Source organism: Hevea brasiliensis, chromosome 17, assembly GCF_030052815.1.
Source record: "Hevea brasiliensis isolate MT/VB/25A 57/8 chromosome 17, ASM3005281v1, whole genome shotgun sequence".
NCBI lineage: Eukaryota > Viridiplantae > Streptophyta > Magnoliopsida > Malpighiales > Euphorbiaceae > Hevea > Hevea brasiliensis.
In genome coordinates this window covers 57,008,510-57,080,598 of record NC_079509.1, presented here as the reverse complement: position 1 = coordinate 57,080,598, position 72,089 = coordinate 57,008,510, and the positions used below count along the sequence as shown (strand labels likewise).

At 33.6% G+C, this 72,089-nt stretch overlaps 5 protein-coding genes and 1 long non-coding RNA gene across 6 annotated transcripts; 5 read left to right on the top strand and 1 right to left on the bottom strand.

Annotated features, from left to right (window-relative positions):
- Positions 1-1,934: 1,934 nt before the first annotated feature.
- On the bottom strand, positions 1,935-3,415 carry LOC110633874 (uncharacterized). Its single transcript, XM_058139051.1, has 3 exons — positions 3,409-3,415; positions 2,315-2,658; positions 1,935-2,072 (listed from the first exon to the last, which is right to left on the bottom strand). Exons 1-3 carry the CDS (start codon positions 3,413-3,415, stop codon positions 1,935-1,937), a joined length of 489 nt encoding a protein of 162 aa, XP_057995034.1.
- Positions 3,416-27,030: 23,615 nt separating this feature from the next.
- Positions 27,031-40,846, top strand: LOC110633869 (uncharacterized). The gene is given in 15 exon segments (XM_058139050.1): positions 27,031-28,479; positions 28,554-28,688; positions 28,773-28,960; positions 29,116-29,326; positions 29,420-29,657; positions 29,784-29,934; positions 30,031-30,389; positions 32,142-32,216; positions 37,709-38,895; positions 39,040-39,174; positions 39,277-39,476; positions 39,556-39,766; positions 39,874-40,111; positions 40,232-40,382; positions 40,541-40,846. Coding segments are annotated over 15 exon segments (5,061 nt in total). The 5' UTR covers positions 27,031-27,203.
- A 4,589-nt stretch (positions 40,847-45,435) lies between these two features.
- On the top strand, positions 45,436-46,316 carry LOC110633873 (cysteine-rich receptor-like protein kinase 5). Its single transcript, XM_021782682.2, has 3 exons — positions 45,436-45,581; positions 45,702-45,852; positions 46,011-46,316. The coding sequence occupies exons 1-3, from the start codon at positions 45,436-45,438 to the stop codon at positions 46,314-46,316; spliced, it is 603 nt and encodes a 200-aa protein (XP_021638374.2).
- Positions 46,317-50,331: 4,015 nt separating this feature from the next.
- On the top strand, positions 50,332-59,528 carry LOC110633876 (uncharacterized). The gene is given in 16 exon segments (XM_058139049.1): positions 50,332-51,619; positions 51,836-51,925; positions 52,016-52,121; positions 52,423-52,532; positions 52,644-52,881; positions 53,008-53,158; positions 53,317-53,610; positions 55,612-55,917; positions 56,073-57,336; positions 57,339-57,386; positions 57,568-57,702; positions 57,801-58,000; positions 58,081-58,291; positions 58,419-58,656; positions 58,776-58,926; positions 59,085-59,528. Coding segments are annotated over 16 exon segments (5,136 nt in total). The 3' UTR covers positions 59,391-59,528.
- A 2,917-nt stretch (positions 59,529-62,445) lies between these two features.
- On the top strand, positions 62,446-66,453 carry LOC110633877 (G-type lectin S-receptor-like serine/threonine-protein kinase RKS1). The gene is made up of 7 exons (XM_021782687.2): positions 62,446-64,289; positions 64,473-64,610; positions 64,751-64,950; positions 65,098-65,308; positions 65,414-65,648; positions 65,770-65,920; positions 66,030-66,453. Exons 1-7 carry the CDS (start codon positions 63,020-63,022, stop codon positions 66,333-66,335), a joined length of 2,511 nt encoding a protein of 836 aa, XP_021638379.2. The 5' UTR covers positions 62,446-63,019; the 3' UTR covers positions 66,336-66,453.
- A 2,748-nt stretch (positions 66,454-69,201) lies between these two features.
- On the top strand, positions 69,202-71,735 carry LOC110633878 (uncharacterized). Its single transcript, XR_002490896.2, has 3 exons — positions 69,202-69,506; positions 70,408-70,475; positions 71,369-71,735. It is a non-coding gene; the product is annotated as an uncharacterized LOC110633878 (long non-coding RNA).
- The last annotated feature ends 354 nt before the right edge of the window (positions 71,736-72,089 follow it).

The following is a 72,089-nucleotide window of genomic DNA, read 5'->3' as shown; positions in this document are numbered from 1 at the left end:
CCATTTACAACCAATGGGCTTTATACCTTCAAGCAATGGGATAAGATCCCATATGTCATTATCCTTCATAGATTTAATTTCTTCATTCATGGCATCTTTCCACTTTTGAGAATTGGAACTCTCCATGGCTTGACGAAAATTGATTGGATCATTTTCCATCACACCAATGTCAACATCATGTTCTTGGAGAAACACAATATAATCATCTGAAATCGCATTTCTCCTTTCTCCAGTGGACCTCCTTAATGGCAATGGTTCTTTAGGCTATAGAGTTTGCTCTTATGGAATAACTTCTTGAGGTTGAGTACGAGGGTCAATGACATTATCTTGATCTGGAGTTGCTTCTTGAAGAATGACAGGTATATGAAACTATTCTTGGTCATTGTCCATAGCAATTAAAGGAAAATTGACATATTCCTCTTCAAAAACAAAGTCCTTAAGTCTTTCCCCTCCCGCAGCGCCGCCCCCCCCCCCCCCCCTGGAAACTCAACATCCTCAAAGAACCGAGCATTACCTGTCTCGAAAATGGACTCAGTCATGGGATCATAAAATTTATAACCCCTGGACCTTTCAAAGTATCCAATGAAATAGCAACTGACATTCCTGGAGTCTAGTTTCTTTTCATTTGGTCTGTAAGGTCTTGCCTTAGCTGGACATCCCCAAATATGAAGGTGCTTTAGACTAGGCTTTTTACCTGTCCAAAGCTCATAAGGGGTCTTTTTAGTTGCCTTAGTTGGTACTCTATTGAGTATATATGCTGCGGTCTTTAATGCCTCTCCCCAGAGTGATTCAGGTAAGGTAGAATGACTGATCATACTCCTTACCATATCCTTAAGCGTTCTGTTTCATCTTTCAGCAACACCATTCATAGTCGGTGAACCTGGCATAGTGTACTGTGGGACGATACCGCATTCCACTAGGAATTTTGCAAATGGACCTGGACATTATTTGCCTGATCCGTCATATCTGCCATAGTATTCACCACTATGGTCAGATCTAACGCTTTTAATCTTTTTGTTGAGTTAATTCTCAACTTTAGCTTTATAACTTTTGAACATGTCCAGTGATTACGATTTCTCATGAATCAAATAAAGGTAGCCATATCATGAAAAATCATCTATGAACGTTATGAAATATTGTTGACCATTCCAAGAAGCCGTAGGGAATGGTCCACAAATATCTGTATGTATTAGCTCCAAGACGTCTGATTTCCTATTGGCACCAAATCTCTTAACGTTTGTTTGTTTCCCCTTAATGCAATTCACACACATATCAAAATCTGAAAAATCAAGGGGATCGAGAATACCTTCAAACACAAGTCTCTCAATTCTCTTTTTAGAGATGTGACCTAATCTCTTGTGCCACAACAAAGCTGAATTCTCGCTGGTTATTTTGTGTTTTTTACCCATTACATTAACATGCAAGGATCCATTGAATAAAGTAATTATATCAAGCAAATATAGATTATCACAACTTGATAAAGAACTGAAACCAACCAAATTTGATTTTTGAAAAAGACTAAATTTTCCATTTCCAAATGAACCAAAATTGTCCAATCCCGAAATAGAAATCAAATTTTGTCTAAAGGACGGTACGACAAAAGTGTTAATCAAATCCAAATAATAACCAGTTCTTAACAATAATCTAAAAGTTCCAATTGCTTCGACCTCTACTGACTTGCCATCACCAACATAGATGTATCTTTCACCATTATTAGGCATATGGTAATTCAGGCAACCCTACATGGACACACTGATGTGAGTTGTTGCACCATAATCTATCCACCATGTGTGTCTAGGTACTGAAGCCAAATTAACCTCAGAACAAACAAAGTTAAGAAGCATACCTTTCTTTGCATGCCATATGTGATAGTTGGTACACTGCTTCTTCTTATGACCTACCGCTCCACAGAAGAAACAACCATCCTGAGTTGGTTAATTATGTTGTTTCTTCTGCGGTGTTGTTTCTGTAGCTTCCTTTTTCTTCTTTCTCCTATTGTCCTTCCTTTTGTCCTTTGTGGTAGAGTCCAAGTGAGCACTCGGTGTCCTTTCATGCTTCAATCTATCTTCCTCCTGAACACAATGTGAGATGAGCTCATTAAGGGACCAAGAGTCCTTTTGACAGGTATAGCTCACTTTTAACTGACTGAGCTATGCTGAAAGGGATATCAAAACCAAATGCACTAATAAGTCTTCAGATAAATCCAACTTGAGTGCCTTTAATTTTGAAGCAAGATCAGACATTTCCATAATGTACTCTCTTATATTTCCTTTGCCTGTGTACCTCATAGAGATGAGCTTTGCTAAGATTGTACTAGTTTCAACTTTTCATTCTTAGCAAATCTCTTCTCAATGTCCTCAAGGAAAGCTTTAGTTGTATCCACCTGATTGGACACATTGCCCCTAAAAGCTTCTGGAATGGCACGCTTAATGACCATAAGACTTATTCGATTAGACTTTTCCCACTTTTCCATCTCCTTCTTTTCATCAGAGGTATTCTTATCAGTGAGATTAGCAAGTTTGAGAACCCTTAATGCATGGTCTAGATCCATGACTCCGAGAGTGATCATTACACTCTCTTGCCATGCCTTAAAATTCGTGCCATTTAGCATAGGAATGGAGTTGATACTAGTAGTGATATTAGTAGCAGGAGTAGAAACTGTATTAAGAACAAAACAAATAAAACAAACAAACTCACATAAGTACCAAAACAAAAAAAAAATGGAATAATAAATTCAAATAATGGCAAACCCCATCTCAAGATACCGGAAACTCCATTAATATTTCATCTTTGGATAAAATATTAACATATAAGTGATATCTTGATGTAGTAATCAAACACTGACAATAAGATAAGATGTCAAATAATAAATCTTCCTTTGGGCCGATTCATTACTCACATGCAAAAATCAAATAATTATCAAGTGTTTATTACCACAAGTGCATATGCAATCATGCTAAATATAGATTTTCATTTGGGCCAATCAATATTCACATAAATTACAGACACTCAACCGTTTATATATTTCAAAATAAATTAATTTATTTCCACAGAGGTCACTTTGGCAACATGTTGGATCAATTTATTCATCTAAATACACACACACACACACACACACACACACCAATATTCAAATTTAAATCCCAAACAAAATCCCAAAGTTCACTGCACTTTATATAAAAACTCAACCTACTGCCTTTTTTTTTATAAAGGAAGGCAACCCAAAAAAAAAAAAAAATTGCGTGCAGTCACAACATTTAGAAGGCCAACCAAATTTAATGTACCTTAAATAAATTCAATTTTTATATATGCATGTACAGTAGCCAAAGCAATAAAGAAACAAATCAAAGCAACAGATGGTTATTGCAAATCTAGAAAATAACAAACTAATAAAATATATATACATACATGCCATAATACCGTAAATATCAAAGTCCAAGGCAATACCAAAAATAATGAATTTCATGCCATTAAAACATAATATATAACCAGTAACAAATATACCAAGGGGAGCCATGAAAACCAAATGCCAAAAAACCAAATCTCAATGAATCAACTTGAAGGTGGCTTTGATATCAATTGTTGTAAAAACCCAAATTGTTATAGATACCCTAGATTCCATCTAGCCATAATCCAACATGCCAAATCATCTAGAAATTAAACTGGATGCGGAAGCATACCTGAATCTATGACACCAATAAAATTTTGCGGTCTTGCGGTTCTAAGTCTTTCAAATTGATATGCATGATCAAGAGAGAGAATTCTATCTTTTCTAATGATGGGATGTTAGAAAAGAATCGTGCCTATAATTTGGGGACCATATAACCGTTTTATATCTAGATATATTTTTCCTATTTCTAATTTGGCCCATCATAAAATTAAAAACTATATATAGAGTATCTACATATTTAAATCCATACTTTATTACATAATTTAGACCCATCTTAATTTAACCAAATTAGATCACTTTTACTATTTGGGTCAAGCCTTTTATGATAGACATAACATACAATTATTATTAATCTTAATATATACATATGTATATGTCCGTAAATCCCAACATTTTTAGCCTTCGAAGTTCCAAGTATAGATATCTTGGAAGCCGGTACCACAAAGTCCAAGAGCAAACTATTGTTTGGTTAGCCAATGGGAACCAAAGTATCAGTGCGGATCATATGGACATTGTGGTGCTTACAACAAGTGTGATCCTATGCATGTTAATTGTAAATTTGAATGTGATTGTTTACCTCGGTATAAACCCAAGTTCCTAAGGGACTGGAATACTCAGAAGGATGGATCAAGTGGGTGTGTCGGGAAGTGTTGCTACCGAAAGTTCCTAGGACTTGGTCCTAATGCCATGTAAGCCTGCAATAAGGAACAAGGGTGAGAAGGGTGGCCTTCTAAGAAGCTGATCCAACGCTTACGTCAGAGCACTAGATGTGAGAATGTTAGAAGAATTGTAATTAGATTTCGAAAATGAGAATATGCGTACCTGTTTCTAGTTATTTAGTTGATATTTATAGGCCTTTTACAGAAATAGTCATTGTTTCATTTATGGAGATAATATTGGCTGATTTACTGAGATCATCTCCATGAAATCCGCTCTTGCTTGATTACTAGCATGATTATTGCTCAGCACGTGAGATCCAGACTTTGCATAATTATTGGCATGATTATTGCTTGGTATATCTTTTACCTGTCTTGTTGGGCGATCGAAGGAATTTTGTTCAGTCTTGTTTTAGTCCCTCGTGCCTTGTTCAGCTCGCTTAATCTTTAACCATCTAAAATAGTGTTTGACCTTTATGATTGTCACGTTATATGTTAATGTAGAATTTTAACTATTTTACTTGGATTTTGGGTGAGTAGTATCATTAGTCCCTTCCCTCCAGTCTTCATGAATCTTTAAGTTCATATTGTTGTTTGTCCATATGGGATATAACACGTTTATTGCATGTGGTTTTTTTTTTTGTTATCGTGTTTACCCTTGTGGATAACTGTTATCATATATAAAGTTTCTTTCAGGAAGATACAATGTTTTTTTATTGCATAATGATGATGGTTTTTGAAATTCAAAACACTTTCAATTCTCTTTCTATAAAACCGTACTTCTTCACACTTTATTTCATTTCCTGGTCTTCGATTTCTCTGGCTATCATCCCAGTGTCTCCAATGAGTCCTTTAAATCTTCTGACAAATCTTTCCTTTTTGAAGGCAATCAACTTCTCTTCTTTTTCCCTTATACTTTTTCTTTTAAATCAAGAGTGAGGTTAGTGAGAATCGAGGTTCGAGTGCCACTCCCCTTTCACCTGGAATCATCTATAGCCAATATAGTAGTACTAGAGAGCTTTTCTCAAAGTCGAACCACCATCACCATGATGGTGTGGAAGTTTCTGAGGTTACTAGTCCCTCTACCCCATCAGACACCACCAGGTCTTAACCTCTTGCCAAAGTTGGCTCAACTTCTTCTGGGGTGCCTATTGCTCCTGGAGTTTCTGAACTGCAATCTTGTTTGACTGGTTGGGATCTCCTGGACTTGTCTAAGTTGTATGGGATCAACAAAGATAGGTTTCACTTATCGCTTGTTGGTCCACGAGGTCGAGTGGATAGTTGCTTTCTTAACTCGGTCCGTATGGCTCTATATGAAGAGCAGTTAAAATTAGGTCTGAGACTATCACTGGATCTTTGGACATTGAGATTCTCAAGTATTATCAGTTGTCCATTCCCCAATTGCATCCCAAGTCATGGAAACTCTCATCCACCTTCCACGCTTTGTGATGGAGAAAAAGGCTTCATGCTTCAGCTCTTATCTTTTTTGCGTTCTTCTAGCTAAATACTAGGGATAATGAGGAATTCCATGCTAGGAAAGAGATGGCGTTCTCCCATCTACCTTAAAGAAATGGAAAGATAGATTCTTTTTCATGGAAGATACAATGGACAAATAGTGGGGAAGTATACAAATGATATGGCAATGTTTAGTTGATAAGAGGGCAGGAAAGGTGCGATTGGACACTAAAGAGAAAGTCATAGTTTGGGAGATCCAAACCATGGTTCAATCAGACAACATATCGATCAAGACTTTGCTCGATATTGAGTTCTGATGGTGGTCATTCGTCTATGTGGTAAGGGGCCTGATGGCTGGCAAACATTACAACAACATCCCACTTGAGTGTAAAAACTTTTAACTCTTACTCTATGGTTTTTGATACTTACTGAGATTTCTTTCTCTATGCAGAGATGTCGAGCTAAGTCAAGAACATTTAGGAGCTTATCAGAAAGAAGAAAAGGGTAGGGGCTCATCCTACTGGGAACTCTTCCACTCCTCCAGCATCTAAGAAGGCAAGGGTGACTGATTCAGTGGTTCCTTTAGCTGGGGGTGATCAATGAGTGATTCCCCTAGTTACAGAAACTAGAGATAATGATGCTCCACCTGTAATGTCCCAACCTACTACTCAGCAGTCCATTGAGCAACTTCTGTTTGAGCAATCAATGGTTGAGAATTTTAAGCTCGCTGCTTGGTTTGTCAAGTGTTATACTCTCCATATCGACCGAGTTTGCCTCGACCTTAATGATGACAATGAGCTCGCCCTTTGACCCGTGACTTTGCAAATGGAGCAAATGGCTTGTACTCAGCTGCTCCACTAGTAAAATCAAGCTTTGATGGGGCATATCGGTACTCAAGAAATGAAAATTGCTTTATTGACTAAATCAGTCTCTACCTCTGAGAAAAAAAATTCAAGAATAGGAGGGTAAGCTCTAAAAGTTAATAGAAAAGGTGTGGGTTCTTAAGGCTAAGTTGGAGTCTACCCGAGCAGAGCAAGCTGATATGAAGAAAAAGACCGAAGAGCAAGAGACTAAGCTTGCTACCACCAATGAGCGTTTAGCTGACATTTATGTTAAAGCTCAGTACGACATCATCATTGAACTTTAGAGCCATTATTCGGGTGAAGACTTCTCCTGGGTAGACACTCTAGGTGGCAATGAGGTTAGGGGGAAGGGGGTGGCAGGGGATGTATCTAGATAGGGGGATGGGGATGAAGTACGTCCCTCTGCCTGATCTTTTTGTATGAAAAATTTTTTTATGAATGAATAGTCTTCTTTTTTCTTCGTCCTTACTATTTCATGTGTTTTTGTGAGTAATGGTAGTACAGAATGTTCAGACCCGTAAATCGAGCGAATATTCATATGTAGGATGATTAATAATCGATAAGAATTTTTCAAAGCAAAAGATGTTTAGATTTTTAATCTGAGTAAATGACGACGGGTTCGAACTAGGTCAGTTTAAAAGGATAATAAACAAATTAACATTTTAAATTTCTTTGGAAAAATAATTGATAATTACCTATTTGGACTGGGTGTTTTGTTGCCAACTGTTATCAAAACGTCACTGTGGATGAGCTAAGCTTCCTTAGTTAATTTAGCTTGGTGGATTAATGTTGTGGACACCCTTAGTTATTTAGCCTAATAGACTACCTGACAGACTATCGCTGTGGATAGGCTAAACATCCTTGATTTATTTAGCTTGGTGGATTATCATCATGGATGGGCTAAGCACCTTTAATTTATTTAGCCAGGTAAACTATCACTGTAAATGGGCTAAGCATCCTTAATTTATTTAGCCTGGCAAACTATCATCATAGATGGACACAGGACACTTAATTTCAGAGAGTTAATCAAAGAATTCTTTTATTAATAGTATTTGCAAAGATTATAAATATTCCAAGCTCGGCGGCATATTTTCTCATTTATCTCGACTAGTTTATAGGTTCTTGGGTGGATAACTTTGAAAACAATAAAAGGTCCAATCCAATTACAACCTAACTTTCCTATCTTCGCTAATTCTCCAGTGATGTCATCTTTTTTAAGAACTAAGTCTCCTACCATAAATGCCTAGTTTTTAACTTTCCTGTTGTACATACTGATCATTTTTTGCCTATACTTTGCCATCCCAACAAAGGCTATTTCTCTCCACTCTTCCACTGTATCGAGATTAAATCGTAGATCTTACTCTTGCAAAGCTTCCTCGAGATGTTCTGTTCAGGTTAACAGAATGTTGACTTCTGCTGGTATTACTGCCTCTAAACCATATATAAGTGAAAATGGCATTTTTCCTGTTACTGATCTTCGTGTAGTTGGATAGGCCCATAAGACATTCGGCAGATGGTCAGGCCATGCCCCTTTTGCTTTGCCTAGTCATCTTTTGAGTCCATGAAGAATTATTCAGCTCATGACTTTGGTCATTTCGTTCATCTATGGGTGTTAAGTCGAGGTGAAATGGAGGTCAATCCCCCACTTGGTACATAGCTTTCTAAATTTTTTGCTAGCAAATTATGTGCCACTATCTGTTATGATGACTTTAGGAACTCCAAACCTGCAAAAAATATTCTCTCTAATGAAGGTGATTGCTCAATCTGCTGTTACATGCTGTGATACTTTAGCTTTCAGCCATTTGGTAAAGTGATCAATGGTAACAATGACGTATTTGCAAGATCCTAATACCATGGAAAATGGTCCAAGAATGTCTATGCACCATTGATAGAAAGGCCAAGGGTTCCTGATTGCTGAAAGTTTTGCTGCTGGTTACCGAGGAATGTTACTGTGTTCCTAGCATTTCTAGCATTTCTATACTAACTCTTTAGCGCCTTGTACTGTAGGGGGCCAAAAGAATCCTTACCTGAACGCTTTCTTGGCAATTGTTCTTGCTCCCTTGTGGGTGCTGTACACTTCTTTATGGATCTCGAGCAAGACTAACAAACTGTCTTATCTGCTTATGCATTTTAGCCATGGTTGGAGATAGGATCTTTTATACAGCTAGCCATAGAGTATGTTGTACCTTGCTAATCTCTATACTTTCTTTTAAGCTTCAAGTTGATCTTCCGGAATTATACCTTGGTTGAGATAGCAAAAAATAGGTGCCATCCATGTCTCTCTAATTTCGATTAGAAATGCTTCTTCCTTTCTATTTACAGTTGGTGTTGCTATTTCTTCTAGAGGGATGGGTTGGGACAAGTGTTATTCCCCTACTACTATTGCTGCTTTTGCCAGACCATCAGCTTCTTAATTTTCCTCCCATGGTACTTGGAGGATGTTTACATCTCCTTCATCTGCTTGAATTTATGCTAGCATTTCTTGAACACGCAACTCGTATCTTCTCAAGTTTTGGTCTCTTACTTAGAAATTTCCCTGCAGTTGATTAATGATAAGTTGTGAGTCACAATAAATGTTAACCTTGTGAGCTTTTATCTATTTGATGATTCATAATGCCATGAGGATGGCTTCGTATTCAGCTATGTTGTTTGTTGCTCAGAATGTTAGCTTTGTTGCGTACTTCAACCTTGCTTTGTGTGGTCCTTCTAGTATTACTCCTATTCCTATGCTAAAAGAGCTTAATGCTCTGTCTGACCATATGTTCCATTGTTCCTTGAGTTTATCTTCTCTTTCAGGAACTAGGGTTAGTACAGCCATAAAATTTGTGAGTATCTGTGCCTTCATTGTTATCCTTGGCACATATCTGATGTCATATGTTCTAAGAATAATTGCCATGCTACTAAACATCCAGACTTCTCTAGTCTATGTAAGGTATTCTGAAGTGGGTAATTTGTTCAGACTTTTATAGTGTAGGCTTCAAAGTAGGGTTTTAATTTGGTTGCTATTGAAAAGACTGCATAGGTGAGCTTTTCCAAGACTGGGTAATTCAGTTCAAATCCTTTCAGTACTTGATTGGCATAGTATATTGGTCTTTGTGCATAGTATATTGGTCTCTGTTTGCCTTCTTCTTCTTTTAAGAGGACTAAGCTCATGGTCTTCTTAGTAACTACAAGATAAAAAAAAGTACCTCACCCAGTTTTGACGAATCAAGTAATAAAGGTGATGATAGAAATTATTTTAATTAGTCAAAGGCTACCTAGCATTCATCAACCCATTTGAAGTTGTTTCTCACTCTTAAAGCTTGGAAAAATGGTAGACATTTTCTAGCTGAGCAACTTATGTATCTGCCAAGGGGTGTGATTCATCCTCTTAGTCGTTGTACTTCCTTAATGTTGCTCAGAGGCTGCATATTGAGTATTGCTTGGATTTTTTCTAGATTCACCTCTATCCCTCGTTCGAATATCATGAAACCGAGGAACTTGCTTGCTTTTACTCCAAATGTACATTTGCCCATATTCAGCTTCATTCTTACTTTGTCTAATACATCAAATGCCTCAACTATGTCTCTGGCATGATCCTCCATTCTGTTAGATTTTATGATCATATCATCGATATATACTTCCACTGTTTAGCCTTTTTGTTCCTTGAACATTTGGTCTACGAGCCTTTAATACATTGCCCCAACATTTTTTAATCCACATGGCATTGCTCTATAGTAGAATACTCCTGAATCTGTCAAGAAAGCAGTTTTCTTTTCATCCTCTGGTCCATCCTTATTTGGTGTATCTTGATATAGCGTTGACTAATGATACCACTGCATGCTCAGCTGTTGTATCCACCAACTTATTGATGTTCATAAATGGGTAGTGATCCTTCAAAAATGCTTTATTGAGATTTGTGTAGTCAACGCACATTCTCCATTTTTTGTTTTCCTTTTTCACTAAAACAACATTGGCTACCTAGGTCGAGTATTTAACTTCTCGAATCAGACATGCATCCAATAATTTTTTAACTTCATTTCAATTACTTATTGATGTTATGGTGCGAAACGTCTTTTATTCTATCGGACTGATTTCACTTCTGGGTTAACACTTAACTTGTGAGTAATTATTGCTAGATCTATTCCCTTTATGTCCTCCGTGTTCCAAGCGAATGTGGCAATTTTGTTTTTTAGTGTTCGGATTACCGCTTCTCTGCTTTTCCCCCTAAGTGCTATTCCAAGATGCACTTTCTTTACCTCCTCTAATTCTTTTTTTTGTTATTGGATCAACCAATTCAGGTGAGATTTGTCTTTCAATTTTTTTCAATAACTTAATTGGCAAGGTTACTTTTGTAATTACCTTAGTTGATTTTTTGTAACATTCTTATGCCGATTTTTGGCTCCCTCTAACTATTGCTATTCCTTGAGGAGCAGGCAGCTTTATACATAGCCATTGCATGCTAATCACTATTCCATTATCATTTAAGACCGATCGACCAAAGATAACATTGTACAATAAGAGAATATCAATCACCACAAACTCTGTGTAAATTTTCCTCTTATATCCTTTGTCGCCCATGACTATAGCTAAATTAATGGTTTCGAGTACTAGGACTGTCGTATTGCCTAGGCTAACCAGGGGGTACATGACATTGGTCAGATTTTCTATCCTATGTTTGACTTTTTGTTTCCTTGCGTAATTCATTTCTATCAATGGAGTGGATTGCTCACCCTACAGTACTGCTCGATTCAGCTAACCTCTTGTTGGTCACCTTTCCTGTTTTTGGACTGCTAGCGATTACATTAATTACCCTAATTCTTTCATCCTTTTTCGATGATGATTTCTTTATTTCTGAAGGCGGTTGCTCTTCTCTCATCCTGACTATCCCTTGTAAATTTTCTGAGTCGTTCGTCTCTAATCAATCGCTCTGTCTCATCTTCAAGCTGTTTGCATTCATTGATGGTGTGATCGTGATCTTCATGAAACCTGTAAAATTTACCCTTATCTCTTTTTCCTACAGTATCAGGGTTGAGCTTGTCTGACCATTTGACTTGCTCGCCATTTTTCTGTATCCACATAAGTACTCCGGATCTGGGCTTATTCAAAGGTGTGTAATTATGGAGCCTCCCTCTGTTCCGCTCTTCATTTCTATCTGAATGGTACATCTGATCTGAGTTATAATTTTTCATGTTTTGTCTCTTCTCATTATTTTGCTTGGATTCCTCTCTTCCCTTAGAGCTTATCGCTCATTGTCTAACCTGATGTACTTCTGGTGATGAGGATTCGGTCATCATGGCTCATCAAAGTCCAATAACTAGAGCAATGGCTAAGAAGCTTCAAGGCTTGGTACATGAGCACATTACAAAGTCCAACCTGTTGCAAGCATTCGATTTGGACTTGGAGGAGGAAAGCCAACCTTGCTATACATTCCTTAGTATATTTGAGGAGCTAAGAGACCAAGTGGCATTCATCCAAGGTGGCATTCATCCAAGGTGGCATACATGTGACAGCCACGTCAGCAGCCACGTCAACAAGTCCATCCAAGTTAGCATCCGATGTGGCATCAAGGTGGAGTGCCTAGGTGGAGGCACAATTCATAGCAACTCCACCAACCTTTTGAAGATGCTTTTATCCATTTTACAAAAATTGGAAACCATAACTTTGCACAAGAGTTCCAGCCATGCTCCAACCATTTATAGGAAAAGCAAAGTTTCTACTTTCAGCTTCAAGACAAAACGCTTCTTTTTACTTCTTTTCAGCTTGTCTTTCATGTGTGGCTTGCTCAATCAGAACATACTATTTATATTTGAATTTTATATACATTAAAGGGAGAGTGTGGGGTATTAACCAAGCTTGCAATTGTCCTTTGGCCATTAGGGAAGCTTGGCTAAATACCCACTCTAGCAGATATAGTTGCTCTTATTTTCATTTTTTGGCTTCAGAATTCATATTGTAATTGAGAGGTATAGAGAGCCTTCCATGGCTGTGATGCTCTAAGGAGCTTTGTTCTTGTATGAACTTTATTTACAACTCTTGCAAGGTTTGTTCTCTTGTAAGTTTTAATTGAAATTCAAGGGTATTTCTTCTTGAAAGAACTATTCTTGGATTGAACACCATCTTGCATTTATTTTCTAGTTCTCTTCACATTGGATGTTAAGGGTTGGGAAAGAGTGGAAGATCACTTAGTCTTAATTGGAGGGAAGGTCCATTAGCTGCCACAACAAGAGTGGCTGTTCCCTTGAAAGTTATCAAGGAAGCTTGTATCATCTGGGCACTCTACATCAACTAATAGTAGTCTATTACTGGATTTTTTATGAGTGAGTCTGAAAATTTTACGTTCGTTGTGCCTTTTTTTTTTAAGTTTTGGATGCTATTTCATTATTCAGATTCTCAATTTGTATTGCTTCAGTGTTAAAATGAGTGATATAATCCTCAGAGATTCACACTCATGTTGTTTGGTTTTCTAAAGTTCTGAAGATAACTTTTTTAGAGGGATGGAAGAGATGAACTTGTTTTTGAATTCGGTAGTGAGCTAATAAAAGTTTTGGATCATTCCAAGTCAAAGAAATTAGTACCATTTTTGTGCCAGCTCAGTCATCGTTGTTGGAAATACCCAGCGCAAGTGGTATCCATTCATGTTTTAAAGCATTATTATTGTTCAGAAGTTTGCCATATGGCTCCTAGAGTCTGTTGTTCCATCTTATTTGTCCAGCACAAGCAATTTGAACTTTGGTGCAAATTATTCAACTAAGATTGGCCCAGATAGTGGAGACTTATCTCCCATTCTGAAGTTTTCCTTCTCCACCTGTTTTTGGTGTCTCTATACTACTTTTACCAATCCCTAGTTTACCTTTAATTGCGATGATTCATCAGACCGCTCTTCTTGTTTGCTCACCATGACCTACTTGTTTTGTCTTTCTAAATTATTATTTATCGACTAGGTGATCTCCTATCTAGTTTCTTTAGTTCTGGCCGAATCTGCCTCTATTAAGGTAGTTCCCATGACTTTTCCTGCCTCTGGGGTAGGCATCCCTAGTTGGGCGCTGGTCCTTAAGATCAACCTTTTGAGGAAAGTGATTTGAGTCTCCATTTCCCGGATGCGCTAGTACACCTACTCTGGTGTCATTCCTTGGAACGGGTTTTGCTAATCTTGGATGACAACATTGTGTGGTGGAATCTGAGCATCAGATGGGATTATTTTGAGTTATTATTGTCATAGGCGGGTCTCCTCCCAGTGTAGGGGTGGTGGAAATGATACTTTTGCTAGGAGTCCTTAAATCTGTAGCCATTAAAAAACACAAAAAATGAAAAAGCAATTAGAACCAAGGATCAAAACTTACTGGTAGCACAAAAAATGTTAAAGGGGAGAGGAATGATTTCACATATAAGTTCTCAGTAGTGATCTAAATTTCCCACAAACGATGCCATTATTGCTATTGGAAGTTCCTGGGACCTGGTCCTAATGCTACATAAGCCTGCAATAAGGAAAAAGGGTGAGGTGGGTGGCCTTTTAAGAAGCCACTCCGATGCTCAAGTCAGAGAACTAGAAGTGAGAATATTATAAGAATTATAATGAGATTTTGAGAATGAGAATTTGCATATCTATTTTTAGTTATTTGGTTGATATTTATAAGCCTTTTATGGAAATAGTCGTTGCTTTGTTTATGAAGAAAATCTTGGCAGATCCATGAGATCATCTTCATGAAATCCGCTTTTGCTTAATTACTAGCATGATTATTACTCAGCATGTGAGATCTAAACTTTGCATGATTACTAGCATGATTATTGCTTGGTATATCTTTTGCTTGCCTTGTTGAGCGATCAAAGGTATTTTGTTCGGTCTTGTTTTAGTCCCTGGCACTTTGTTCGGCTCACTTGATCTTTTAACCATCTAAAATAGTGTTTGACCTTTCTGATTGCTACATTAAACATTCATGTAGAATTTTAACTATTTGACTTGGATTTTGGGCGAGTAGTATTAAGAAACGGTAGGAATCAATGTGTGTGCATGGAGAAGGCTTTGTGAAAGTGGCAAGTGTTAAGATTCTTGATACTTCAAAAGCACTTTGGTTAGGCTTGAAAATGAGTCATGTCAATTGCGAACTGGTATACAGGAGTAATAGCTCATGCTCTACATATGCGAGCTTAGCCATTACTGGGAAAGGCAATAGTTGCTTGGCACGGTATGGCGAATTAATGAACACTATAATTAATATGGATGAGGGATTTGATATTCATGTTTGTGTTGATGCACATGAATTAGGTAATGTGTTCTTGCTCTACACTAATTTTGCACAAACCCAATTTGTATCTTCAGGTGAAGAAAACCGTTTTGGAATTTTCTGCATTGGTTTTGGCTATGTTCTATCACTATGCATTGCCCTTTAAACTTTTTTTTTTTTAATTTCACACTACCATAGCTGAAATTGCACTGAAATCAAATGGTTTTCTAGAAAGAAAGGATATGTTGGCTATTTTAATAGTATTTGTTGTTTCAGCTAGGTTTATAACCATTTTATTTGCATATTTGTGGTTCAAGAAGAAAGGAATGAAGGAGCGGATGCATGAAAAACATAAGTTTAAATTATTGAATTCAAAATTTTTCTTCTAGAGTGTCATGCATCATGCAAGATTCATTGTTTATCTATTTGATTTCAATGTTAAACAGCATATTAAAACTCTTTTAATATATTTTTGGATCTACATTTGCCATTTAAGATTTTAGAATTAACAGATTAATTCATTAGAACCCTAGATTAGATCAAGAACAAGTGCACTAACCTTTTGATGCACTGCAGTTGTGTTTGGTACCTTCGGGATGTGCCTAGGACACCAGATGTTGTCCCTCTAGCTTGTCCACACTAAGATCACCAATGGCAGCCCCTTGAACAGCTACTCAAGCCTTTCCAATCAATTAGAAATTCAAGTTTTGCCTTTAGAGAGATTACAGATGTATACAGGACACTAGAAACGATTTCTAGCAATTTTAATTCAAGAGAATGTTGGCAATTCTCTTTGAATTGATGAGAGATGAAGAAGAAGAGAGGAAGAGCACTCCAAGGGTGGCGACACCTATGAAGAACAGCAGCTTATGTTTTTACTCTTTCATAACAACACATTATATAGCTAGGTCACCACTTAAAACCGTTGCCACATGTCACCTTCTGATTGGCTCTTAGTTTAATTGACCCAATCACATTGTGCCAAGTGTCAAACTTAGATTTAATCTTGACTTTGATCATCTTACATGATTAAAAGACAATTGGCAAGCTTATGTGTAGTGCCATGTGTAACATCCTCACTTTAGCTATTCCGTACAGTCTACTGTTCCGGCGACCAATGTCAGTCCGAGCAGCTAGAATGTTTGAAATTATAAATAGACTAGAGTGAGGAGTTATAAATAAACCAAATAATACTCATAAAAATCAAGGAAAATTTGTAGGAATGAAATGCACTAAGGTTAAACGAGCCGAAACCCCAGTGATCAGTAACCCGAAGTGGAAGTGATGGTGAAGGCCGTTAACAACCCTAAACCCGAGAGAAAATTTATAAAATAATTTTTGGGACTTCAGGGAAGAGTTATTGAGGATTCTATGGCATTAGAATGCCAAGAAAAGGCTTAGAAAAAATTTTTCTATCGATACACACAATTTTGGCTCATTAAGCCAAACGGGGGGCATTTTGGTCATTTCGTCTTCAGAGATGATTTTTGACCAACTTATCCATTTAAGTGAGTGAATTATATGACATAAAATATGAACAAACATTGAGGAAAAAATTTATTAAAAATAAGTAAATGGAGTAAGGAAGAAAAACAAAAAAAAATTGAATAATGAAATAAAAGTCAAATAATGACATAAGCATGCCCTCATTAAAAACTCACCCACCAATCAAAATTTAATAAACACATTTTAAGGGATAATGAAGACCAAAAATCACTTCATCTTCTTCATTTGCTATGGTGGCCGAAATCCCTTCATGAGCTCTCCACCATTTTCCTTCCTTCCCAACTTGATTTCTTTAAGTTTTTCACCATAAAACCTATCTTTGTCTTCACAAAAAATTATCCATACACCTTGGGCAAGCTAAAGGGAGCAAAAAGAAGTAACAAGGAAGAGTTCTTACAAGCTTGGGATTAGCTCCATTAGAGGTTAGTGACTAAATTTGATCTTTCTCTTTCCATTCATGTTGGAGGAGTGAAAATGAGTGTAAATCTATAAAGAAACTTGATAAACATCATGTGTATGCCCATCCCAAATTTTCGACAGCCTTGAATTTTGGTTGAGTTTTGAAGATTTCTTAGAATTAAAATGATATTGTGGCTGCCTTTAACTCTAATATATTGTTTAGAACAATGAAAGAAAAGTAAATGCATGATTGGAGATAGTAGGGTTAGGGTTTGAGCATGAAATTGAGGCTTTGATCATACAATGGTGAAAGTAAGTTTTAATGGTCAAATAGTGACCATTTGGTTATGTTTGAATGAGAAATGAAGTGGTTTTTGTAGTGGAAATTGAAGTTAGTGTGGCCGCCCTTGGTGACCTGTAGGACTGGGCATGAGTCTAGCAGGTTTGGGCAGCAATAACTGGAATTGTAGAGTTCAATTGGTGCAAGGCCAATTGGATATGAAACTAGACACATAATGACACAACTTTGGTGACAAAACCATGCCTAGAAAACCAAACCAAGTTGACCTAAAGATTACCCTAATCAGGTTGACTTGCAATCTGCCTGGGTAAAATGACCAAATGAACAGTATTTATTCATTGGGTCATAACTCAGTGTAGAAAGGTCTAATTGACCTGAAATTTTACCATTAAATAGCTGAGACATAGACCTACAACTTTCATGAAGAAACCTAACTCAAATTTTGATCATAACATGTTCAAAAGATGACCTGCAATCACAGCACAAAACACTATAGATTTGGTCAGTCCAAAAAATTTGGGAAGATGGCAATCCGGCCAGTCATGGTATTTAGGCCATAACTTGAGCTACAAAACTCCAAATGAAGTGATTCAAAAAAATAAATATAACTAGACACAATAAAGAACAACTTTCATGTTGACAACTTTGCCAAATTCCCACTGCAAAAATGACAATGGAACAGTAAATACAAGGCTTGAAATCTAAAAATTTTGAACAATTAACATTAAGCTTAGAAATGGTATTGGCAACCAATACCAACAATTTTAGAATGCAAAATGTGGTATGTTGGGAGTATTAAAACCAATGTACCTATTGTCTATGCAAAAGTCAACATTTTTGTTGACTAATGAAATGAATAGTAACACCTAAACTTAAATTTCAAGAATTGTACAATTTAAGAGTGTAACATGCCCTAGTATACCTAGCAAGATTGGTTTGGATAGGTTGGCATGCCAATAGGGTTCTGTTAGCAGTACTGTATATGGCTTCATGCCATTCTGTGTTTTATGGCCTCACGTGCCATTCTGTGATAAAATAGCCTTTGGCTATGTTGATTGAGTTATTATACTTGAATTTTATCCCTGATGATTATTACAGCTTATTAGTTGTTCTGTTGCACACCGGGAGACACAATGTGACCGATGGTGTGATGGTCCGAGGTACTTAGTACCCAGTGCCAGTTTACCCATATATCCAGTCCAGTCGACTAGTATGGGTTACTCGGGCAATGATAATGAATCTTACAAAATTTTAATCGAATAATACTACAATAAATGCCAAAAATTAAGTCTACCTAATATAAACATACATTCTGCATATTTATGTTATTTTAGTTATTTTATTTTATATTGTCACCAATAAGCAGAATTACTTAGCGCGTCGCTTTTGCCATGCGCAGGTGCTGGAGACATAGCTGGGGAGTCCAGCAGACCTCATACCTGGTGAGCTTTCAGATCTGCACACAGAGTCCAAAGTCACCTCACATTTGCAGTGCAATGGTAGGACATTAGGCTACTTTTGGTCTTTTGTATTTATAAACTTTTGTTATGTATATTTTAAACTCATGTAATTATGCTTTTGATGTAATTATTTATAAACCATGTTCAGTAATAATTTGAGTATTTCTTATGGAGTTGAGTATGATATGAATGAATTGAATTTTTGAAATATTAATGTCATTTGAGAAATTGTGGAAAGATATTGGTGGTTGACTGAGATTGAAATTATGATTATATTGAAAGTATTTTTAACAGATTCAGAAGAACTATTTTTCCAATTTACAGCCGGCACTCTGCCAAATTTTCTATAAAATTTGCGAAAAAAATTCAGATTAATCAAAAATTGTGAATAAATGAATTAAAAAGGGTAAATTGTAATAGAAATATGAATTGGTGCTCCGGCACACTGTGTGACATATCTTGCTCAGCTATACTGTAGACGGGTAAGGGGTGTCACACCATGTATCACCATCTCATGGTGCCACATGTCACCCTGTGAAATGACCAAAATACCCCTGTGTCTTAATTTTGAGTTCTTAACCCAAAATAATTATTTCTCTTCTTTTAATCAATTTATATCAAATATAAATTAATTAATTAATCTCTATTAATTTAATTAATTAATTTCTCATAACTAAATTTATTTTTAAACACTTTAAATATAAATTTAACTTGTACTATACATCCAATAACCTAGATTTGGTTTCAAGACATGCTAGGGACTTTGCAATCTAATTGCAAACCAAACCTATTTAACTAATCAATTAAACTCTTTAACTAATTAATTAAATCACATTTAACTTGGTGATTACTTGTGTATGTGTGTGACTTACTAGGCTCATCACTAATTGGCAATGAGACATGATATCAACTCTTAATATTATCAGAACTCTTTCTTACCATAAATGATTTCTCTAAATCATTTTATGCACCTCATAGACCATGGTTAACACCTAGCATAGCATGCCATGGCCACCCAATCAGTAATAAGGTTTACCTTAAATGAACCTATAATCATATGTTGCCATGCACTAGAATCTCTCTGTTATAAAATCCCAATTCGAGCTGGAGTCATGGTTTATGTCACCTCATTTGCTATGAATATTATGTTCTCTTTTAATTCCAGTTCTTGATTAAAAAGATTTTCTCATCAGAAACTCTTTTCTGATTAAATCTATCTGTCCTTGCCAGGAACTTGAAACATCAAGAATAATTAAATAAACATAGGATTTTATCCCTATTTACTTAGGGCAACAGATTCCATCTTGATCAACACCTACCTCCATATATAACTAGTAGGAGCCAACACATGCCCATATACCCATACACAGTACAAGTATGAAAGCAATATCAAACTCAAACCACCTATATACAAGATAATTGTGCTATCTCAGGTCTAAAGATTATATGCACTGATATGATTTATGACAATACATTGATAAGAGTAAACTCTATGTGCTTGTCATAAATGTCACTGGTTCGGCCTACTTATCATGTATATGTGCCTATCATGTTTGTTATATGGCATGAGACTCACCATTCCATCTTATTTACATCTCACATAAATAACTTGGGAACAAATATGATTACAATCTTTCTGCATAAGTCATGTTCTTATTATGAAGTATCCTCGATTGTGAGCCAATTTATGATATTTTATGCTAGAAATACTGTCACTCATATTCTTAACAACTTAAGAATAGAATTTCTAACAAAATATCGATGGACCCTTTCTATTGCACATAAATATATTATGTAAACGGAAAAGTGAAAATGCCTTTTATTAATAAAACATGTGCAAGATACATGCTAAATGATATGCTCTAGGGTATACTACTAACAATCTCCCACTAGCACTAGAGCCATTCATTATAATATCTTATACCCATCTTCTCAAGATGTCGGTCTAGCTGAGTTTGTGACATAGGCTTAGTGAATGGATCAGCTGGATTTTCAGCTGATGCTATTTTTGCATGGCTACATTGCCTTGCCCAACTATTTTTTTGATAATGTGGTAGCGCCTTTCTATGTGTTTGGATTTCTGGTGAGATCGGGTTTCCTTAGCCTGTATAACTGCTCCATTATTGTCACAGTGAAGTGGAACTGCTGACTCAATGGAAGGAACTACTGCAAGTTCTATCACTAACTTTTTTATCCAAACAGCTTCCTTTGCAGCATCTAATGCAGCAATATACTCAGCCTCATTAGTGGAATCTACAGTCGTGCTCTGTTTGGAACTCTTCCAACTGACTGCACCTTCATTACAAATGAACACATATCTAGAGGTAGACTTTCTATTATCGATATCTGATTGGAAATCAGAATCAGTATAACCATCCAATTGCAAGTCACCACCTCCATATATCAAGAACAAATCCTTAGTTCTTCTCAAGTACTTAAGGATATTCTTGACAGCTATCCAATGTTCCAAACTTGGATTGGATTGATACCTGCTAGTCAAACTAACAGCATATACGATATTTGGCCTAGTACACAACATTGCATACATCAAACTTCCAATAGCCAAAGCATATGGAATCCTGGTCATTTTATCTCTTTCTTCAGGTGTCTTTGGAGACATCTTATTAGAAAGGTGGATACCATGTCTTACTGGTAACAATCCTCTCTTGGAATCAAGCATGTTAAACCTCTTTAACACCTTTTCCAAGTATAGACTTTGGGATAAACCAATTATTCTTTTTGCTCTATCTCTATAGATGCGAATCCCAAGAATATAGGTTGCATCCCCCAAGTCTTTCATGGAGAATGTATTTGACAACCATATATTTATAGTTGTCAACATACTTGTGTCATTACCCATCAATAAAATGTCATCCTCATATAAGACAAGGAAAGTGATAGCACTATCACTAACCTTCTTATATACATATGGCTCATCCTCATTTTTGATAAAACCAAATGACTTAATGGCTTCATCAAAATGGATGTTCCAACTCCTCGAAGCTTGTTTCAACCCATAAATGGATCGCTTTAGCTTGCATACCTTGGAACCATCTTGGGATTCAAAACCCCTAGGTTGTTCCATGAAAATGTTTTCTTCAATGTATCCATTGAGAAAAGTTGTTTTAACATCCATCTGCCAAATCTCATAATCATAGTATGCAGCTATTGCTAATAGAATCCTAATTGATTTAAGCATGGCAACAGGCGAGAAAGTCTCCTCATAGTCGATTCCTTGCCTTTGGCGAAACCTTTTTGCTACTAGCCTTGCTTTATAGGTCTCTACCTTTCCATCAGAACCAATTTTCTTCTTGAAAACCCATTTGTTCCCTATAGATACAATACCTTCAGGTGGGTCAACAAGATCCCAAACTTGATTCTTATACATGGAATCAATCTCACATTTCATAGCATCAATCCATTTTCTGATGTCGAAATATCTATTTTTGACAGAATATTCTAGTGAAAAGTAAAACTTCACTAACAAGAGAGTGGTGGTAAGATGTGAAAACATGTTCATGTATGGGTGTTGAGATGTTTAAAGTGTATTTAAAAACCAAAAATGTTATAAAGGTTTTATTTTCTAAAAGTTTTAAAGTGTTATTTTGGGCAGAAGGAACTTCGGTAGCCAAAGGATGGACTTTTAGCAGCTAAAGTCTTTTTTATGGTTCAAATGCTCATTTGGATAGAACAAACTCCGGTAGTTGAAAGTATGGGTTTCGATAGTTAAAAGTCCTTCGTCTATCAAGGGTATAAAAGGGACTAAAGCTCACTTTTTCTACCAAAACACTTGGGTTTTTCTTCTTTTCTCTCTCTCTCTTAACTTTGGAACATACAAGGAGCTTTTTGAATAGATCTTCCTGAGTTTTTGAAGATCTAGAGGTAGATTCTTCCATTTAGAAGTATAGAAGAGTAGATTCCAACTTTAAAGTTTTAATTCTCTCACCTTCAAGCACTAGAAAAAAGGTAACTTTCTTTCCTCCTTGATCTACTGGGTAGATCTAAGAAAGTTGATGAGGATGAGGTTTCTATGACCTCAATTTCATGAAAAGTTTTTTTTTAAGTTTTAGGGGAAATTTATACATATTAGGGTTAGGTTTTTGTGCTTTATGAGGAAATTTCATGTTTTGTAGTTAGAATAGTTATGATTAAGTATTATGGGCCTTAAATGGCTAGTGTCCCATGATGGATTTAAAGAAATCCAGGTATATGCTATGTTGGGTTTGGGAAAAACCTAGGATTTGAGTTTTGATTAATGTTATGTAGGCTTTAAGCATGATTCCAAGTTATTTTAGGCCTAAAGATATGTATATGTGATGGGATTGTGTTTTGAAACTTTGAAATGAGTTTTGAGGTTATTGGAATAAGGAATTTATATGTTTTCAACTTAGAAATTCTAGAAATTTCTAGGTTCAGCTGCTAAAAGCTAAAGGTTCGGCAGTTGAAGCTTGCAATTTCTTGAAAAATCTAAAAAAATTTTATGTTTGACAACCAAAGTTAGCACTAAACAAAAGTACTATTTGAAGCCTAAGACTTCGGCAGCAAAGTTCAGGACTTTGGCAGCCAAAGTGGGTTCTATCTGACTTTTTGTCCCTTCTTTTCTAAGATTCTAAAATATAGTTTCAAGGTTCCTAAGGGCCTAGAATAAGATGTTTATGTTATGTATATAGTTTTAGAACCTTGTATAACACATTAGGGTCCGATTTTATAAGATTGGGCTTAAGGGACTCGGAGGGTTAAGGATCCTAGGATAGCTCTCGTTCGAGTAAGGTGGTTGATAGGCTTCAAAAGGTGAGTAACTCTAACCTTAATAAAATGAAAATTATTTATAAGTAATTAATGATCATCCTCATGCATCATATCATATTTATTTAGGATGTTTGCATCTAGAACATGAAGATATTGGATAATTGCATAATTTGTTATTAGAGCATTGAAGGATATTGGGGTTACTGGTGACAAGTCCATCCTACGTGAAATGCTTGTACTTTGAAAACCCATGTGAATGATGCAATGGATGTGTATGAATTAAATGATATAATTTAATGATGGTTAATTTACTCACTGAGCTTGTGTAAGTTTACTCCCTTCCCTTAACTCCTCAATGCAGGATTGCAAGACTAGAAGGGTTTCTTGAAGAAAGAGCTCCTAGGGTAGCTTTAGCCTTTTCTTTATGTATGATACATGGATAGATGGGTATGTAAACTGTGAATGGATAGTATTATGCTGGTATTTAAAGGAAATTAGAGATTATGTAATTTTTTAAAAAAAATATTTTTATGTAAATGTTATGTTAACCCTTTGTGGGAGTATGCACATTGAGCCCTTACACTCTAGAACTTATGTATGTTGAGTTTCAAATTATGAACCACTTTTATGCTATGTATGAATGAAAAGACTAAAGTATAATAGTTTAAAGCATGCTAAGATGGCAAGATATAAAAATGTATGTATGTTTTACAGGTTTTAGGCTTGTTACTGGTTTTGGGAGTCTTAAACAAATCCGATCCCTAGTACCAGTAATGACCCCTGATTTGGGTCGTTACAATTGGAATGAGCATTATGACTTCTTTTTTTTTTTAATTTCATATATGCACTGGTTATATATCACATAATTATGTAATGTTTGGAAAGTTTTCAACAAAATCTAATGTTTTTAATTTTGGAGTCATATTATTAGATATCATTATAGGGAAGAAAAACAATAGGTATTATTAAGAGATTCTCATTTAACCATGATAGGGCATGTAAGTTAAACATGTAGACAAGGAGAAATGAAGGTTTTTGACTTCTTTGATTATTTAATACATTATCTTCCAAACTAATAATGTTATGAATTGCATAGACAGGGCATTCATGGAGAGAAAATAGGCCATTGGAGATAGTTGATTCATCTTTGAAGGAGTCATGTCCTCCTCATGAAGTATTAAGATGCATCCAGATTAGGTTCTTATGGGTGCAAGAAAATGAATTGGACAGACCAACAATGTCAACAGTTGTTTTAATGTTGAATAGTGAAATTACTCTTCCTCCTCCAAAATAGCCACCATTCACTCTTAAAAAGTCTTATAATAGTTCTAGCCCGTCAGCAAAACGAGGTGGGTTTTGTTGTGTGGATGACAAAATAATTACTGAGATTGAATGTCATTGAATACATTAACTCCATTGATTATACATACATTTTTAGTATAATATGCTTCTTATCTCGACAAGAAAAAACCAAAATCAAATTGTTTTTCTCCCCTTGTATTGAATTCAAATTAAACTAGCTCGGTTTAATTTTTTTTTTTTTTTAAGTTTGAAAAAAATTTTCAACCACTAAATTGTGTTAAACCATATCTAAGTTGAGCTCACTAGTCCCAAAGGTTTGCTAAATGTGAATTATTTTGATTTTGCAATGTATTAAATCATGTATAATAATATAAAAATTTAAGTTTTAACCCTTGATTATTTTAAAAATAGATAATTTTCTTTTCTTTAAAAAAAAAATCAATAGTGTGTACATTTATTTTTATATATTATTTAAAAGTAATTAAACATTATATATTTAATCAAATTTATAAATAGTTATTATAATATAATTTTCTTTTTGTTATATAAAAGATACTTAATATAATGCTCTTCTTTTTAATAATTCCCACAATATAACTAGTTTATTTGATATTAATTCCTATTGTACTGTATAGGTGATAAATTTCACATTAAAATATTCATTTTATTGGTTAAAGAACTATATTAATAAACCATTAGCCTTCACTTGAAACTAATTGTCTTTTGACCCCTCAAGCTAATTGCGTTATGAAGAGATATAAAATGGTTAACATTAGAAGTTAAGTTTATGAAACTTTTAGGTGAGTTATTATTTTCTTTTATTAACAATTGAATTAAATTTTAATTTTATAATAGTTCAAATTTAACTCTTAAATAAAATCAAATCAAAGAAAAAGAGTTGGTTTTTAGAAAAAAATTATTATTTAATCATTGTGTTTTAATGAAATTAATTATTTAGTTCTTGTATTTTGAAAAATATACTATTTAGTTTTTATATTTTACTTTTGTTAAACTATTTAGTTCCTCCATCGAAATTTTTCGTTAGTCAATGCTAGTAAAACTACTGTCTAGTCTCTCTATTTTAAGGAAACTAATTAGTTGATTTTTATATTTTAAAAAATACTATTATTTAATCTTTTTATTTTAATGAAACTAATTAGTTAGTCTTTATATTTTGAAAAATATAATATTTTAAACAATACATTATTGGATAAAAATAGAAATTTTGTTATGTAAAGATTAAATTTGAATTTATATTTTTTTTAAATTGTTGAAGTATTTTCATCCAATTCCCTAAAAATCTTTTTTTTTTCTTTACTGAAAAATAATTTTCCTTCATTATTTAGAAATTTAGGTAAATTGATTGACCTTTTTGTACAGACGACTTGTACTATTTTAAAAAAAAAAAATAAAAGCAAGAAGAAAATGAGGGAAAAAAGAGTGTGGAAAAAAAAAAGAAATATGGAAGAGGAGAGAGAGAGAGAGAGAGAGAGAGAGAGAGAGAGAGAGAGAGGAATAAGGGAGGGTAAGAGACATATGGGAAAGAGGATTAGGGTAGTTTAGGATAAAAAATAATTATGAGACAAACTTTTTAACGGAATCAAATTATAAGAACTAACTAATGTGTTTTCTCAAAATATATAAACTAATTAACTAATTTCATTAAAATAGAAGAATTAAATAATAGTTTAACTAGCATTAACTAATGAAAAAAATTGACGAATGAGCTAAATATATTAATAGAATAAAATATAGAGACTGAATAGTATATTTTTTAAAATATAAGAATCAAATAATTAGTATAGTGACTAAATAATAATTTACTCTTTTTCTAAATTTTATTTATACACCAAATTTCAATTGGAGGCACAAATATTCAACCCAAGAATTTTGTGACCAGTGTTAATTTATGTATGAATATTGAATACACTCAATTGATAATGAAGACATAAAAGAAAAGTCGAGGTATTTAATTAGAAAATTGACCTTTTAAAAATTTTTGAAATGAGCAAAGCTAAACATGACAAAATATTTAAGAGCAAAAATGAGCTTTCTTTTATTAGAAATTTCAACAAAATTCAAATAGTATATAATTCTCATATAACATTAGGTGTGGACAAAATGGTATTATAATCAGTCTTGTATGTATTGATTAATTTAATTTAACAAAAAACAGTATTCTATCATTATTTTTTTTTTTTTGTTGATTTTAGCAAATAAGATTTCCATTGATTATTTGTACAGGAATTGCGCTCAATTGTGTTTGCTTTGTCACCATGTCAGGTTTTATGGACCGCAGTCTATATATTCGATTAAATGTCACAATGAGTATGGATGCTGCTGCTGCGCCTACAAAATTTCCTGACCTTCCTCCAAGTTTGCGCATTTGGTTCAATGGACACAAGACTGTTTCTTCATTCTCCAAACGTAGGCTATGGTCTATTGACTTTTTTTTTTTTTCTTTTTCCCCATGTTTTTTACATTTTACTTTTCCATAAAAGTAAACTGTACTTGCTTGTCAACAAAATTACTGTTTACTTGTCAAAAGTCCTTGCCTGCTTAGGATTTCTCTTAATTGAAAAACGATGGCTAAATCCCATAAAAGGTTCACTTCAATGAGCAAGACTAGAGAACGAGGATGAATTTTCAAAAGTTGTTCCTGCAATCTTTTATTCTAATCGTTCATTTAACATTTTCTTCCTGCAGAGACACCATAGCCATAAACCAAACCCTTCAAGATGGCCACCTTCTAATCTCCAGGGAAAAGAAATTTACATTAGGATTTTTTAGCCCCGGAAGTTTCAGGTATAGATATCTTGGAATCTGGTATCACAAGCACAAAGTCCGAGAGCAAACTGTGGTTTGGGTAGCAAATAGGAACCATCCAATCAATGGCTCTTCAGGAGTTCTCTCCTTTAATCAATATGGAAATCTCATTCTCTATAGCAATCATAACCAGACAGTTTCTGTATGGTCTGCAAATGTCTCATTGGAAGTTGCAGATGCTTGTGTAGCTAAGCTTTTGGATTCAGGAAACTTGATTTTGGTTCAAGATAGAAGCGAAAGAATTGTGTGGCAAAGCTTTGATTATCCAGCAGATACTCTGCTGCCAGGGATGAAATTTGGGCTGAATCATAAAACAGGTCATCACTTATTCTTAACATCTTGGAAATCAGCAGATGACCCTGGAAATGGAGACTACAAGTTTAAGCTCAATCCAGCTGGATCACCACAATTCTTTCTCTACAGTGGTATAAAATATTATTGGCGAGGTGTCCCATGGCCATGGAAAAGTTTTGCACATGCCTGGAACTACAGTTTTATCAACAATGAAGATGAGACATACATGGCCTACTTTCTTGCTGATGCTTCTGTTATCCTGAGAATAGTTTTGGACCATTCTGGATTTCTTAGGCAGCTGACATGGCATGAAAGTTCTGGAAAATGGAAGGAATGTATCTCTGAACCCACGAATCAGTGTGACACTTATGGACGTTGCGGTACCTATGGCAAATGTGATGCTGACTATAATCATGGAAAATTTGAATGTGATTGTTTACCTGGGTATGAACCCAAGTACCTGAGGGACTGGCATATTCTGCGAGATGGGTCAGGTGGTTGTCTCAAGAAGCGACTAGACTCTTCCCCATTATGTGGGTACGGAGAAGGTTTTGTTAAAATGACACATATGAAGATTCCTGATACGTCAGCAGCAGTCTGGGTGAGCACGAACATGCATCCTATGGACTGCGAACAGAAGTGCAGGATGAATTGTTCATGCTCTGCATACTCGATCGTAGATATTGTTGAGAATGGAACTGGTTGTTTGATATGGTATGGTGAATTAATGGACACTGTGGAGAATGTGAAAGATGGATACGATTTTTATGTTCGCGTTGATGCCATTGAATTAGGTAATGTTTTCTATTGCCTGCACGAATTTTCCATTATTATGCCTTTGTTTTCTAACGTTGTCCCACTCACACAGCTAACATGGCACAAAAGTCAAATGGATTTCTTGAAAGGATGGATATGCTGGCTGTTTTAATAGTATCTATTGTTTCAGCCTGGTTTGTCATCATCTTAATTGCATATTTGTGGCTTAAGAAGAACAGAAAATTGGGTAAGAAACAAGATTGTATGATGATGAAATATCTTTGTTTCATATGAAATTTAAAGTGTTCTGGCTTTATTTTGTTGAAAACAGAGAGGAAGAAATGGCATGAAAGATTGTTTGATACATATTACAAGGATACCTTGGAGGCAAATGAAGTTGGAGGTAGAATCAGTAATCCAGAGATTGCATTTTTCGATCTTCGCACAATACTTACTGCCACCAATAATTTCTCTCTAGCTAACAAACTAGGACAAGGTGGTTTTGGCTTCGTTTATAAGGTATATATAGTTTCTCAAAATGCTGTACTTGTGCATATAGGATCTGTTTGGCTTTGTTGATGGAGTTGGTATTGAGAAAAACACATCCTAAAATATGTTAGTTAATGGAAAAATTATTCAGACTAAGCTTACTTTTTTAAACATAAATTTTTTAGGGTCAATTATCTAATGGACAGGAGGTGGCCGTGAAAAGACTATCCAAAAATTCAAGGCAAGGACTGGAGGAATTCAAGAATGAAGTTATGTTGATTGCAAAGCTTCAGCACAAGAATCTTGTGGAACTCATAGGATGCTGCATTCAGGCAGAAGAACCAATGCTAATTTATGAATATTTGCCAAACAAAAGCTTGGACTCATTTCTTTTTGGTTAGTCCTAGCATTGTATTCCACTAGTTGTTAGTTAAATGTGTTTGAACAATATGACATAGACAATAGAATCTAACACGGGCTTTCTTTTAGATGAAACAAAAAGGGCAATCCTAGATTGGAGAAAGCGGTTTGATATTATTGTTGGAATTGCTCGTGGGATCTTATATATTCACCAAGATTCCAAGTTAAGTATTATCCATAGAGATTTAAAAACAAGCAACATTTTATTGGATGCAGAAATGAGCCCGAAAATTTCAGATTTTGGCCTAGCTAGAATCTTCAAAAGAGACCAAATTCAAGAAAAGACGAGCAGAATTGTTGGAACATTGTAAGTGTACCTGCAGACTGAAAAGTGTGAAAGAAAGCGTCATTGCTATTTGCTAAGAATACCATTCTTGCATCAAATAAACTGGAATGAGCATTATGACTATTGTTTTATGTTTTTCATTTACAGTGGCTACATGTCCCCAGAATATGCAGCCTTTGGCAGATTTTCAACTAAATCAGATATCTTCAGTTTTGGAGTCATACTATTAGAGATCATTACGGGAAAGAAGAGCAATGGCTTCTGTCAAGAGGAATCTTATCTATGCTTGATAGGGCAGGTAAGTAAAATAAGCTTTTGACATACTTTACCTTCCAAATTATTAACAATATATACGAACTTTATGTGTATAATTCATCTGCTATGAACCACATAGATATGGCAATCATGGAGCGAAGGGGGACCACTGGAGATAGTTGATTCATCCTTAAAGGAGTCGTATTCTCCTCATGAAGTATTGAGATGCATCCAAATTGGGCTCTTATGTGTGCAAGAGGATGTATTTGACAGACCAACCATGTCAACAGTCGTTTTAATGTTGAATAGTGAAATTACTCTTCCTTCTCCTAAACAACCTGCATTCTTTTTTAGAAAGTCTCATAATAATTCTAGCTCATTAACAGCAAAAGAAGAATTATGTTCAGTGAATGAGTTGACAATTAGTGATGTTGTAAGTCGATGAATATATTCTCTCATTGAATTTTTGCAACTTTCAAGCTCGAGAATAAACGAATTGTTGTAATCCCTTAATATTTGACAAAAGAATGACCAATAAATTAAAATATATATATATATATATATTGAGATTATATTATCATTGAATTATTTTGCTTTTCTAGGAGCTCACAGTGTAATTCTTATGGTGCCCGAGTAGCTGTTGCAATCACAGTTTTTTAACAGATGAGTCCTTCTGTCCATTTTTGCACTGCGTTGGCTATTTTTAATTTATTCATTCTCTGCAGGAAATGGTGATAAATTTGCGTTGATTCTTGCGTGATTGTATGTGCAAATTCTATTCGCCCATAAATAGTTATTTTCTTTTCTCTGGTGTTTGTACGGATAAGAAAGAACTGTTGCTGTTTGTACTATGCTCATGAAGGAAATTCAAGATTTTTTTGTTGTTCTTTTGCTGTCCTCTTCATTTTTTTTTTTTTTGTGATTTTCTTAGCTTGAATCATATGTGCTATATTGAGAGATAGAAAGAAAAAAAAAAGCTCCCCAAAGTGATGAATTGTGTATGCATGGCTTGAAGATTTTTTTTTTTTCCTAGTGTTCGCAGTGTGAGAGCAGTTGAGGTTATGAACTGCCACAACCATTATAAGCGTCCATATTCTTAATAGAAATAAAAGAAAGTTGTTCAGAAAAGTTAGCTTTCAGTTGAAGAAGGTTGTGATTGGGGCGTGCGGGAGGAAGAGAACTCTAAGATCAAATTTTCAATTTCATCCCTCTCCAACTATCCCTCCTTGCATGGACTTGGATTTCAGCCAATCTCACCCATATAAAGAAGGTATGCGAAGAAGTCTTTGAATTATATTACAGAAAAACTAGCAATACATCTGGAAGAGCTAATACCAAACTACCATAGTTTATATTTAAAGAGGTCCATAAGAAAGAAAATTAAGAAAATTAACCATCTTTCAAAATTGTTGATAAATTTAACAGAATCAAATCAAATTGATTTGATTTTATATGGTCTGCTGAAAAATTAATTTGTTTGGTTCTATTCTATTTTTTCTCTAATTTAATTTAGTTTGATTCGGTTTAAAAAAAAATTATTCAATTTTTTGGGTTTTCATCGTAAAGTGACTGATGTCACCCTAGCTCTGTTTTTGGGAACAATTTCTTTTTCCCAGGATATTCCGAAGTCTCTTTGAACCCAATCAGTTTAGCTTTTTCGGATTGGAGTATAAACACCTAGGGATGAAGTTTCAATACCATATGGATGACAATCTGTGAAGCACCGAAACTCCAATCACTAGCATTTCCCCTTGTCGAAAACGTTTTCGAAATAATAATGGCAATATATGCCCATGATAGTTTGGCCGTGTCCAGAAAAATCAAAAGATGGAAACCTAGACATAGCATGTAGCTTACGATTGGTATTTGTAAATCCTCCCCGCAAAACCCATTGTGAAGCAGCCCAAAGATAGCATTAATCTCGTCTTCTTTCTCGTGCCTGAACTTGTTAGATTGATTAGCTGCTTCGCTGGCATCGTAAAGTAGTTGGAGTCTCGTCAGTGATGTTCATGGTGGGTAATGGGGTTGACGAGAAAAGAAAAACATGAGAGAGAGAAGAATTGTGCCATATACTTTTTTAGTTTTTTATTGCTCCTTAGTTTGTTTCCTTTCTAATTTATTTTTTTCTTTTTTTTTTAATTTTCAAAACTTAATAAAATATAACAGATTATAATAAAATAACAAGTTCTAAAATAATTGTATTATCTACTTCTAATATACTTATTCTAAATTTCTTTCTCAATAATTAAGCAAGCCAAATCAAACAATACTAATAATATTAATAATAAAAATAAATGAAAATGCTAACAGTGATAAGTTAAACATAATTAAATTGTAAATGTAATAGCTTTATTAGTTGTAAATTAATTACATGTATTTATCTTATTTATGTATTATTTTATTTAATATTTATAAATAATGCCATTTATTATGCGTTTCCTATGTTTTCATTTCCTATATTTTTAAAAATAAGGTTTCCCTGAGTCTGTTTCATTTATGTGCTACATAGATGACAATAGATAAAATACTCTATTTGAACTCAAATTTAAATGTGATTAATACCTTGAATGCTTAAATCTCTGCCAAATTTGTATCTTTCTTTTAAAAAGATTAATGAAAATTTATAGAGAGAAAAAGAATGATCTTAACATGTTATTCAACGACCTCGAAAAGGCCTATGATAGAGTACGGAGAGAAGTTTTTTGATGAGTGCAAGAAGAAAGAATTTCATCTCAAATACATAAAGGTCATTGAGTGGTGGTCACAGGTTTAAAAACAATCGGAGGGGATACAGACGAGTTCCCTATAATAGTGGGTTTACATAAGGAATCCACTTTGAATACTAATTTTATTTTAGTTTTTGGATGAGCTAACCAGGTAATGTCCTACGTATTTCTAGATATTATTATCTTAGTAGATGAAATTAGTGAATGAGTTAGTTAAAATTAGAGTCGTGAAGAAAAACTCTTAAGTGTAAAAGTTTTAAGCTAAGTAGAAGTAAAACAAAATATATTCGTTGCGAGTTTAGCTCTCATACAAGTAATGGAGGAAAGATTCAATGAGATGGTTTTTTGATGCTAAAATGTAATTAATTTAAGTATTTTGGTTCTGTCATCTTAAAGAATAAAGTAATAAATAAGAATATAACTCATAGGAGTGTATTTTAAAATATATGTCTAATAGCACAATAACAAATAAGATTAGAAATAATATTCACATCGGCCAAAAAATGAATGTATAATATGGAGAGATGGTCGGTTAAGATGGCTTGATCATGTCCTACACAAAGCATTGAATACCCCAATAAAAAAGTATGAGAAGAAGATTCATAATTTTTAGGCATTGATGCAGATTTGATTTCAAATAGCCTAATGGCAAGAATAAATCCATATAGCTAGTTGAATTTAACAAGTAGTTGTTGTTATATATTTTTATTAATCTCATATTTTAAATTTTTAATAAATTTATAAAAATATTTAAATTATATTTTTAATAATATTCTAAAATTTATAAAATAAAATTAAAAATATATATTTTTATATTTAATTAATAATTTATATAAACTAATTTAATGATGGATACTTAATATATAAAAATCAAATTTAAAAAATCATTTAACAAATAAAATCCATTACAAATATGATAATATACCATTGATATATATATATATAATTCAAATTTGTTTTATTAAAATTAAATTGAATATTTAAAAATACCCCATCTGCCATGATCCATATCCGAGATGGAAATTCACGTTCTAGGTATTCTTCAGGTATTCTCAAGCTAGGCAATATTTGATAATTTGAGAAATTTTTATACATTAATCAGTCCACCTTGCGAATTTATCATGGTTTTCAAATTCAGCCAATCATTGAATCGGTGAAAGGTACAACATGACCCAGAAGCATTACACATTTCTGAGGATTTAACCCAAAATCGTTTAGAGTGGAGAAAGCGAATTCATATAGCCGACCACATATTTTTTGGATAAAAGTTGAGTTGAGTTGAGTTGAGTCGAGTATTGAATCGGTGAAGGGTTAAAGTCTTAATGTTAAACAGAGAGAAAATTATTAGTAATAATAATTTATTATAATTAATATTTTTATATATTTTCTAAATAATTACAAAATGAATTTACTTAATTTTTAATGTGTAAATATCTTTTCAAAATTAATTTAAATTTCAATTAAAATTTTAAACAAAAATATTTAATTATTTATAATCATGAAAACTTAATATTAGAATTTTTATAATAATAATTTTATTCATACCATTAAAAAATAAATGTTAATATAGTAAAATTTTATATATTTTTATTATTTAAAAAATAATAAAATTAAAAGTAATTCAATTTAATATATTAATAAAATAAATTATTGACACCGTTAATTATTAAGTTACAAGTGAAATTATGAATTTTCAATTATATTTTTTCAATTTTTATAGATTAATCACTATTAATTATTTTATATTAATATAATTTAATTTCAGTTAACAGAAGAAATAATTTATATAATAATTTAGTGGCACACTCACACTCTTGCAATTTTTTTTTTAATTGAGTTACTGTTTATATCGGTTTATATCGATTTTCAAGAACTATCATTTTTCAAGAAATTAAAATTTAATAATAAAATCAAACCGAATTAAACTTTGATTCTCAATTAAACTGATCCAATCAACCAATCCGAATTTAATGACCATGGCATTTATGAACTAAACACTAATATCATATTTTACATATTAATTGTTTTGAGTAATTTTGGATGATGAAATTAAAAATTTTAGGTTATAGTTTGTGATTTTTTAATGAATAAATATTATTGGCATGATGCAAGTGGTTAGTCAATATATTCTTGAGCTGGTGCAAGTGTTTCTACTAGAGGTGAGTATTCGATTCAAATCGAATTGAACTAAATTAAATTATGAAAATTGAATTATATATTTTCGAAATCAAACCGAATAGAATTGAAATCGATGAAAAATCAAATTGAATCGAATCGCTCTATTTCAGTTCGGTTCAAATCGATCAGTTTTGATTTTTAATTATTTTTTAATTTAGACTTAATTTTCAAGTTATTTGATCTGATTTTAATCTTAGTTTGAATCTAATAACCATTAATTAATGAAATTAAATAATTTATATATGTAAAATTACATACAATTCATAAATTTTTCATAAAAATAAATCAATTTAAAAATCAATAAACCTATTTAATTTAGTTCACTTTAATTAATTTTTTTTCTTTTCAAAATTAAATTAAACCCAAATAATTAAAATTTTTATAATATAAAATTAAATTAAATTAAATTATATTAAAAAAAAATTAAATTATTAAATTAAAATAATTTAATTTAATTTATCCAATTTAAATAGAATAATGATCACCCACACGACCAACTCCAGTCATAAAGCCTCCATTTTGTCTTCATTGCTCTGTCTCACAGCTATTATTTTTATTTATTTTAGGAAGTAGGGATAACTACATGACATAAGCAATTATTTTCGGTGGGAAAAATATTACACGCAACTTTATATCAGATAAAAAAAAAAATTTACCTTTTTATAAGTATTTTTATAAAAATTATTAAATTTTAAATTTTTTTTATAAAATTTATTAAATTTTAATTTAATTTAATAAAAATTACTGCCATCTAAAATTAAAAAATTTTTAAATTAATATATTGATCGATTAACTATTTTATAAATAAAATTATCTTATTTTATTAATTTTTTAAAAAATTAAAAAAAAATATGATATCTAAAATATATTTAGTTACCTCTTATTATCAAGTCTCTTTCTTTTTTTTGTTTATTTTCTATCAATAACTACTAATTAGGTAATTTTATTTATAAAATAATTGATAAATAAATAAATTAATTTGAAAATTTTTTATTTTTAATTACAATAATTTTTATAAAATTAAATTAAAATTTAATAATTTTATAATACCATTCATAAAATTAATTCATTATGTGTAATAATTATCCATCTATATTATTATTGCTTACAGTGAATTTCAGTCAAAGAATTTCTCCACTAGCACTGTCTTAGTTGATTTTTGGTATTCAAAGTCATGGGCTGTGGAATAATAGTCTTCGGCAACTTAACCCCTAATTAGGGCTAAATTTACTCTTGCTTATTCAATTATTAGTCAAATTTTACTATGATAACTAAAGAAAAATTGTATTAAAATAATAAGGATATTTTTTTCTAAATTGTACTATAATTAATTAATTCTTTTTTTCTTATACAGGAACAACTTATTATTAATCTTAAACTATTTGGATTAACTTAGCATTAATTTTAAACTAATTAGGATCAGCTATATTTTTTCGTCATTAAGCTCAATTAGAATTAGGTCCGCATTAATATCCAAGACTTGTAAATAGTTTGATACCATTACTTTCCCCCGCGTCATTTTAGGTTTTCTCTTTCTTTTCTCTCTCATTTCTTTAATATTTGCTACATGCATTCTTTAGCGGATATAGTCATTTCTAATCTTATTCATCATTGTGTTATTAGACATCTATATTAATATCTGTATTTCTGTCACACTGACTACGATATAGATGCTCAATGTTCACTCATGTACAACATTGCTAGTCTAGCCACTGTCTTATATGACATAACTTTTGCTTTGTTGGGAATCTTCCGATTATACAATACATTTGTCACACTCCTCCGTTTCATCTATTTTATGTTGATCCTAAGAGATATACACTCATCTAAAACTCTATTATTTTGTATGATAGAACAATACTTCAATTCTTGCATTTTTAAAAATCTATGATTTAATATCTTTCTTTTGGTTTTATCAGTAATTAGGTCTCATTTACTTTTATCAATTTAATCATTAATTGAGGATTTAAAAGTAGTTTAATGAGAGATTAAAGTGCTAATAATATTGAAATTTAGGACTGAAAGTGTGCACAATGATAAAATTTAAAGATAAATTAGAAATTCATACTGAGAGTTATTAAGGTATTAACAATAAAAATTGAAAAAAAAAAAAAAAAGATGGAAGTATATGACAGAATCAAATTTTACGAGTTAAATAATATATTTTCAAAAACATATGGACTGAAGAGTTAATTATGCTTTCAATGACTGGACTAAGCAACTGGGCTAAAATTGTCGATAACTTAAATGACAAATAATTATACTTTTTATCAAAAAATTATGAAGCGACATCAATCTAATGGAAAGAATACTTACTCCTACATGACAATTACTTATTATTTTTTTATTCATTTAATTTCGAGTTTAACTTAAACTTAAAATTTTATAATTTTGAAAATTAATTTTAATATTACTGAGTTAAAATTTATTGATTAAATAATTTTTATTCATTCTTTAAATTCACATTTTTCTAAGAAGAAGACGAAAGGGGTAAGCAACAAGACTTTTTTCAAATTTTGAGTCATGGTTTGATCACAAGAACATAATTAATTGATCATATTGATTTTTTTTTTCCAGAGTCGTGGTTTATACAACAAAAAGCATTGGGGGTCAAAACATAAACATTAACTTGTAAAAGTCCAGACAATGAGAGAATTTGAGATGTAAAACATTTTCAAAATTGTACATTTATGTCAACAAATCCAATAATAATAATAAAAAAAAATCTCAGAAATCGTAGCTCGTTAATGAATTTTCTTATATTAATTCAGTGTATTATAACCAAATTCCACAATCAATCAAGAAGAACATAGAAACATTATGGATTCTCACAAATCGTTTCTTCAATGTTTTCTGCTTCTTCTTGTAATCCTGCACTTCACTGTTTCTTCTTGCAAAGACACCATGACCATAAAACCAAATCATTCAAGATGGTAACCTTCTGATCTCTAGAGAAAATAATTTTGCATTAGGATTCTTTAGTCCGGGAAGTTCCAGGTATAGATATCTTGGAATCTGGTACCATAAAGTCCGAGAGCAAACTGTGGTGTGGGTAGCAAATGGGAATGATCCAATCACTGGTACCTCAGGAGTTCTATCAATGGACCTCTATGGAAATCTCATTCTCTGTAGCAACCATGACCAGAAAGTTCCAGTATGGTCTACAAATGTGTCAGTGGATGTTACTGATACTTGTGTAGCTCAGCTCTTGGATACAGGAAATTTGATTTTGGTTCACGACACAAGTAAAAGAGTTGTGTGGCAGAGCTTTGATCATCTTACAGATACTGTGCTACCAGGAATGAAACTTGGGTTCAACCGAAGGACAGGCATGCAACACATCATGAAATCATGGAGATCAGCAGATGACCCTGGAACTGGAAACTTCTCGTTTCAGATCAACCCCAAAGGATCCCCGCAGGCCTTTCTTTACGTGGGTACAGAATACATTTGGCGAGGCTTTACTTGGCCCTTGAAAAGATATGCAAATGCATCTAATGTCAGTTTTGTCAACAATGATGATGAGATATACCTGGCCTACTATATTTCTAATGTTTCTCTTATCGCAAGAGTAAAGTTGTACAATTCAGGACTTCTTAAGAAACTAATATGGCATGAAAAAGATGGCAAATGGAAGGAATTTTGGTCGGCACCTATGTCTCTGTGTGATCCTTATGGGCATTGTGGCACCTATGGAATTTGTAATCCTCATGACCATGGCCTTGTATTTGAATGTGGTTGTTTACCAGGGTATGAACCCAAGTTCCGGAGGGACTGGAATATTCTGAAAGATGCATCAAATGGGTGCGTCAGGAAGCGGCTGGATTCTAAATCAGTTTGTGGACATGGAGAAGGATTTCTGAAAGTGGCACATGTTAAAATACCTGATACTTCTTCAGCAGTTTGGGTTAGCATGAACATGAGTCCGAAAGACTGTGAAAAGGAATGCAGGAGGAATTGTTCATGCTCTGCATATGCAAGCATAGAAATTGCCAGGAAAGAGACTGGTTGTTTGACATGGTATGGCGAATTGACGGATACAATACATAATAAGGAAGAAGGATATGATATTCATGTTCGTGTCGATGCAGTCGAGTTAGGTAATACATACTTTCCTGTAACAAATTTTGAACATCAGTTTTACTATCAGGTGACAAATTGGCTAAACAGACCTGCATGAATTGTCTATGCTTATTTTCTATTATTATGCCTTGCCTTTTAACTTCTTTTCCCTACTAATACAGCTGAAATGGCCAAAAAATCGAATGATTTTCTTAAAAGGAAAGATATGTTGGCCATTTTGGTAGTATCAAGTGTTTCAGCCTGGCTTGTCATTGTCATATTGGCATATTTGTGGCTCAAGAAGAAGAAGAAGAAAAGTGGTAAGAAACAAGATTTTATATGATGTTCTCTGCCTTTTCTATGTATATTTATACTGCTGATATGAGTAAGCATTGTGGCTTCACTCCTTTTGATGGCAGTGAGGAACAAATGGAACAAAAGATGGCTTGATGCAAATAGCAAAGCGTACTACAAGGATACTTTGGTGGAAAATGAAGTTGAAGGTAGCATGAGTCATCCAGACATTGCATTTTTCAATCTCAGAACAATACTTGCTGCGACTAACAATTTCTCCCCAGATAACAAACTAGGACAAGGTGGTTTTGGTGTGGTTTATAAGGTAGATGCATATACTTTCTTTGAAAATGTCTCAAAATTGTGTACATTGTGAGATTTGAAATGTCCAAATGTGATTGCAGGGTAAATTGTCTAATGGAAAGGAGGTCGCCGTGAAAAGACTATTGAATAATTCAGCACAAGGAACAGAAGAATTTAAAAATGAAGTTATGTTGACTGCAAAACTTCAGCACAAGAATCTTGTGAAACTCATAGGATGCTGCATTCAGGGAGAAGAACCTATGCTAGTTTATGAATACTTGCCAAACAAAAGCTTGGACTCCTTTATTTTTGGTAAATCTTGTGTATATCTTACTCTATTTCCTAGCATTGTATTCCACTAATTGTCTGATTGTATCCGTCTAGCTTGGCACTGATTCAAAAGGAAATTTTTTTTACAGATGAAACAAGAAGGTTGGTTTTAGATTGGCCAAAACGCTTTGATATTATTGTCGGGATTGCTCGTGGAATCTTATATATTCACCAAGACTCCAGGTTGAGAATTATACATAGAGACTTGAAAACTAGCAATATTCTATTGGATGAAGAAATGAATCCAAAAATTTCAGATTTTGGCCTGGCTAGAATCTTCAAAAGCAACCAAATTCAAGAAGAGACAAAGAGAATAGCTGGAACATTGTAAGTATTCCTATACAACCAACAACAAGCCATAGATCATTGACATAAGAAATCTTTCTTGTGTCAAATAACTGTGAATAGGCATTATAGATGACTATATATATTTTTTCTCATATGCAGTGGGTACATGCCTCCAGAATATGCAGTGTTTGGAAAATTTTCAATAAAATCTGATGTCTTTAGTTTTGGAATCTTACTATTAGAGATCATTACAGGCAAAAAGAATAATAGCTTTTGTCAAGAGGATTCTTACCAAAGCATGACAGGGGAAGTAAGTTAAAAGAAGTTCGAATTTATTTTAACAATCACTGAATTTTGCATTGATTTCCTATATGGTATAACACTGTAATTTGTGTCGATTGATTTTCAAACTATCACAACTTATGTTAGACGATTCTTCTCACGTATGCTGATATTATGAATACACAGATATGGCATTTATGGAGAGAAGGGAGAGCCTTGGAGGTTGTTGATTCATCATTGAAGGATTCTGGTTCTCCTGATGAAGTGTTGAGATGCATCCAGATAGGGCTCTTATGTGTGCAAGAAGATGTATTAGACAGACCAACAATGTCAGCAGTTGTTTTAATGTTGAATAGTGAAACTACTCTTCCTACTCCAAAACAGCCTGCATTCATTCTTAGAAAGTCCAATAATAATTTTAATCCATCAGCAAAAATGGATGGATTTTGTTCTGTGGATGAAGAAACAATTACTGAGGTTGTATGTCGCTGAATACATTATCTTTCATTGATTGTACATAAATTTTAGTAAGGATGTATAATATGCTTTTTATCTCAAGAAGAAACAAAAACATGTTGTGGAACCTTAATATTCATTAAAATAATGAGCAATATAAACGATCGGGCTCAAACCACTAGAGGAATTATCCGCTTTGGCCATGAGCCTCACGGTTTTGTCCCATAGGTGGAATGGAGAACTTCCCAGGAGGTCAAAGGTCCCTTAGGCAAATCCCACATCGACAAAGCATGGAGTTGGTCTTGGGTTCAAAAAGTAATGATATATAAAATGGGGGAACTAATCACTAGAGGCGCCTTTTAGGTGGAATGGCCTGGAGAGTTGGAAGAACTCCAGGGTTAAGCGTGCTCGCTTGAGAGAAATCCTAGGATGGGTGACCTCCTGAGAAGTTCTCCATTGCACCTATGGGACAAAACCGTGAGGCTCATGGCCAAAGCGGACAATTCCTCTAGTGGTTTGAGCCCGACCGTTACAATTGGTATCAGAGCAGCTCGCGTGTCCTCTTGGGCGATGGTGGGGCAAACCTTAGTGAGGACACTGAGTCCTAAAAGGGGGGGGGGGGGGGGGAGAAAGGTCCCTTAGGCAAATCCCACATCGGTAAAGCACGGAGTTGGTCTTGGGTTCAAAAAGTAATGATATATAAAATAGGGGAACTAATCACTAGAGGTGCCTTTAGGTGGAATGGCCTAGAGAGTTGGAAGAACTACAGGGTTAAGTGTTCCCGCTTGAGAGAAATCCTAGGATGGGTGACCTCTTGGGAAGTTCTCCATTCCACCTATAGGACAAAATCGTGAGGCTTATGGCCAAAGCAGACAATTCCTCTAGTGGTTCGAGCCCGATCGTTACAATATAGCACTGAGATTATGGGGTAGCTTATTTCATCTTGAGTTTTATTTCATATTTTTTTAAGCTAAGGTTAAATTTGGTAGCGTAATGTAATGCAATGTAATCAGTTATGTAATGCAATTAAAGTTATAATATAATATAGTTGTCATTATATTCCTATATTAAGTTTCAAAATAAAAATATAAGTAATGTAATGTAATGATATTTTTAATTTTAATATTTAATTATCGTGTTAATGATAAGGGGTAATTATTTCAATTATTGGTAGTTGAATGATAACGACAGCTAAGTAGTGGTGACGACAGCAGTGATTAGATGGTTGATGTAACACCCCTAATTTTTTTAAATTTATTAATTTATGGATAAATATTAATATTTTATTTAAATTTTAAGAAATTATTTGAAATTTTTCGGGTTTTAGAAATTGGGTTCGATTTTTTGAAAATATAAAACTTTGATGATTTTTTAAAAATTAATTTAAAGACCACGTGGCAAAACGAAAAATATATTTGGATTCTATGGATTTTTCTAAGTTTTCTAAAATTTTTTTCGGAAATTTTGGACCTCGTTTTTAGTCCCAAGGCAGAATAAAAATTTAATTTCGGGTACCCTGAATCGAACCGGCCGAATCGAATCGGACCGGATTGGACCGGCCGAATCGGGCCAGCTCCTTCTTCTTCTTCTTTTTCTTCCCGCGCGCGTTTTTCTCTCTTCCTCTCTTTCCCGTTTTCTTTCTCCTCTCACCTCCCCTCGCCGGCCAGCCGCCACCCCAGCCTCCCCACCTGGCCGGCGCACCGCCCCAACGCCTCCCCACCACAGGCCGGCCTTCCAAGTGGCCGGAAACGACGCGCGAAGCTCCTTTTGCGCCCGCGCGCTGTTTTGGCTTCCCGACCGAAATCAGGCCGATCCGGCCACCGATTGGGCCTGGTCTTGTGTCAAACACCATCTACACATCGAGAGCTTTCCATAGACACCAAGAACACCAAAATCCATTGAGCGGTTTGTCCAATTTTTGTTCGGGAAGTTTTAGCCCATTTTGACTTTTGGGCTAAATTTCTCGCAAACCGTGGAGCCCACTAGAAAACTAAGAGTACCAGAGCGCTCCACTCGTCGAGAGCTTCGTGGCAATATAAATTTCAAAATTTTTCAACACCGTTTTCCGTGGATCCCACGAAACTTCGTAGTGTTTTTCCTAGCATTAAATGAGCTTAGAAAATTCTGCAAAAAAATTTTATACTAACCCCCGTGTTGTGGGCTTCGTGTAGGTACCTTCAATTCGCGAAAATTCGACAGTTGTCCAGGTCTGTGAATTTCCGGCCAGACAGACCGGCTACTGAAAAAGTCTTGGAATTGGATCGAGATTTTGGCTACCCCACCATTGTCAGACGTCCCGAGCGCGTCCCCAGAGTCAGAATCGGCATAGGTAAACCTGAACCTTGCTTTTTCGTAATTTTCTAGTGCTTAAATGGGATTAAAAATCCATAAAATATTTGTGGTAGCTCAGAAAATTATGATTCTTTTTACATTAGCCTAGTAATATTGCTAAGGACCGCGGAGCAAAGTTTTAGAATTTTTAGAGTTTATTTGGGTAGTTTTTGCAAAAAGGGTCAATTATAAGGACTAAACTGTAATTTTACATATTGTGATTGATGACTGTTTGGATGGGCCCAGGAGGGGGTGTGTGATATGATTGAGTTGTGGGTGTATGGTTTGTAGATATAGAAGTGCATTTTAAGCCCTTTTGCAGGTTGAGTAGGTCCTAGGTATAGGGGAGACTCTGCCGGATTTTCTGCACGACTGATGATATCTTTGATCTTTTTCTTAGTTTGTATTGAGTCAAATTTATTAAATAATTATAATAAAATTGTCAGGTGAGCCGGGACAGCCTTCTTCCTCCGCCCAGCTGCCACAGTGACTACTGTTAAGTCTGTGAGTAAAATATTAATTTTAATTGTAATTTCGATATTATTATATGTTCAAGTATGCCCATGCATTACTTATATGTATATATCTATGTAGTTAAACTCTAGGCACGTTTTATGTTGCATTCACAACTGTTAAAGTGCCATGGATAGGACGGGTAGACACGGCTTGAGATCTTAGCTGGGACTCGATCCTTCAGGGTAGACACGGCTTGAGTTCTTCGCTGGGACCCCGATTTGGTTATTTAAGTGGAAGTCCGAGCTAAGTTCTTCGCTGGCACAGATTGGATTAAGAGAGCTGTATAGGGGATCAGCTCCCATATATGTATTATTTGACATTACTGGGTGTGTGAGTGCTCAAAATTACTTTTTTATTGTTATGATGTGAAAATATTGCCGATGTTGCATTTCACTCTACAGGGTGCATTAGCTTTAGATAGTTATAGAGATTATGGTTGAAATTGATATTTTACTCTCTGAGTCGAACGCTCACTCCTATTCAATATTTTTCCAGGCTACAGGAGGATATTTGTTGTGGTTAACCTGCTTTTCTCCCTCGCAAGTCGTCTATTCATGTTTGTGTAATTCTATTAACTTCTAGAATTTCCGCATGTGTTAGAAATATTTATTTGTTTTGGGACTGTAATATAATTGTCATGTTGGGCCTATAAACTTATTATTATATGCATGTTTGTTGGACTGGATGAGGGAGCTAAGCTCCCATTTATTTTTATGTTGTTATGAGTATGTGGAGGGTGAGCTGAGCTCCCCAATTGATTATATATCATGTTTACAGGTTGGGTGAGTCAAAAACTCTCCATTGAAAGGTCCACTTTATGGCCGGACTCCGTCCGGTTGAATTCTTGAAATTGGGCCCAAATGGGCCTTAGAGTTGGGTTAAGGAATAGTTAGGCTTACTACGAGTCTCGGGGGCTTTAGGCTGGCCCAGGTTCTAGTGCCGGTCCAGCCCATAGGTTGGGTCGTGACAGTTGTGGTGACAAAATAAGGTAGTAGGATGGTGGTGATCGGATGGTGATGGTGGTAGAGATAGTAGTGGCTAAGCAGTGATAGTGATTATCAAGTAATAATAGTGGTGATAATAATAGTGGTAACGGGATGGTGGTGGTGGTGGTGGTAATAGTGGTGACAAGGTAGAAATAGTGATGATAGTAACATTAATTGTCAAGAAATGGTAGTGCTCATAATAAATAAAAAAATAAATAATCATGATCATATTTATTTTTATATATAATATTTATTGCATTATTTTAAATATAATAATTATATAATATAATTATTATTTTATTATATTAATTTTTTATGTTATTAAACAATGTAATTAAATATATAAACAAAAGAGTTTTATTTTTTAATTTTCGAGTCCATCTGTCTTCATTTTACTCAGAGACGTACGCACATATATTGTTTTATTTTTTTCCTAATTATTCAACCTGGTCATGATTATGAGGTAAATTTTAATAATTATCCCTCAACTTATATAGTTGTAACACTACGGTCCTTAAACTTTAAAACGGTCCTTAAACTTATGATAGTTTATGAATACTTGCCAAACAAAAGCTTGGACTCCTTTATTTTTGGTAAATCTTGTGTATATCTTACTCTATTTCCTGGCATTGTATACCACTAATTCTCTGATTGTATCCGTCTAGCTTGGCACTGATTCAAAAGGAAATTTTTTTTACAGCTGAAACAAGAAGGTTGGTTTTAGATTGGCCAAAATGCTTTGATATTATTGTCGGGATTGCTCGTGAAATCTTATATATTTACCAAGACTCCATGTTGAGAATTATACATAGAGACTTGAAAACTAGCAATATTCTATTAGATGAAGAAATGAATCCAAAAATTTTAGATTTTGGCCTAGCAAGAATCTTCAAAAGCAATCAAATTCAAGAAGAGACAAAGAGAATAGCTGGAACATTGTAAGTATTCCTATACAACCAACAAATAGCCATAGATCATTAGCATAAGAAATCTTTCTTGTATCAAATAACTGTGAATAAGCATTATATATGACTCTATATATTTTTTCTCATATGCAGTGGGTACATGCCTCCAGAATATGCAGTGTTCAGAAAATTTTCAATAAAATCTGATATCTTTAGTTTTGGAATCATACTATTAGAGATCATTACAGGCAAAAAGAATAATAGCTTTTGTCAAGAGGATTCTTACCTAAGCATGACAAGAGAAGTAAGTTGAAAGAAGTTCGAATTTATTTTAACAATCACTAAATTTTGCATTGATTTCCTATATGGTATAACACTGTAATTTGTGTCAATTGATTTCCAAAATATTATAACTTATGTTAGATGATTCTTCTCACGTGTGCTGATATTATGAATACATAGGTATGGCATTTATGGAGAGAAGGGAGAGCCTTGGAGGTTGTTGATTCATCATTGAAGGATTCTGGTCCTCCTGATGAAGTGTTGAGATGCATTCAGATAGGGCTCTTATGTGTGCAAGAAGATGTATTAGACAGACCAACAATGTCAGCAGTTGTTTTAATGTTGAATAGTGAAACTACTCTTCCTACTCCAAAACAGCCTGCATTCATTCTTAGAAAGTCCAATAACAATTCTAATCCATCAGCAAAAATGGATGGATTTTGTTCTGTGGATGAAGAAACAATTACTGAGGTTGTATGTCGCTGAATACATTATCTTTCATTGATTGTACATAAATTTTAGTAAGGATGTATAATATGCTTTTTATCTCAAGAAGAAACAAAAACATGTTGTGGAACCTTAATATTCATTAAAATAATGAGCAATATAGCATTGAGATTATGGGGTAGCTTATTTCATCTTGAGTTTTATTTCATATTTTTTTAAGCTAAGGTTAAATTTGGTAGAGTGTAATATAATGCAATATAATCAGTTATGTAATACAATTAAAGTTATACTATAATATAATTGTCATTATATTCCTATATTAAGTTTCAAAATAAAAATATAAGTAATGTAATATAATGATAATTTTAATTTTAATATTTAATTATCGTGTTAATGATAAGGGATAATGATTTCAGTGATTGGTAATCGAGTGATAACGATAGCTAAGTACTGGTGGCCACAGCAGTGATTAGACGGTTGTGGTGACAAAATAAAGTAGTAGGATGGTGGTGACCGGATGGTGATGGTGGTAGAGATAGTAGTGGCTAAGTAGTGATAGTGATTATCAAGTAATAATAGTAGTGATAATAATAGTGGTAACAAGATGGTGGTGGTGGTGGTGGTAATAATGGTGACAAGGTAGAAATAGTGATGATAGTAACATTAATTGTTGAGAAATGGTAGTGCTCATAATAAATAAATAAAAAATCATTATTATATATAATATTTATTGTATTATTTAAAATATAATTAATTATATTATATAATTATTATTTATTATATTAATTTTTTATGTTATTAAATAATGTAATTAAATATATAAACAAAAGAGTTTTATTTTTTAATTTTCGAGTCCATCTGTCTTCATTTTACTTAGAAACGTACACACATATATTGTTTTATTTTTTTCCTAATTATTCAACCTGGTTATAATTATGGGGTAAATTTCAATAACTATCCATGAGCTTATATAGTTGTAACACTATAGTCTTTAAACTTTAAAACGTAATATAAAACTCCCTAAACTTTTAAATTTTACACAGTAAAATCTCTCTAACTTTTAATTACTTATTTTTCAGTTGAAAACTGATGTGAATAGCTCCTGCATGGCTCTTAGTCAACATTTTTCGCTCCTCTCTTATTTAAATTATAAAATTATTCTCTCTGCACCTGAAAAATCATTCTGTTTACAGTGAGAAAAGTGATTCAATTTACACATAACTTGGTAGAGAAAAAAAGAAATATTGACTAAGTTCTGCTCTAGAACTGTTCAGGTCAGTGTCTAACTAAAAAACCGACAATTAGAGGTTAGAGAGATTTTATTGTGTAAAATTTGAAAGTTGAAGGGGTTTTATGTTATATTTTTAAGTTGAGACACTATAATATTATACTAGATAAGTTCACGGACGATTGTCAAAATTTATCCCATGCTTATGCTTGACCCGAAATGGCTTGTTCCACTACATGACAAAAGAAATTATTTGTACAGATATTGCTTACAGTGAATTTCATTGAAAGAATTTCTCCCACTAGCACTGTTTTTTTATTATTTTTGGTATTCAAAATCATGAGCCTGTGGAATAATAGTTTTCAGCAACTTAATCCCTAATTAGGGCTAAATTTAGTCCTGCTCATTCAATTATTAGTTAAATTTGGTTCTTATATTTATATTTAATTTATTTAAAATATTTTTAACAATATTTATAAAAGAAACTGTGAAAATATAAAAGGATATATATATATATATATATATATATATATATATATATATATATATATATATATTTTAAGAAGGAATATAAAAAATAAGATGCCAATAAAATATATTTTAAAAAAAAATTATTATAAGATAAAAATATTAAAATTTGAACTTAGAATAAAATATTGTTTATTTCATCAAAATTAAATTAATGTAACATAACAAAATTGGAATCACCTATTTCATGATAAAGAATATTTGAGCTTAAATGTCTCAATATTTATCATACAAAAAGGATATGTTATAAGGAACTTGTTGTAATTAATTATCTCTTTAGTTTTATTTTTTTTTTTAATGCCAATGAGAAGGTCCTTCAAAATTGCATAAATTGAGTTGTTTATTTGGCTAGCCAATACGATAACATTTTTCAATAGAAAAAAGTTAAACCTAAGAAAAAGAAAATAAATTATTGATAATCAAATGTGTTGTCTGACATTAGTTTTCATTTTTCTGATTTTAAATGTCAATATATATATATATATATTCATTGGAGTCTCAAATTAAGTGCTTTTTTAGCATTGCTATTAGAACTCATATTGAGAAAATTACTTTTTAAATATACTACTTAAAGACTATTAAAAAATAATTTAAAATTAAATTTGATAAATTTTAGTTATAAGAATACTAAAATAATAAAATAGCTTTTTCTAAATTATTTTTTTAATAGCATTTAAAATAATGCTTTTATTAAAAAAAATATGCACTAATATACCCTGTTCAGATTTTTCCAGTACTGAATTATATAATTTACGTAGGCCAATCTAGTGGGGTGCTTTTTCTTTCTTTCCTTTTCTTTATCAAAAGGTAAGGATACAATCACAATCAAATTATACCCTTATACAAGCTTTTTATTTACAACTTGTATAATTAAAGAGTTGCAAGGATCATATATAATGGGTGAAATTTAAGCATAGGTGAAAAATGCATGCAAAATTTGAACGAGGTGGCAATTACTAATACCATATTCGTCCATTATAATTCAACCACTTCACTTACAGAGTCCTGAAGCTTTCATCTTTAAAGCCTTGAAGCATATTTTTTTTCCACTATGTAATAGAAGGAAATGAGATCAGATAGTTGCCCAATCAACATTGCCCCATTATAATCCTTGCAACTCTCTCCCCCTCCTCATTCATCTTCAATTTTTCCCTGTATGCGAAAGCAATTCTCACTGCTTCCATTTGCTGCAGCCTGTTCTCTTACTGCAAACTCAGTGCAGTGTTTGCGAAATCCATTTAAAACATTAAGCAAATTTAACCATTTTCGGTATATATTGGTTAGTAGACTAGCCTCCAAAAATTCTGCTCCAGTCTCCAGCTTTGTTTCTTGGCCCAAAACGATAGTCCTTCCTGAGTTGTACATGTTTCTTGTAATTGAGAAACTTCTGACAATGGGTTTTCATTTTGTCTCCAATTATTTATTGACAGGTAAATAAAATCAACAAAGCATTTCATATTCAAGGAACAAACCGTTATCTATCCATTAAAATAAGAAAAAAGAACTTGGTATATGAAATGACTTCTTACCTCTATAGACAGGTCAAAAACTGAAGCAGCTACCTCCCATAATTGTCAAAAACTGAAGCAGCTACCTCCCATAATTAAGGGTATAAGAGAATTGAAGAGAAAAAAAAAAAAGGGAAAGGGGAATAGTAAGTTGAAGAAGGAAGGGCTTTTAGGTGGAACTATAACTAATAGAATTTTTATTTTCTTATTCTCTTTATATAAAGATCCACTTGGCAAATAATGAATTTCCACTTGTCAATGTTGTGTTAAATTATTTTAAAACTCAACTTTGTAATATTTATATAGATTAATACTTTTTTATAAAAAAAAATAATTTTTTAATACTAAATTTAAGAATAAAAGTGTTCGTAATGATAAAATTTAAAGATAAATTAATAATTTATATTGGTTAAGACTACTTATTCACTCTATCGACAACATTTTTTCAAAATTTGGGTCATGGTTGATCTCATGAGTATAATTAATTGTTCAAATTGAATTTTTTTTCCCAAATTTTTGAGTCACGGTTTATACAACAAAAAGCATTGGGGTTCAAGACATAAACATTAACTTGCAAAGGTCCAGACAATGAGGTAATTTTGTTTGTAAAACATTTTCTCAATTGTACATTTATGTCAACAAATCCACTCCCAAGTCCCAACCTCAGAAGAATTCTCAGCCCAAAATAATAATAAAAAAAAAAACTCAGAAATCTCAACTAGAATTATGAGATTAATTGAATGTATTATAACCAAAATCCACATTCAATCAAGAAGACCATAGAAACGTTATGGAATTTCACAAATTGTTTCTTCAATCTTTTCTTCTTCTTCTTGTAATCCTGCACTTCACAGTTTCTTCTTCCAAAGACACCATAACCATAAACCAAATCATTCAAGATGGTAACCTTCTGATCTCTAGAGAAAATAATTTTGCATTAGGATTCTTTAGTCCGGGAAGTTCCAGGTATAGATATCTTGGAATCTGGTACCATAAAGTCCGAGAGCAAACTGTGGTGTGGGTAGCAAATGGGAATGATCCAATCACTGGTACCTCAGGAGTTCTATCAATGGACCTCTATGGAAATCTCATTCTCTATAGCAACCATGACCAGAAAGTTCCAGTATGGTCTACAAATGTGTCAGTGGATGTTACTGATACTTGTGTAGCTCAGCTCTTGGATACAGGAAATTTGATTTTGGTTCACGACACAAGTAAAAGAGTTGTGTGGCAGAGCTTTGATCATCTTACAGATACTGTGCTACCAGGAATGAAACTTGGGTTCAACCGAAGGACAGGCATGCAACACATCATGAAATCATGGAGATCAGCAGATGACCCTGGAACTGGAAACTTCTCGTTTCAGATCAACCCCAAAGGATCCCCTCAGGCCTTTCTTTTCGTGGGTACAGAATACATTTGGCGAGGCTTTACTTGGCCCTTGAAAAGATATGCAAATGCATCTAATGTCAGTTTTGTCAACAATGATGATGAGATATACCTGGCCTACTATATTTCTGATGCTTCTCTTATCGCAAGAGTAAAGTTGTACAATTCAGGACTTCTTAAGAAACTAATATGGCATGAAAAAGATGGCAAATGGAAGGAATTTTGGTCGGCACCTATGTCTCTGTGTGATCCTTATGGGTATTGTGGCACCTATGGAATTTGTAATCCTCATGACCATGGTCTTGTATTTGAATGCGATTGTTTGCCAGGGTATGAACCCAGGTTCCCGAGGGACTGGAATATTCTGAAAGATGCATCAGGTGGGTGTGTCAGGAAGCGGCTAGAGTCTACCTCAGTATGTGGACATGGAGAAGGATTTGTGGAAGTGGCACATGTTAAAGTACCTGATACTTCTGCAGCAGTTTGGGTGAGCATGAACATGAGTCCGAAAGACTGTGAAGAGGAATGCAGGAGGAATTGTTCATGCTCTGCATATGCAAGCATAGAAATTGCCAGGAAAGGGACTGGTTGTTTGACATGGTATGGCGAATTGATGGACACTGTAAATAATAAGGAAGAAGGATATGATATTCATGTTCGTGTTGATGCAGTTGAATTAGGTAATGTATGCTTTCCAGTAACAAATTTTGAACAACACCAATTTGTGTTATCAGGTGACAAATTGGCTAAAGAGCCCTGCGTGAATTGTCCGTGCTTATTTTCTTTCATTATGCCTTGCCTTTTAACTGCTTCTCTTTCCACTTTGTTGGAATAATTTTAATTTCTTTTCCCTACTGATACAGCTGAAATGGCCCAAAAATCAAATAATTTTCTTAAAAGGAAAGATATGCTGGCCATATTAGTAGTATCAGGTGTTTCAGCCTGGCTTGTCATTATCATATTGGCATATTTGTGGCTGAAGAAGAGGAAGAGGGGTAAGAAGCTAGATTTTGTATGATGTTCTCTAGGTATATTTATACTGCTGATATGAGTAAGCATTGTGGTTTCAATCTTTTTGATGACAGTGAGGAGCAAATGGAACAAAAGATGGCTTGATACAAATAGCAAAGCATACTACAAGGGTACGTTGGTGGAAAATGAAGTTGAAGGAAGCACCAGTCATCCAGACATTGCATTTTTCAATCTCAGAACAATACTTGCTGCGACTAACAATTTCTCTCCAGATAACAAACTAGGACAAGGTGGTTTTGGTGTGGTTTATAAGGTAAATGCATATAGTTTCTGTAAAAATGTCTCAAAATTTTGTACATGTGCTTTTCTTAGTCTCAATCCGCCATTGTGAGATTTAAAATGTCTAAATGTGATTGCAGGGTAAATTGTCTAATGGAAAGGAGGTCGCCGTGAAAAGACTATCTAATAATTCAGCACAAGGAACAGAAGAATTTAAAAATGAAGTTATGTTGACTGCAAAACTTCAGCACAAGAACCTGGTGAAACTCGTAGGATGTTGCATTCAGGGAGAGGAACCTATCCTAGTTTATGAATACTTGCCAAACAAAAGCTTGGACTCCTTTATTTTTGGTAAATCTTGTGTATATCCTACTCTATTTCCTAGCATTGTATTCAACTCGTTGTCTAATTGTATCTGTTAATAATAAATTGGCATTGATTTAAATGGAAATTTTTTTATAGATGAAACAAGAAGGTTGGTTTTAGATTGGCAAAAACGCTTTGATATTATCGTTGGGATTGCTCGTGGACTCTTATATATTCACCAAGACTCCAGGTTGGGAATTATCCATAGAGATCTAAAAACTAGCAACATTCTATTGGATGAAGAAATGAACCCAAAAATTTCAGATTTTGGCCTGGCTAGAATCTTCAAAAGCAACCAAATTCAAGAAAAGACAAACAGAATAGCTGGAACATTGTAAGTATTCCGACACAACTAACAGCAAGCCATAGAATTATTGATATAAGAAATCTTTCTTGTATCAAATAACTGTGAATAAGGATTATATATGACCATTGTTGTTTTTTTTTTTTTCATATATAGTGGATATATGCCTCCAGAATATGCAGTGTTTGGAAAGTTTTCAACAAAATCTGATGTCTTTAGCTTTGGAATCATATTATTAGAGATCATTACAGGGAAGAAGAATAATAGCTTTTGTCAAGAGGATTCTTACCTAAGCATGACTGGGGAAGTAAGTTAAAAGATGTTGGAATTTACTTTAACCATCACTGAATTTTGCATTGATTTACTATATGGTACAAGACTGAAATTTGTCACAATTGATTTCCAAACTATTACAATTTATGTTTGATAATTCTTCTCATGTATGCTGACGTTATGAATGCATAGATATGGCATTTATGGAGAGAAGGGAGAGCCTTGGAGATAGTTGATTCATCAATGAAGGAGACTTCTTCTCCTGATGAAGTACTTAGATGCATCCAGATAGGGCTCTTATGTGTGCAAGAAGATGTATTGGACAGACCAACAATGTCGGCAGTCGTTTTAATGTTAAATAGTGAAACTACTCTTCCTACTCCTAAACAGCCTGCATTCGTTCTTAGAAAGTCTAATAACAATTCTAATCGATCAGCAAAAAAAGATAGATTTTGTTCTGTGGATGAGGAAACAATTACAGAGGTTGTATGTCGCTAAATACACTATAAAGTTTTAGTATAGGGATGTATAATATGCTATTTATCCAAGAAAAAGCAAAAATATGTTGGGGAACCTTAATGTTCAGCAAAACAATGAGTAAATAGCATTGAGATTATGGGGTTAGCTTATTTTATCTTGTCCAGTCTTATTTCATTTTTTCATTCTGTTAAAGCATGCCTTGAATTGATACAAGAGGATTCACATTAATGGCAAAATCTTGCCATGGCCCAAAATGAATCTTCCACAATTTTGGAAAAGAAATTCAATCTTGAATGAATCTTTCTTATCCTTCACCAAGATTTGATGTATCTTGCCTTTAATTAAGAATGTGGGGCCAAATATTACTCAACTCCAAGCACACTTCATGGCTATAAATAGCTACCATTCCAATGGGAGGCAACACAAGCAACGAAGTGGGAATTGGAGAGAAAAGCTAGTGATAGAGAAAGAGGTATTGAAGTTGTGAAAGAAAACTTATTGAAGAAAAAGACATCTAGTGTCAGCAATAGCCTAATATCTCAAGGAAATGGAGAGTAAAGTGCCTTTGCACTTTATTTGGACCCAAGTTTATGGAGGCAGGATAAGTGTTTTGTTTTGTTGTTTTTTTTTTTTTTTTTTATTTTAACGTAATTAAGACATATGAACTTAATTGAGAGAAAGGTTTTGTATATAAATTTTTTTTTATATAGAAAAATTTTTACTTAGACCGAGTCTATCATGAACTCAATACACAAACATTTAGATTTATATTTTAAATAAGTAAGTACATCTTATGTCTTTAATTTATGATAGATCGAGTTTAATAAGAAAATCCTTTTATGGAAAAGGTAAAGTTTTAAAAATTTTTAAAACTTTCATAACCTTCAATTTTTCAATTCACCAAATTAGAATGTTAGGGAGGCTTTTATAAATTAAATATTAGTCATTAACAATTATTACCTTCTTGTTCTTTTAATCCAAACAACATAAAATTAGTAAATCATCGCATAACTTACCTTCCTCTCAACCAACAACATGATATTAAAAAACTTGCCTTACTTTGCTTTGCCTTGCCTAGTTGTGGATGTTTGGTTTACTTGAAAATGTTAGAGTTGCCACTGGCAATTTAGACATGTGAAAATTTATTCTAGATTATCAACCTTCTTTTCTGGTAAGAATTGATTTTAGATATCATATATGCATCAGCAATCCACACATGTTCCTAAGCACTAAATACATCTATAGACTGTTCATATACAAGATACATGAAATAGGCACTTCACATAACTCTCATATTAATTCAAAACCTCATCTTCCTTCACTTTTCAATTTATTGATCTATCCTCCGTTGATTATTTGTACAGGAAGTGCCGTCCGTTATGTTTACCTTTTGATGGGTATATCGTGTTTCAAGGACTGCAGTCCATGTATTCGATTAAATGTCACAATGAGTGGGGATGCTGATGTTGATCTGTTATAGAAAGAAAACAATAAACAAAAACTATCGTCAACTCTCGTCATTAAACCTCCTACGCCTGCATCAACAAAATTTCCAAACTTTCTTCCAAGTTAGTGCATTTGGTCCAATGGGCACAGGAAAGTTTCTTCATATTCCCATCTCAAAAGTAGTCTGCGGTCTATTGCCGTTCCCTGGACAAAATTTGACAAAATGCAAAATCATTGTTTCTTTCTATTTTTTCACGACAGGCCATTGGTGAAGAATTTAGTTGTCAACAAAATCACTGTTTACTTGTCAGAAGTCTTAGCCAGCTGAGGGCTCCGTTGAAAATATGACCAAATCCAAAAGAAGGTTCACTTCGGTGAAGACTAGAGAACCAGTATGGATTTTCAAACGTTTTTACTGAAATCTTTTCTTCTAATCATCCATGTCACACTTTCTTCCTCCAGCGACACCATAGCCATAAACCAAACTATTCAAGATGTCCACCTTCTTATCTCCAGAGAAAAGAATTTTGCATTAGGATTTTTTAGGCCTGGAAGTTCCAGGTATATCTTGGAATCTGGTACCACAAAGTCCGAGTGCAAAATGTGGTTTCGGTAGCAAATAGGAACCATCCAATAAGCGGCTATTCAGGAGTTCTCTTCATTAATCAACATGGCAATCTTATTCTCTATAGCAATAATAGCCAGATAGTTCCTGTATGGTCTACAAATGTCTCTGTGAAAGTTGCAAATACTTGTTTAGCTCAGCTCTTGGATTCAGGAAACTTGATTTGGGTTCAAGATAGAAGTAAAAGAATTGTGTGGCAAAGCTTTGATTATCCGACTGATGCTCTGCTTCCTGATATGAAAGTTAGGCTGAATCTGAAGACAGGATCACTTGCCCTTAACATCATGGAACTCAGCAGATGACCTTGGAAATGGCGACTACTCCCTTAAGCTCAATCCATCTGGATCACCACAATTCTATCTCTATAAAAACATTATATTAATCGACTGTATAACCAAAATCTACATTCAGTCAAGAAGATCATAGAAACATTATGTATTTTCACAAACTGTTTCTTCAATCTTTTCTTCTTCTTCTTATCCTGCACTTCATAGTTTCTTCTTCCAAAGATACCATAACCATAAACCAAGTCATTCAAGATGGTAACCTTATGATCTCTAGAGAAAATAACTTTGCATTGGGATTCTTTAGTCCCGGAAGTTCCAGATATAGATATCTTGCAATCTGGTACCATAAAGTCCAAGAGCAAACCGTGTTGTGGGTAGCAAATAGGAATGATCCAATCAATGGTACCACAGGAGTTCTATCAATGGACCACTATGGAAATCTCATTCTCTACAGAAACCATGACCGGAAAGTTTCGGTATGGTCTACAAATGTGTCAGTGGAGGTTACAGATACTTGTGTAGCTCAGCTCTTGGATACGGGAAATTTGATTTTGGTTCACAATAAAAGTAAAAGAGTTGTGTGGCAGAGCTTTGATCATCCTACAGATACTGTGCTACCTGGAATGAAACTTGGGTTCAACCGAAGGACAGGTATACAACACATCCCGATATCATGGAGATCAGCAGATGACCCTGGAACTGGAAACTTCTCATTTCGAATCAACCCAAAAGGATCACCGCAGGCCTTTCTTTACAGGGATACAGAATATATTTGGCGAGGCTATACTTGGCCATTGAAAAGTTATGCAGATACATCTAATGTCAGTTTTGTCAACAATGATGAAGAGATATACCTGGCCTACTATATTTCTGATCCTTCGGCTATCGTTAGAACAAAGTTGTACAATTCAGGACATGTTAAGAAATTAGCATGGCATGAAAAAGATGGCAAATGGAAGGAATTTTGGTCGCTACCTATGTCTCTGTGTTACAGATATGGATATTGTGGCACCTATGGAATTTGTGATCTTCAAGACCAAACTAGTCGAGAATTTGAATGTGATTGTTTACCAGGGTATGAACCGAAGTTCCCAAGGGACTGGAATATTCTGAAAGATGCATCAGGTGGTTGCGTCAGGAAGCGGCTAGAGTCTACCTCAGTATGTGGACAAGGAGAAGGATTTGTGAAAGTGGCACATGTTAAAATACCTGATACTTCTGCAGCAGTTTGGGTAAGCATGAACATGAGTCCGAAAGACTGTGAAAAGGAATGCAGGAGGAATTGTTCATGCTCTGCATATGCAAGCATAGAAATTGCCAGGCAAGGAACTGGTTGTTTGACATGGTGTGGCGAATTGATGGACACTGTACAAAATAAGAAGAAGGATATGATATTCATGTTCGTGTTGATGCAGTTGAGTTAGGTAACGTATACTTTCCGGTAACAAATTTTGAGCAACACCAATTTGTATTATCAGGTGACAAATTGGCTAAACAGCCCTGCATGAAATTGTCTATGCTTTTTTTCTATTATTATACCTTGCCTTTTAACTTATTTTCCCACCTTGTTGTAATAATGTTAACTTTTTTCCCCTGCTAATACAGCTGAAATGGCCCAAAAATCAAATGATTTTCTTAAAAGGAAAGATATGTTGGCCATTTTAGTAACATCAGGTTTTTCAGCTTGGCTTGTCATCGTCATATTGGCTTATTTGTGGCTTAAGAAGAAGAAGAAAAGGGGTAAGAAACAAGATTTTGTGTGATGTTCTCTGCCTTTTCTATGTATATTTATACTGCTGATATGAGTAAGCATTGTGGCTTCATCTTTTGGATGGCAGTGAGGAACAAATGGAACAAAAGATGGCTTGAAACAAATAGCAATTCATACTACAAGGAAACTTTGGTGGGAAATGAAGTTGAAGGTAGCATCAGTTATCCAGACATTGCATTTTTCAATCTCAGCACAATACTTGCTGCAACTAACAATTTCTCCCCAGATAACAAATTAGGACAAGGTGGTTTTGGTGTGGTTTATAAGGTAGATACATGTAGTTTCTGTGAAAATGTCTCAAAATTGTGTACATGTGCTTCTCTTAGTCTCTGTTGTTGTGATTGCAGGGTAAATTTTCTAATGGAAAGGAGGTCGCTGTGAAAAGACTATTGAATAATTCAGTGCAAGGAATGGAAGAATTTAAAAATGAAGTTATGTTGACTGCAAAACTTCAGCACAAGAATCTTGTGAAACTCATAGGATGTTGCATTCAGGGAGAAGAACCTATCCTAGTTTATGAATACTTACCAAACAAAAGCTTGGACTCCTTTATTTTTGGTAAATATTGTGTATATCTTCTAGCATTGTATTCCACTATCCTCTAATTGTCAGTTTCAGCAATACTATTGATGGACAGATATTTAATAATAACTTGGCACTGATTTAAATGGAAATTTTTTGATAGATGAGACAAGAAGGTTGGTTTTAGATTGGCAAAAACGCTTTGATATTATTGTTGGGATTGCCCTTGGACTCGTATATATTCACCAAGACTCCGGGTTGGGAATTATCCATAGAGACTTGAAAACTAGCAACATTCTATTGGACGAAGGAATGAACCCAAAAATTTCAGATTTTGGCCTCGCTAGAATCTTCAAAAGCAGCCAAATTCAGGAAAAGACCAACAGAATTGCTGGAACATTGTAAGTATGCCTACATACCCAGCAGCAAGACGGAGAATCATTGACATAAGAAATATTTCTTATATCCAGTAACTGTGAATGAGCATTATACATAACTATATATTTTTTTCCATATGCAGTGGATACATGCCTCCAGAATATGCAGTATTTGGAAAGTTTTCAACAAAATCTGATGTCTTTAGTTTTGGAATAATATTGTTAGAGATTATTACAGGGAAGAAGAGTAATAGCTTTTGCCAAGAGGATTCTTACCTAAGCATGACTGGGGAAGTAAGTTAAAAGATGTTGGAATTTATTTTAATCATCACTAAATTTTGAATTGATTTCCTATATGGTATAGCACTGAAATTTGTCACAATTGATTTCCAAACTATTACAATTTATGTTAGATAATTCTTCTCATGTATGCTAACGTTATGAATACATAGATATGGCATTTATGGAGAGAAGGGAGAGCCTTGGAGATAGTTGGTTCATCATTGAAGGAGTCTTGTTCTCCAAATGAAGTATTGAGATGCATCCAGATAGGGCTCTTATGTGTGCAGGAAAATGTATTGATCAGACCAACAATGTCAGCAGTTGTTTTAATGCTGAATGGTGAAACTACTCTTCCTACTTCAAAACAGCCTGCATTCATTTTTAGAAAGTCTAATAATATCTCTAACCCATCAGCAGAAAGAGATGGATTTTTATCTGTGGATGAGGAAACAATTACAGAGGTTGTATGTCGCTGAATACATTATCTTTCATTGATTATACATAAATTTTTAGTATAGGGATGTATAATATGCTCTTTACCTCGAGAATAAACAAAAATATGTTGTGGAACCTTAATATTCTGTAAAATAATCACCAATATAGCTTTGAGATTACGGGGTTAGCTTATTTTATCTTGTCCGGTCTTATTTCATTTTTTCATTCTGAGCTAAGTTCATCAGCAGCGGTAGTAAAAGGGGTTTTATTTTCTAATTTTTGGGTCCATCTATCTACATTATAGTCAGAGAAGCAGCATGCACATACTTTGACCCATCTCTTCAATATATATATATATATATATATTGTTTTTTCTTCCCTAATTATTCAATGTGTTCATGTTTATGCTTGATCGGAAATGGTTTGTTCCCACTGATCAAGTCATTTTTTATTTTCACAATCAATCACAAAGAGAAGAAATGTGAAATTTTGATTTTCAAAAGTCATTTTTGTTGAGGAATTTTCTTCTTCATTGAAAATATAAATCATTAGATCCCCAAAGAAAGTACAGTCATTGAAGATTTTAGAAACAATATGGATTCTCAGATGTTGTTTCTGCAATCTTTTCTTCTAATCCTCCATTTCACATTTTCTTCCTCCAGGGAAACCATAACCATAAACCAAACCTTTCAAGATGGTAACCTTTTAATTTCCAAAGAAAAGAATTTTGCATTAGGATTTTCTAGTCCTGTTAAGTTCCAGGTATAGATTTCATGGAATTTGGTACCATATAGTCCAAGAGCAAATTGTGGTGTGGATAGCAAATAGGAATGATCCAATCTATGGTACCTCAGCAGTCCTATCAATTGATCACTATGAAAATCTCATTCTCTATAGCAACCACAACCAGAAAATTTCTGTATGGTCTAAGAAGTCTCAATGGGAGTGACAGATACTTCAAAACTTAGCTTTTGGATTCAGGAAACTTGGTTTTGAGCAGAGATAGAAATGAAATAATTTCTCGGAATAGCTTTGATTATCTGACAGATACTCTGCTACAAGGCATGAAACTTGGGTTGAACCAGAGAATGGTTTTTCAGCAGTTCCTGATATCCTGGAGATCAGCAGTTGTCCAGGAACTGGAGACTACTCGATTCAGGTAAACTCGATAGAATCCCAGAGGTTTTATTAGGATGTACTCCTCTCACAATGAGAGGAGACCCACATCCCATACTTAATGGGATAACTGAATTCTTACGAGTATATGGTACATAACAACAGCATCTTATAATTTTCCTAGAATCCCATAAGTCTTTCTTTACTGGGTTACAGAACTTTATTGGCGAGACATTGCATAACCATTGAAAATATATTCAGATGTGTCCAACGTCTGTTTTGTCAACAATCAAAGATGAGATATACGTGATTTTCGATCTTGCTGATGCTTCTGTTATCATCAGAGTAACATTGGGCTATTCAGAATTTCTCAAACAACTAGTATGACAGTTAGCACGTGTTAAAGTACATGACACTTCAGCAGCTGAAAGTAATAAGCACAGGCCCAACTTCGTTTGTACTGAAATTTTAATTAATAAATGGGGGGCATGATTTTAATTCTAAGACTTTTTAGTCTTAGAGGTTATGATACTATATATGTTGAAAATCAGGGGCCGCCCATGAGTGTGAATTAACAAACAAGCCTACTGTCTTTCAGAAATTGGACCCTCCATCATCAAAATGGAAAGTTAACTATATGCCCTTCAATTTATTTTACACTCTACAGATGTGGGACTTATTCCCACAAGACATATTCTCATACTCCTTACAAGCTCAATTATCACTTACCATTGCATGGAGTGACTCATTTACATGGGTCTTGCTCCTCTTGGCTCTGCCATTAGATCTAAGCTTTCCTTTGACTAATTTATAGATCCACTTGAGTCTGACTCATCTTTGACTTAGCTTATGAGTCTAGCTCATCTTTGGTTGATTCCTTAAGTCTCAGGCCCACCATTCTTTCTATGGCTTTTGGGTCTCACTGAAATTTTATCAAGAGGCCACTCAACTTAAAGGTTTAAGTTGTTAAATGAGCCTCAAAATAGTTTTATTTCTTTAATACTCAACATAATCAAGCATAGATATTGCTGGGAAAGGGATTAGTTGTTTAACATGGGATGGAAAATTAATTGATATTGTAGATATTGTGCATCACGAAAACGTATAAACTATAAAAAGATAAAATAAACACATAAAATATGAATATTACGAGAGTTTAAGTAAATAAAATAGAAAGAATCTAATCAACAACTCTTTAGGAGTACATAAACAGTAAAGTGTGTTTCATCCTTAACTCTTTTAGAATATGGATGGCAACAGATAGGGTATCCGCAAAAATCACCCTACTCAAATCTGAACTCAATTAATATTATCAAAACCTGAACTTATCTCAAACTGGATTAAAATTTATTCTCAACTATCTGAATTCGTTCCAAATCCTATTATTATTACCCGAAAAAAATCTGAACCCATTTAATTTTATATTTTTTAATTAATTTTTTGCATAAAAAATTATTTTAATTAATAATTTATATTTTAAAAATTTAATAATTTCATAAAATATTTAAATTTCATTTTATGTAAAATAAAATATATAAAAATTTATAAATATTATTATAAAAAAAATATATTTTATATTTAATTAAGTATTTATATAAACAGGTTTGGGTAATTGATACCCAACATATAAAACTCAAACCCAACTCGAACCTGTCACATGTATTATTTTTTAAATCTGAACCAATCCTAAACCCTATTATATAATACCTAAATATGTTCTATTAGAATCCGATCAGATCAGATACTAGTAAAAATCCGATCAGTGACGTCTCCATTTTAGAATAAATCATGACAAAGGAATAACTAAGCATGCAGTTGTAAAAAAATTTATATTTTTTTACAAAATTGAATTTTTTTTAGAATAAATTATCATTTAGTCTCTAACTATACCAAATATTAATTCTTGATTCCCTTTTGTCAAAAACTAAAATTACCAAATAATGCTTAACCTGGTTCTGTTTGAATGTATATCACTCAGTGTCAGGTTCCAATTTTCACTCTCCAATTCCCCTACTTCAAAAAAAAAAAAAATAGCAAATAATGATTTCCATTGATTGTGCACAGAAACGCCCTCCGTCGTAATTTCCCTGGGACAGTGATTTCGGGTTTCATGGACTGCAGTCCATATATTCGATTAAATGTCACAATGATGTCATAATGAGTAAGGATGCTGCTGTTGATCTGTGATAGAAAGAAAACAACACGAGAAATTCTTGTTAATTCCCTTACGGCTGCGTCAACCAAAATTTCCTAACTTTCCTCCAAGTTAGCGCATTTGGTCCAATGGGCACAGGACAGGACAGTTTCTTCATTTTCCTTTCTCCAAAATTGGGCTATGGTCTATTTGCAGCCCCGCAAAATTTGACAAAATTGCAAAATCAATTATTGTTTTTCATTTTTTTTCACTACAGGACATTGGGGAAGAATGTAGTTGTCAACAAAATCACTCTTTACTTGCGAGAAGTCTTAGCCAGCTGAGGACTTCTCTTAATTGAAAGTATGATCAAATTCGACACACGGTTAAATTCAGTGAAGAGAAGACTAGAGAACCAGTATGGATTTTCAAACGTTGTTCCTGCAATCTTTACTTCTAATCCTCCATTTCACACTTTCTTCCTCCAGGGACACCATAGCCATAAAACAAACCCTTCAAGATGGCCAGCTTCTAATCTCCAGAGAAAAGAAATTTGCGTTAGGATTTTTTAGCCCTGGAAGTTCCGGGTATAGATATCTTGGAATCTGGTACCACAAAGTCCGAGAGCATAATGTGGTTTGGGTAGCAAATAGGAACCATCCAATCAAGGGCTCTTCAGGAATTCTCTCCATTAATCAATATGGAAATCTCATTCTCTACAGCAATCATAGCCAGACAGTTCCTGTATGGTCTTCAAATGTCTCGGTGGAAGTTGCAGATACTTATGTAGCTCAGCTCTTGGATTCAGGAAACTTTATTTTGATTGAAGATAGAAGTAAAAGAATTGTGTGGCAAAGCTTTGATTATCCGACAGATACTCTGCTTCCAGATATGAAAGTTGGACTGTATCCGAAGACTGGTCATTACTTGACCTTAACATCATGGAAGTCAGCAGATGACCCTGGAACTGGAGATTACTTGCTTAAGCTCAATCCAGCTGGATCACCACAAATCTTTCTCTCTGACGGTAGAAAAAATTATTGGCGAAGCTACCCATGGCCATTCAGAAGTTATACAGGTGTGTGGAACTTCAGTTTTATCAACAATGAAGATGAGATATACGTGGCCTACTTTCTTGCTGATGCTTCTGTTATCCTAAGAATAGTGTTGAACTATGTTGGATTTATTAAGCACCTGACATGGCATGAAAGTACTGGCAAATGGAAGGAATGTGTGTCAGAACCCATTAATCAGTGTGATATTTATGGGCATTGTGGTCCCTATGGAAAATGTGATTCAAACCATATTATTCAAAAATTTGAATGTAATTGTTTACCTGGTTATGAGCCCAAGTCCCCAAGAAACTGGCATATTCTGCGAGATGGGTCAGATGGGTGTGTTAGAAAGCGCCTAGACACTTCTTCAGTATGTGGGCATGGAGAAGGATTTGTCAAAGTGGCAGATGTTAAGATTCCTGATACTTCAGCAGCAGTTTGGGTGAACATGAACATGCCTCCTATGGACTGTGAACAGGAATGCAGGAGGAATTGTTCGTGCTCTGCATATGCAAGCATAGATATTGCTGGGAAAGGAACTGGTTGTTTGGCATGGTATGGTGAATTAATGGATACCGTAGATAATAAGGATGAGGGATATGACATTTATGTCCGTGTTGATGCAATTGAATTAGGTAACGTATTTCTTGCTTCTAACAATTTTTGAATGAAACTAGATAATATGCAATTGAAGAAAAGGCCAACAAGCCCTGCATGAATTTTCTGGGTTATTTATGTGCTATTGTTATGCCTTGCCCTATAATTTCTTTTTTCCTCTTTGTTTGAGTAATTTGAAATTGTTTTTCTCACTCATACAGCTGACATTGTGCAAAAATCAAATGGTTCTCTTGGAAGGAAGGATGTGTTGGCCATTTTAGTAGTATCAGTTGTTTCAGCTTGGTTTGTCATCATCTTATTTGCATATTTGTGGCTCAAGAAGAAGAAGAAAAGAAGCAGTAAGAAACAAGATTGATTGTATTTGATGTTTTGTGCATTTCCATGCATATTTGTATTCCTGAATTGTTTGATGGTGGAATTTTTTGTGCATTGCATCTCTCTCTCTCTTTCTTTTCCTTTTCTTCTTTTTTGAGGACAGTGAAGAACAAATGGAATGAAAGATTGCACAATACAAATGTTGATGCATACCACAAGGTTAATATGGTGGCAAATGAAGTTCGAGGCAGCATGAATCATCCAGACATAGCATTTTTTGATTTTAATACAATACTTACAGCGACTAACAATTTCTCTCCAGCTAATAAGCTGGGACAAGGTGGTTTTGGCTTGGTTTACAAGGTATATAACTATATATAGTTTCTGTGATGCTTTACCAATGCCATGTATATACATGTTATGCTTTATCTTTCATTATGAGATTTTACTTGTGAATATGGCTTTAAATTGATTGTCCAGAGAAATTTACTCTTCCAAACATGATTTTAGGGTCAGCTGTCTAATGGACAGGAGGTTGCTGTGAAACGGCTATCCAAAAACTCAGGGCAAGGAATAGAAGAATTTAAAAATGAAGTTATGTTGATCGCAAAGCTTCAACACAAGAATCTTGTGAAACTGCTAGGATGTTGCATTCAGGAAGAAGAGCTAATGTTAATTTATGAATACTTGCCAAACAGAAGCTTGGATTCATTGCTTTTTGGCAAGTCAATTTATGTAGTTGCTGTCTTGTTTCCTTTAAACTATAAATTTTAAAAGAAATATGATTGAGAGACATGACACTGACTCAATAGGAATTGTGTTGCAGATGAAACAGGGTCAATCTTGGATTGGAGAAGACGCTTTAATATCATCATAGGGATTGCTCGTGGAATCTTATATATGCACCAAGACTCCAGGTTACAAATTATCCATAGAGATTTAAAAACTAGCAACATTTTATTGGATGCAGAAATGAACCCAAAAATTTCAGATTTTGGCCTAGCTAGAATCTTTGAAGGAGACCAAATTCAAGGAAAGACAAACAGAATTTTTGGAACATTGTAAGTATACCTGCACACTGAAGAGTGAGAAGAGAGAATAATTGCTAAGAATGCCTTTCTTTCTCATATCTAATAAGTTGCAAGGAGCATTATGACTATATTTTGTGTGTTTCATATGTAGCGGCTACATGTCCCCAGAATACGTGGTGTTCGGAAAATATTCAATAAAATCTGATGTCTTCAGCTTTGGAGTTATATTATTAGAGATTATTTCAGGAAAGAAGAGCACTGGCTTTTATCAAGAGGATTCTAACCTAAGTTTGATAGGGCATGTAAGCAAAATAAGCTTTTGACATACTTTAGCTTCCAAACTATTACCCATATATAAAAAATTTATGTTGATGGTTCATCTTTTGTTTGTTAATGCTATGAACTACATAGATATGGCAATCATGGAGAGAAGGGAGACTACAGGAGATAATTGATTCCTCCCTAAAGGATTCATATCCCCGTGATGAAGTATTGAGATGCATCCAAATTGGGCTGCTATGTGTGCAAGAAGATGCTTTGGACAGACCAACCATGTCAGCAGTCGTGTTAATGTTGAATAGTGAAATTGCTCTTCCTTCTCCTAAACAAGCTGCATTCGTTTTCAGAAAGTCCAGCAATAATTCTTGCTTATTAGAAGCAGAAGAACAATTTTGTTCAGTGAATGAGTTGACAATTAGTGAGGTTGCAAGTCGCTGAGTATATTGTCTCATAATATCATCTGATCATTTTGCTTTTCTAATTTTTCTAGCCATGATTTCATTTAGCAAGCTTTCATGAACAGAGAAAGATATCAAATAATAAATAGTTCATATCATATGACTTTCCATTGATTAAAGCTTTCCCACACAAGTTGAGCTACACAAGTCACTTCCACTGAGACATTTACCTATGCTTTCATAAAAATCATTAAATTTTAATTTTTTTAAATTAAAAATTTTCAAGTTAATCTACTGACTTATCAACTATTTTACAAATAAAATTATTAGAAATTTTATTTATAAAATAATTTTATTTGTAAAATAGTTAATAAATCAATAGGTTAACCTAAAAACTTGTAATTTTCACTTATAGTAACTTTTATGAAAACAATTTGAGTTCAATAAATTTTATGAAAAAAGTTAAAGTTTAATGACTTTTATCAAATACTCGTACAATTGAGTAATCACGTGTTATATTTACCCATATATATATATATATATATTACAAGTGGCCTTTTGATTCATGGAATAAATTTTTTTTTTAAGTATTCAACTACCAATAATATGGATCATAAAAAAATTAAGAAATTAATTGGGTTTCTCATTTGAATAATTTATAATTTAGTTATATAGATGTGTTAAAAATCATATATTAGTTATTTTATTTTTTTATGAATAACAATTTTACTTTTCGAAATTTGGTTTTTTCAATAAATTGATCCATCCATCCAAATTTACTATTAACTCCAGTGTAAAATAACAAAAATACTTAACATATTTTTAATTACAAACAATTTATTCCATCATTTTTTATTTTAGTTACTAGAATAGTTTGGCATGGTTAGAATCTTCAAAGGAGATCAAATTCAAGAGAAAACAAACAAAGTAGTTGGAAAATTGTAATTACACATGCGCATACAACAACAAAAGAAACAAAGAATCATTTTTTACTTACTAGAAACATATCATTTCTCTTGACATCAAATCATATAAATTGGCATTATCAATTTGACTATTTTTTGGCATTTTTCGTATGCAGTGGTTATATATCACTAGAGTATGTGATGTTTGAAAAATTTTCAGAAAAATATGATATCTTCAGTTTTGGGTAATATTATTACAGATCATTACTGGCAAGAAAAACAATGGCTTCTATCAAGAGGATTCCCACTTAAGCTTGATAGGACATTTAAGTTATAAAGAAGCTTTTGATACCCTATAATCCAAAATATATATACAATTTATGTTGATAGTTCATATCTCATATGTTCCATGAACTACATTGGTGTGGGAGTTGTGGAAAAGGGAAGAGTATTGGAGATGGTTGATCCATTACTGAAGGAACCAAATCTTCTCATGAAGTCTTGAGATGCATCCAAATAGGACTCTTATGTGTGCAAGAAAATGCAAAGGATAGACCAACCATGTTAGCAATTGTGTTGATGTTGAATAGTGAAAGTAATCTTCCTTGTTCAAATCAACCTGCATTTATTCTAAAAAAATGCAATAGTAAGTCACTAAGAATAAAAGAATTGTGTTCTATAAATAAGCTAACAATTTTCTGAGGTTGTAAGCCGCTAAAGATATAAGCTTGTTTTGGATTGTGATTGTGAGGTCACAAAATTGCTTCTTAAAAGGTATAAGAAGCCAAACCCAAGAAGATTATAAACAATATTAAATGAGAAAGGAAAGGGCATGCAGGGGAGGAAGAAGAAGAAGATCAAAAGAGCAAAAGACTTACAAGAAGACTAAAACCAGTGACACCAGAGAGAGAAATGGCTATAGCTATGCTAGAGAGAGAGCAAGCTCACTAAGATGACCAATCATCATGATGGAAATAAATTACAAAAGGTACTAATGCTATCGAAGGTTTCTAGAACCTGATCCTAATGCCACGTAAGCTTGCAATAAGAAAAAAATGGTGAGATGGATAGCCTTCTTAAAGGCCACTCCGACGCTCAAGTCAGAGAACTGTATGTGAGGATATTGGAATAATTTGTAATGAGAATTTGAGAATGAGAATATGTGTACTTATTTTTGATTACTTAGTTGATATTTATAGGCCTTTTAGGAAAATAATTGTTGCTTCGTTATTAGAGATGATCTTAGCTGATTCGCTGAGATTATCTCCGTGAAATATGCTCTTACTTGCTGACGTGATTATTGCTTGATACATGAGATCCGAACTTTGCTTGATTATGGGCATAATTATTGCTCGGTATATTTTTCATTCACCTTATTAGGCAAACAAAGTATTAGTCCCTGGTGCTTTGTTCGGCTCATTTAACCATCTAAAACAGTATTTAACTTTTATGATTGTCACGTTGGAAATTCATGTACAATTTTGACTATTTAACTTGGATTTTGGACAAGTAGTATCAGGAACTAAGAAAGAATCACAGCCACCATGGGTCCTGCTATGTAACCCCCAGTTTTTTCACTTCTTGACTGAACGCTTGCCTTGTAAGAGTTGATAAGGAATTATCGCCTTCTCTAATTTCTTTGATTAAAAGAGTCTCTTCCATGATCTTATTATCTAATGTATCTCCCATGGGGGTTGCTCTTAGTTATTAGCCGCCTCTCCTTTTAGGCACTGTCATTCGCTTTCTCAGTATTTTGAGAATGGAATGTGAGGAGTGTAACACCCCAATTTTTGAAGAAATATTAAATATGGTTATTATTTGAATGGAAATAAAATTTATAAAGTTTTGGGGAGAAAAATTTAATTTGAACTTGGACTTGATGGAAAAGTTGTAGAAGTTTTGGGGTGGAAAATAGGATTTATGAAAAGTTGAAGGACCAAAATGAAATTTGGTTAAAAAATTTGGACAGCAGATTGCAATCCACGTGAGCTGGTTTCTCCAGTAGTTTCTATAAATAAATAAATATATAAAAGAAAAGAAGAGGAAAGCAGAATCGGGAAAGAGGAGAGGAGGAAAAAGAAGGGAAAAGAAAGAAAGAAAGGAAGAAGGAGAAGAAGAGAAGGGAAGAGGGAGTTGGTGCTGGATTTTTTTTTTCTGAGTTTCTCTACCAAGAAAGAACACTAACAAGGGGAAAAGAAGGATTTTGATCTGGGGTACAAGGAATTTGAGAGAGAGAAATGGAGAAGAAGTTGAACAGTAGCAAAAACAGGGGTTCAGCAAAGGCAGCATGTTTCTCTTCCATCCAGGTGAGTTTGGCTCATCTTTCACTTTTGATTTTTGGATATGTTTGAGGTTTGTATGTGTAGAAGTTATTGTTAAAATTTGGTGATTTTTCAACTGTTGGATTTGGAGAAATATATTGTTGAACACAGGCTGTCTGTAAGTTGAATTCTAAATTTTGGCTACTGAAATTTGAGAAAAATAAATGGTTAGGATACTTAGAAAATTATGAAATTTGGTATAAATGATATTTGGGATGCTGAGGCTGCTGTGTTAAAATTTGGTGAATTTTAGACCTGTGGTTTATAAGATATAAATTATTTTGTATAAGTTATCTGATTAAGAATGATTTATGAAAAATTCAGAATTTGAAGGGTTGGATAAAAATGTTGATATCTCATGATGTAGTGTTAATTTTAGGCTAAAATTTTTACTAATGATATATGTGGATGTCTTGAATATATGGTTAAAATTTGAGATTTATCTGATAGTTGGATCATTATATATAAATTTGAATGCACAAGCTGCCCAGATTGGGTATTAATGGTTAAGTTAAGTTGAATAAGTGATTTTGATGGAACTAAGATTATTTTGAGATAGAATATGGTGTTTGTTGAATTTTTGAGTGATTGTAGAATATTTTTGAGAAATATATATGTTGCTTTTAATTGGAATTTTTGGTGTATGAGTATATTTTAATGATTAAGGAATTTATAGAATTGAGTATTATTTTTTATATTATAATTTTTATAGAGCTATAAGTTGGATAATTGAAAATATTGATATGATTAATGGCTTGCGGCTTTGAGATTTATGACGGAGAGTTTAGTCCAATTTAAATGGAAATGTTGTTAAATTTTATCAGATTTTTAATTAGAAAAGTAGAAATTTATGGTTGATTTTCATTGATTATTGTTATGGTTTTAGGAAGATCTTTTGATTATGGTTTTAAGTGGATGGAAGGTGATATTTGCTAGTTGGTATCATGAGATCAGGTAAGTGGTATTTATAATATATGGCATGAATTTGCTTCTCAATTGATTCTTAATCCTTTGAAAATTGAAAATAGTGATTTGCTTCCGATATTATTGTTGATTATTTGACTCATTGTTATTGTTCAATCTAATTCCATTCTATTGTTGCTTATTGCCATTCCAATATTTCATGCATACTAGCAAGTCTAGAAAGAGAGTTGGAGGTTATGAAATTGAGATAAATGGTAAATGATGATGAGACTAATAGCTTGTACAGAGAGATAGATGATAGTAGCAAAGTTTAGCAGATGTGATTTAATATTTTAGAATTATAAGAAGAATTATGAGATTGTGGCATTTATGATGGAATTGCTAGGCTACTTTGGGTAGCAATGATTTTTTTGGCAGAAGTTAGTTATTGGAGTTTATAAATTTGACAGTCTATGGTATTGACAATCATGATATGCTCTTGTATCACTATGAGATATAAAATTATATTTAACATATTTGCTCCCGTTAGAGGGGTGCCAGCAGTTCAGTTTAGTGCAGTAGGAAAGGGCTACCTATAGAGAGGGTGGAGCTGCCACTGCGAGATTTGACACAGCATTGCTATGACTTTTTTTTATATCTATTTTGATACTCAGGCATATCTTTGGATGTTAAGTACCAATTATCGATAATTTTTATATCTGTTAGGAATACTTGCAGACTAGGAAGAATATAATTTGAGTTATTTGGAGATTATAGAATTGCATAGCATGTTGATTTGATTATTCAATTTATTCAGCTTGTTCTAATTTATTTCTTTTTCATCTATCCATTTAATTTATTTCTTCTATATTTCTTTTTGTTGCATGATGTATATTGTAAATGCCACACTAAGTAGCCTATACTCACCCCACCTAACTCACTAGTTTTGTAGAGGTTAATTGAAAAGAGAATCAGGTTGATGGTTTTTAGAGCTCCGAATGGCTAGACTCCATGGTTCTGGGGAAGCAAGGGAAGGAAATCTATAGTAGAGAATAAGGGTGTGACAAAGAGAAAGGAAAGAGAAGGGTAGAGAGACGTGATATTTTCCCCCACTCGTTGTACAAGATTGACCAAGAAATTAATGAGCACATTGTATGGAGATAATTAATGTAGAAACTGTGCAAAGTCTATCCCCTACTATGGTAAGACAAACTAGCATAATGTCTATGTTATACATTGATAATTTACAATTTATATTTTTTAATTTAATTTTTAATTATGTTCTAAATAAAATAAATTATTATTGTTAAATTAATTTTTAATTAAAGTTTTTCTCTTATTTAATTTAATTTAATAAATTTTTATTTTTTATAAAATATAAAATTTTAATTAATTTATGATGTAATTAATTAAAATACCTAGTTAATTATTTTTATACATATATTAATAGCAGTTTCTATGATAATTTCGATTAAAATGTAATAAAATTATTTTATTCAAAAAATAATTTAAATTTCATGAAATTTTGATATTTTATTTTATAATTTATGTAAATTAATTTTTTTTATATTACAGAAAATATACTAGATTAATGAGAAAATAATGTTATTTAAAAAATATAAAAATATAATTTTTTTATTATTAATATAATAAAAAGTATTAAAT

What these genes read in the sequence shown, in the direction of transcription:
- LOC110633874 (XM_058139051.1), bottom strand. An exon ending in AGAATGAAAAGTTGAAACTA is followed by an intron (nt 2,073 to 2,314) that starts GTACAATCTTAG and finishes CATTGTGTTCAG; the next exon opens with GAGGAAGATAGATTGAAGCA.
- LOC110633873 (XM_021782682.2), top strand. Translation starts at nt 45,436, where the DNA reads ATGTTGAGAATTATACATAGAGACTTGAAAACTAGCAATATTCTATTA. An exon ending in AAGAGAATAGCTGGAACATT is followed by an intron (nt 45,582 to 45,701) that starts GTAAGTATTCCT and finishes TCTCATATGCAG; the next exon opens with TGGGTACATGCCTCCAGAAT. An exon ending in ACCTAAGCATGACAAGAGAA is followed by an intron (nt 45,853 to 46,010) that starts GTAAGTTGAAAG and finishes ATGAATACATAG; the next exon opens with GTATGGCATTTATGGAGAGA.
- LOC110633877 (XM_021782687.2), top strand. Translation starts at nt 63,020, where the DNA reads ATGGATTTTCAAACGTTGTTCCTGCAATCTTTACTTCTAATCCTCCAT. An exon ending in GAAGAAGAAGAAAAGAAGCA is followed by an intron (nt 64,611 to 64,750) that starts GTAAGAAACAAG and finishes TTTTGAGGACAG; the next exon opens with TGAAGAACAAATGGAATGAA. An exon ending in CTTGGATTCATTGCTTTTTG is followed by an intron (nt 65,309 to 65,413) that starts GCAAGTCAATTT and finishes ATTGTGTTGCAG; the next exon opens with ATGAAACAGGGTCAATCTTG.